This window comes from Phacochoerus africanus, chromosome 3 (assembly GCF_016906955.1).
Source record: "Phacochoerus africanus isolate WHEZ1 chromosome 3, ROS_Pafr_v1, whole genome shotgun sequence".
Classification (NCBI taxonomy): domain Eukaryota; kingdom Metazoa; phylum Chordata; class Mammalia; order Artiodactyla; family Suidae; genus Phacochoerus; species Phacochoerus africanus.
In genome coordinates, this window is record NC_062546.1 from 51,958,644 (window position 1) to 52,030,732 (window position 72,089).

General features: G+C 46.1%; 1 protein-coding gene across 1 annotated transcript; it reads right to left on the reverse strand.

Annotated features, from left to right (window-relative positions):
* Window positions 1-1,492: 1,492 nt before the first annotated feature.
* On the reverse strand, window positions 1,493-28,355 carry CHRNB3 (cholinergic receptor nicotinic beta 3 subunit). Its single transcript, XM_047770375.1, has 6 exons — window positions 28,156-28,355; window positions 22,426-22,577; window positions 19,572-19,616; window positions 6,286-6,395; window positions 4,824-5,706; window positions 1,493-2,074 (listed from the first exon to the last, which is right to left on the reverse strand). Exons 1-6 carry the CDS (start codon window positions 28,208-28,210, stop codon window positions 1,940-1,942), a joined length of 1,380 nt encoding a protein of 459 aa, XP_047626331.1. The 5' UTR covers window positions 28,211-28,355; the 3' UTR covers window positions 1,493-1,939.
* Window positions 28,356-72,089: the final 43,734 nt, after the last annotated feature.

Consider the following 72,089-nt stretch of genomic DNA (forward strand, 5'->3'; position numbering starts at 1 on the left):
TTTGGAATGGATAAGCAATGAGATCCTGCGCAGGGAACTATATCCAGTCACTTGTGATGGAACATGACAGAAGATAATGTGAGAAAAAGAATGTATATATATATGTATGACTGGGTCACTTTGCTATACAGTAGAAACTGACAGAACACTGTAAATCAACTATAATGGAAAAAATAAAAATCATTAAAAAAAAAAGAAAGTGAAAAATAGAGCTACCATATGATCCAGAAATCCCACTTCTGGGTACATATGCACAGGAAAAAAAATTGGGTATAGAAGAGATACATTCACCCCCATGTTCATTGCAGCACTATTCACAATAACCAAGACATCTGTTGACAGATGGATAGATAAAGAAAATGGGATGTATATCCCCTGGAATAGAATTCAGCCATAAAAAAGAAGGAAAGTCTACCATTCACGACAACAATGCGGATGAACCTGGAAGACATTACGCTGAGTGGAACAAGTCCAACAAAGAAAGACAAATACTGTGTGATCTCACTCATATGTGGAATCTTAAAGGAAAACAGTTGAACTCATAGAAACAGAGGGGTTGGGGGAGGGGGAGGGGAAGGAGGGAGAGGTTGGTGAAAGGGTGCACATTTTTGGTTATAAGATGAAGAAGGTCAGAGGAGCTAATGCAAAAATGTAGTGACTAGAGTGGACAATACTCCATTGCCTAATTGAAATTTGTGAAGAGAGTACAATTCAAATGTTCGCAGAAAAAAAAAAAAAAAAAAAGGAGGAAGGGGGGGAAGAGGAAGGGGAAGGGGGAAGGGGAGGGAGAACGGAGAAGAGGAGGGGAAGGGGAGGGGGAGGAAAAAGAAAGAAAGAGAACTGAGAACCTCAGGGTACTGCTGAAATGGATTTGAGCAGGAGTTTCCATCGTGGCTCAGCAGTTGACAACTCGACTAGCATCCATGAGGATGTGGGTTCTAGCCCTGGCCTTGTTCAGTGGGTTAAGGATCCGGCATTGCCGTGAGCTATGGTGTAGGTCACAGATGCGGCTCAGATCCCTCGTTGCTGTGGCTGTGGTGTAGGCCGGCGGCTACAGCTCCGATTCAACCCCTATCCTGGGAACCTCCTTATGCCACGGGTGTGGCCCCAAAAAGACAAAAAAAGAAAAAAGAAGGATTACAGCAGATGACAGGACATAGGAAACATTATCAGAGAATGTTCAGTATGTCCGTTTTCTAGGAAAAGACAATGGGGTATTCATGACCACCTTCCTGGTAGCCAAAGACATTGTTTCTCCTGATATTACTTTGCTCTGACTTTAAAGCAGGTTGCAATTCACAGGCACTCTGGTTCACCATCAGAAAACCCTTGTAAGGCCATAAAGGAGCCCTGAGGAATGCTTGCCTTAGAGGAAGATCAGACTGTTTTGAATGAATACCATGTCTTTGGGGGACTTGAGGTACCAGTCTTGAAATCATCCTAATGACAAGTGTGCCGTGCCAGTGCCCTGGTACCAGTTGGAATTGCCAAGCAGCTCAGAACATTGCTACAGAAGAAGGATACACAGCGCCCGCGGGCAGCCAGGCAAAACCACCAGGGACACCAGCAGAAGGACCCAGGTCTGCCCATGTCACCTCTTGGAGTTCTTGGTGCCACTGCAATGGGCCTAGTGTGTCCTGGCTCATGACCTCGGGCCTGGACACAGGATTCCTCCCTGAATGTCTGCAGAAGCCAAGGCAGGGGTCTTAGGAGGCTCTACTTGATCCAAACCCAACTCACTCTCCTGGCAACACCAATTTACTGTGGGCAGATGCCCAAGGTTCAATTTCCCTGAAGCCAACACAGGACACTATCCATGTTCCGGACCTCCTGGGAAGCATGTGTGTTTGGATGCTGTGTACTAGTGGGAGCGGTGTGATTAGATCTAAGGTGTGATTGTCATTATATGTGGGGTGCAGATTGCTCTGGAGACTTGCTTCTAATGGTAACTGTGTAGCCACATCTTCAAAGCAGGGGTGAAAATCAGAACCGAGCCTGTGATGGATGCAATCAGAAAGAGCCACAGGAAGATCCGGTCGAGAACTTGAGCTGCGAACTTCCAGTCTTGCACCACCTGCAACAGAGAAAACAATGCCTCCCATTCAGGATGCTGGGCAACTGTTCTGAAATCATTTCAAGGGACTTGAAAAGAGTGCTGTTCAGGAGTACCCGTCATGGCACAGTGGTTAACGAATCTGACTAGGAACCATGAGGTTGCGGATTCGATCCCTGGCCTTGCTCAGTGGGTTAAGGATCCAGCGTTGCCATGACCTATGGTGTAGGTTGCAGACACGGCTCGGATCCCGAGTTGCTGTGGCTCTGGCGTAGGTCGGCGGCTACAGCTCCGATTAGACCCCTAGCCTGGGAACCTCCATATGCTGCGGGAGCGGCCCTAGAAAAGGTAAAAAGACAAAAAAAAAAAAAGTGCTGTTCAGATTATAGGCCCTGAAGTTTTCAGAAGCCACTTAACACACCCCCTGCAACATTGGCTTCTCTGGCCTCACTATTTCTTAAGTTTGTTTATGGGATCAAGCTCTGGGTACTAATTTTCACTGATTTTATAGTGAAATAGTTGAACCTTATAAGTTGGTATAAATATTAACTTGTTTATTTTTTCAATTAATTTATTTTTTTGTCTTTAGGGTGGCTCCCACAGCATCAGGAAGTTCCCAGGCTAGGAGTCAAATCGAGCCATAGTCGCCAGCCTACACCACAGCCACAGCAACACCAGATCCAAGCCATATCTGCAACCTACACCACAGCTCACAGCAACGCTGGATCCTTAACCCACTGAGCGAGGCCAGGGATCGAACCCGAGTCCTTATGGATACTAGTCAGGTTCGTTACTGCTGAGCCACAATGGGAACTCCCTATTAACATGTTTTAAACAACAGACTTAACGTGCTGAGTATTTATATGTCAAATAATGTTTCCCTTCCATTGGGGAAGGATCATTTAGAGGAGGGAAAGGAGGAGTTCCCATCGTGGCACAGCAGAAAGGAATCCGACTAGAATCCATAAGGATGCGGGTTCGATCCCTGGCCTCACTCAGTGTGTTGGGGATCCGGCTTTGCCGTAAGCTGTGGTATAGGTTGCAGACGTGGTTCAGATCCCACAGTTGCTGTGGCTGTGCTGTAGCCCGGCAGCTGCAGCTCGTATTCGACCCCTAGCCTGGGAACTTCCATATGCTTCAGGTGCAGCCCTAAAAAGAAAAAAAATTTTGAGGAGGGAAGGGAGATGAGGGGAAGAAAGATGAGAATTAATATTTATTGACAGTACAAAATCATGAGGCCGAGACCACATGTGCAAAATTTGTACTTGATATCACCAATCCCTCACAGCAAAGCTTCAAGGGAGGTTTCAGAAAACTAAAGCTCAGGGCTTGTCTGAAGTCAAATGGAACACAGGTAGCATCTGGATCCAGGACTGTTTTGGGTCTAAAATCCATACCCTTCCCACATTAAAAAAAAATAAACTAAATAAAAACACCCTCTTCCCTTAGTGAAATATGTACTGTAACACCATGCTTTTATGTTAATTTAAAACTTTATTCTGTTTTCTTATCTCCAAATATTTTGAATAGAAATATCCATCATTGGGGGAGTTCCCGTTGTGGCTCAATGGTAACTAACCCATCTAGGATCCATGAGGATGTGGATTCCATCCCTGGCCTTGCACAGTGGGTTAAGGATCTGACGTTGCCAAGACCTGTGGTGTAGGTCTCAGACGCAGCTCGGTTCTGGCATTGCTGTGGCTGTGGTGTAGGCCAGCAGCTGTAGCTCCAATTTGACCCCTAGCCTGGGAACCTCCATATGTCCTGGGTGCAGCCCTAGGAAGAAAAAAAAAAGAGAGGAATAGCCATCATCGAAGTTCCCACCGTGATGCAGCTGCTGCTCAGATTTTATCTCTGGACCGGGAATTTCCCTATGCTGAGTTGCAGACAAAAAAAAAAAAAAAAAAGGAATATTCATCATCCCACGAAAAATGACAGATAAATGACCAGTAGAACGGGATAACCAACTTAAAATGAAGAATTAGATTATTTTAAATAGAATTACCTCTAATGATAAGACATAGTGCTTAATCTACAGTTGCTTCTCTTTTGTTCATTCTGTTTTTTGTGAACTTCTTCCTGCAAATTCATACTAAATTCCCTATTATGCATCAGAGCTTACTTTTTTTTTTTTTTTTTTCCATTTTAGGGCCACAACTGCAGCATACAGAAGTTCCCAGGTTAGGGGTTGAATTGGAGCTGCCACTGCCAGCCTAAGTCATAGCTCACGGCAATGCCAGATCCGAGCTGTGTCTGCAACCTACACCACAGCTCACAGCAATGCTGGATCCTGACCACTCAAAGAGGCCAGGGATCGAACCAGCATCCTCATGGATACCAGTTGGGTTCTAACCTGCTGAGCCACAGTGGTATCTCCAGGGCTTAAGTTTTATGCATGTGAAGCATAAAGTCACATTCTATTTTATTTATTTATTTATTTTGCGTTTTCAGGGCCACACCCGTGGTATATAGAGGTTCCCAGGCTAGGGGTCGAATCAGAGCTACAGCTGCCGGCCTACACCACAGCCACAGCAACTCAGGATCCGAGCTGCGTGTATGACCTATCCCACAGCTCACGGCAATGCCAGATCCTTAACCCACTGAGTGAGGCCAGGGATCGAACCTGCAACCCCATGGTTCCTAGTCGGACTCATTTCCGCTGCACCACGACAGGAACTCCAGCCTAAGGTCACTTTTTAAACAAAGAGAGAAACTTCCTAAATGAATCAGACGTTAGAATCTCAGTCCCTGCTCAGGACAGTTTGCTCACCTGGCTGATGAAATGCTCCTTCCTCACATGGCTGGAGATATACCTAATGGAATCCGCAGCCTTTTCCAGGAAAGCAACCAGAACTTTTTCTCCTTCACTCATGTGCCTCAGTTTCTTTTTTTCTAGGGCTTTCCCTCTCATTGCCGGCTGGCTGTCCTCTTTATCTGGGAAAGAGTAGCGATCCCTGTGGTCCTTCATGCAAAGCAGTTTAGGGAGTTTCTGCAGGAAGAGCCTCTTTACCCAGGGGGCCATAGGGTGGTAAGTGGAGGAGGATCGGTGGTGAACGTTAATGACAAACACCGTGACGATGATGGACAGCGTAACGAAGATCATAATGAACAGGAGGTACTCGCCAATGAGCGGGATGACCTTGGAGGAAGATGGGATGATTTCTTCAATCACCAGGAGAAAAACTGTCAGGGAAACCAGGACGGAGGTGGATAAGGAGAGCTTCTCCCCCTCGTCGGAAGGTAAGTAGAAGACGAGCACCGTGAGGAAGGACAGCCCCAGGCAGGGGATTATCAGGAAGAGCGTGTAGAAGAGGGGCAGGCGGCGCAGCACGAAGGCGTAGGTGACGAATGGGTACCGGCGCACGCCCTCTCTTCTGCTTCCCGCCCTGCCCTTGGCGTTGAGTATTTCCCACTCCCCGTTGTCGAAGAAGTCCTTCCTGTCCACGTTCTCGTCCACCAGGACGAGGTCCACCATGGTCCCGTCGTAGGTCCAGGATCCGAACTTCATGGAGCAGTTCTGCCTGTCAAAGGGGAAGAAGGTGACGTCCATGGTGCAGGAGCTTTTGTAACTGGCGGGAGGCGTCCACACCACTGTCCCGTTGGATTTCACGATGGCCTTGGTCATGAGCGAGCCTTCGAACCGTCCATCAGCACTGTGGCAAAAGGGTTCCCTTGATGGTTAGTGGAACACGTATTAGCAGTTTTTTGTTTTCCCACCAATGTACTGTGTGTGTTTTATTACTTTCCTACCACAATGTCAAACCATATATATATATTTTTTTTTTTTTCCCTTTTTTGGGCCATCCTTCAGCACATGGATATCCCTGGCCAGGGATCAGGTCCAAACTTGCAGTTGTGACCTAAGCCAAGTCCTTTAACCCAATGTGCCAGGCCAGGGATTGAACCTTCACCCCAGTGCTCTCAAGATGCCACAGACCCTGTTTTCACCACAGCTGGAACTCCTCAAACTACATTTTCAAAAGGAGCATTCTACAGTGTCAAACCATATTTTCAAAAGGAACAATTCTCATGTGTGTCACTGAATCATCTGTACAGCAGAAATTATCACAACATTGTAAATCAACTAAATGTCAATAAAACTTTAAAAAATGAAAAAAAAGGAACTACTCTCTTATAAATGTTGTACACTCCTCTTAATTATTTTGCCACAATTGGGCTTTTCTATTTCAACTCCTAATCTGATCAGTGGCCTTTTCTTCCATGATACTTACTTTTCAAAGAGGACTATGTCAGGAAGCCAGAGAGATTCAGAAGGAACTTTAATCGAGTGAATTCCACCATATTCATCTGGATTCCAGCGTAATTTGTGGTCGGTCCATTCCTGCATGACATTAACATACTGGAATTTAATTTTGCAGACTCAAGGTACTAGGGTTTGGAATCTTGATGTTAATTTTCTAATCTATTTTATCTATCCATCTATCTATCTATCTATCTATCTATCTATCTATCTATCTATCTATCTATCTATTTATTTTGCTTTTTAGGGCTGTACCTGCGGCATATGGAAGTCCCTAGCTAGGGATCAAATTGAAGTTGCAGCTGCAACCTACACCCTGGCACAGCAACACCAGATCCAAGCCACGTCTGTGACCTACACCACAGCTTACAGCAATGCCGGATCCTTAACCCACTGAGTGAGGCCAGGGGTCAAACCTGTGTCCTCATGGATACCAGTTGGGTTTGTTTCCACTTTGAGCCACAATGGGAACTCCCTAGTGTTTCTTTTTTTTTTTTCTTTTCTGTTTTTTTTTTTTGTCTTTTTAGTTATTTCTTGGGCCGCTCCCGCGGCATATGGAGGTTCCCAGGCTAGGGGTCGAATCAGAGCTGTAGCCACCGGCCTACGCCAGAGCCACAGCAACGCGGGATCCTAGATGCGTCTGCGACCTACACCACAGCTCACGGCAACGCCGGATCGTTAACCCACTGAGCAAGGGCAGGGACCGAACCCGCAACCTCATGGTTCCTAGTCGGATTCGTTAACCACTGCACCACGACGGGAACTCCCATAGTGTTTCTTTTTTATTTTATTTTTTGTCTTTCATATTTTTGCCTTTTCTAGGGCTGCTCCCATAGCATATGGAGGTTCCCAGGCTAGGGGTCTAATCCGAGCTGTAGCTGCCGGCCTACACCACAGCCACAGCAACTTGGGATCCGAGCTGTGTTTGCAAACTACACCACAGCTCATGGCAATGCCAGATCCTTAACCCACTGAGCAAGGCCAAGGATAGAACCCGCAACCTCATGGTTCCTAGTCGGATTTGTTAACCACTGAGCCAGGACGGGAACTCCCCTAGTGTTTTATTTTAAATGGGAAATTCATCCTCTAAACCTTATGACCTTGTCCGTGGCTCATGGCAGTTCAGGTTACTGCTTGAGCTGTCCTGTTTTTTGGATGGTGCCCTCACACCTGTGTGGTCTGGGATTTCCAAAATTGCCAAATCTGGAGTGCCCTTGTGGCTCAGTGGTTAAAGATCCAGCATTGTCACTGCTGTGGCACAGGTTCAGTCCCTGGCCAGGGAATTTCTGCATGCTGTGGGTGTGGTCAAAAAAAGTTGCAGAATCTACCTCCCAATGAAAAGGCTGAGCAGCAAATACCAGTTTCCTGATTTATTTTTTCAGCCTCTTTTCTCCTAAGCAACAAAAGAACAGCAAAGATAGATCTAATTCTGTTTATCCTAGGAGATTTGGTCCATGATAATGGGTACAAGTGATTTTAATTATCAGTCAGTAGTCTTAGACCAACATCCCGCCGATATGTTAATATGCAACATCCAGATCTGCTGACCACTCTTGATGACATTATAACTTTCATCCAATGGAAAAAATATTTTCCAAGAATGTCCTTTGAAGTTCTAATCTGAATTTATTTTGCAAGCCACAACTCCAGTTTGAAACTACATTCCTGACGTGGTTAGGCTCCAGATGCTTGCATATTTTGCCTTGTAATAGAATGAAATCATTTAGCATGGTTTATGGGCGCTGATGGGTCCAGAGGAACAACCCTGAGCATTAATTGATCGGATTATGAAGGTCAAGAGAATGATGTTCGGATGACCCAATTACAGTGGAAGTGGGCCTTCTTAAAAAGATTTGGGATCTAACATCTCAGGAAATCCGACCTAAAAATTCAGTTCTTCTATTCCACTATCCGTCATGTAGGCAGTCGAGGACTGATGCAGGATAATATTAAATGACATTTCAGAAAGGTAGGAGGGAGTGCCCAGTGTGAGGCTTCCTGGAGCCCCAGTGATCCCAACTTTGTCATTAAAAAATCAGGAGTCAGCAGATGGCTGATTCAGTACATGGTGAACTATTGAAATATGCATGATGCCTGGAAAATGATGGACCCGCACACTCTAGATAAGACTTTGTCTCTCTCAGACAATATTTGTGAGGGTTGATCCTTGGGGGAAAAAAAAAACTTTAAAAAGATATAGGTCTTTAACAAGCTACAGTCGAGGAGTTCCCATTGCAGCTCAGCGGGTTATGAACCTGACTACTAAGGTTGAGAATGCAGGTTCAATCCCTGGCCTCACCCAGTGGGATAAGGATCCGGTGTTGCTTTGAGTTGTGGTGTAGGTCACAGATGGCAACTTGGATCTGGCGTTGCTGTGGCTGTGGTGTAGGCCGGCAGCTGCAGCTCTGATTAACCCCTAGCCTGGGAACCTCCATGTGCTGCAGATACAGCCACTAAAAAAAAAAAAAAGCTATAACTGAAAGGATAAAAAAAAAAAAATTTCACGTGCATGCTTACGGAAAACATGCATACGAAGACTGACAGTTTAAGAGCCTAAACTAATAAAGTATTTACCATGTTTACTTGTACTCACAAGCTTCTGTCTTCCTCTGCCCATGTTAAAAAGCAAATATAATTTCCTCCCTATGAATAATTTGCCTCCTGCTAAGGAGGCTTCTACTATGGGCAGCCAGCCTGAATCTCAGAAATGTTGGAAGGAACTCAGAGCAGCCTTTTTTTGTTTGTTCATTTTCATTTTTATGTTTTAAAAATTTACTTACAATAACATTCACTCTTTTTGTATACGACTCTATATGCAAATAGTTGAATAGTCACCAGCACCATCAAGACACCAGAACAGCTCTGTTTCCTCCAAAATTTTCCTCATGGTGCCTCTTTGTAATCAGCCTCCCCTGCCAAATCCCCAATTCCTGGCAACCACTGACCTATTTTCTGATCCTATAATTTTGCCTTTTCCAGAATGTCATCTAATGGAATCATAGAGGGGATAGCCTTTCCACCCTGATTTCTTTTGCTTCTCATAATGCATTTGGATTCTTCTCTGTTGGATTAGCAGTTTGTTCGTTTTTATTAATGAGAAGTATTCCATTGTGTGAATATACCACAATTTTTTTATCCATTCACCAGGTAAGATATTGGATTCTTTCCAGTTTGTAAATGATTATAAATAAATTCACTATAAACATTTTGTAGTTTGTTGGGAGTGAAAAGCAATCTTTTTTTTTTTTCTCTTGGGTAAATACCTAGGAGTGGGATGGCTGAGCTATATAGTATGTTTAACTTTATATGAAACATACTGGCTTTATAATTTTGTGTTCTTACCAGCAATGCATGAGAATTCTGGCCATTTGGTGTCACCTCCAGTACTGGGTATTGTCGCATTTAAAGTTTAACTACCTAACGATAGTTGTAAAGTGGCATATCATTGTGATTTTTTTTTTCTTTTTACAAACCTATATCACATGGAAGTTCCTGGTCCAAGGGTCCGATCAGAGCTGTAGCTGCAGGCCTACTCCTCAGCTTGCAACAATGCCGAATTCTTAACCCACAAGGCTGGGGATCTAACCCATATCCTCATGGATACTAGTCAGCTTCCTAACCTGCCAAGCTATAACGGGAACTCCTCTTTATGATTTTTATATGTAACTTCCTAGTGACTAAATGTCTTCATGTGCTTGTCATCCATACATTTTATCTGGTGAAGTGATTCCTAAAACTTTTGCATATTTTTGATTGGATCATTTGTTATCTTATTACTGAGTTTTTAGTCATTTGTATATATATATAGAGAGAGAGAAATGAGAGACAGAGAATATATTTAGGAATTCCCTGGTGGCCTCGCAGGTTAAGGATCCAGAATTGTCACTCCTGTGGCTAGGGTCACGGCTGTGGTGAGGGTTTGATCCCTGGCCTGGTAACTTCCACATGTTGTGGGTGCAGCCAAATAAAAGTAAATCTTTTATTTTTTTATTTTTATTTTTTTGCTTTTTAGGACCACATCTGCGGCATATGGAAGTTCCCAGGCTAGGAGTCAAAACAGAACTGCAGCTGCTGGCCTACATCCCAGCTACAGCAACACCAGGTGGGAGCCACGTCTGGGACCTATACCACAGCTCACGGCAATGCTGGATCTTTAACCCACTGAGTGGGGCCAGGGATCAAACCTGAGTCTTCATGGATACTAGCTGGGTCCATTTCTGCTGAGCCACAACAGGAACTCCAGAAAAAGTATATATATTCTACGTGAAAGTAGATCTTAGCAAGGAATAAGCTACAGGCACACAGGCAATGAGCCCTGGGGATGGACATGGGGTGAGCTGGCTGGGTTCCTATACTCTCACTCTGTCTTTTGAAAGAGCATTGGTGAGCACAGCTAGTGAATCCCAACGCAGTTCCTCTGGGAATGAAAAGATCAAAAAGATCACCAGAAATCAAATCTCCTGCTTCTGGAATCCTGTCTTCTTTCTTCTATAAACACAGCCTGTCTTTACCTAAGCCCAGCTCTACCTCCAAGGAGGGAGGTGGATAGCTCAAATTCTGGGTGCAAATCCCAGCAAACACACATCAGCTGTACAGACTGTTCTCAGGGAAGTGGGTCAAGTCCCGGGGTGAGAAATTGTTCAACCAGAAAGATTTGTCTTGCAGCAGAATAAACAGCTGTGGCCAGAGGTAGCACAGGGCCAGTGGTTTGTAGGCTCACAATTTAGGGGGATCAATTCTTCATTTTTTAATCTTTTTAGGGCTGTACCAGCAGCATATGGAAGTTCCCAGGCTAGGGGTTAAATCGGAACTGCAACTGGTGGCCTATACCACAGCCATAGCAAAACTACAGAGTGAGGCCAGAGATGGAACCCATGTCCTCATGGATTCTAGTTGGTTTTGCTACCGCTGAGCCACAACAGGAATTCCTGGGGAGGATTAATTCTTTCCTAAGTATGCAAAGCCCATACCAGCCCCAAGCATGGCTGCCTTGTCCTCCTAGCCTGGGGCTGCCTCAGACAAGAATGTGCAAACTAACAGGGAAACAACCACTACACTCTGTGGTCATGGCCACGAAGGGGGTGGTTTGGGTGTAAAGATACAGGACAGGGAAGGAGGTTCTGATGAGAGGACATCATAGCTGAGACAGAGGGAAGGAAGGAGTAGTGGGTGCCACAAAGGAGGGAGCAGGTCTGCCATCGATGTGGCCAGAATGAACAGCAGATGTGAGTGGATGGATGAAGGAAGGACATGCCTGAATATTTGAGGAGGATACAAATACATCTCCAGTGGATTCAGAGTGCTACATTCCTGGCCAGTAAGGAAAAAGGAACAGTGAGACTTGTGGTCAATGCTGCTTACTTTGGGATACCCAGGAAAGAGAGGGCACTGAATTAGAGTCCAAAGTCTGAGTTCTAGATAGAGAAGCCCTGGAACATCCTTTTACTAGCTGTGCTCCTTTGCGGCGTTGAGCAAGACATTCCTACCACCTTGGTGTCCTTCGGTAGCCAGACCTGGAGCATCGGAGATGTTCTCCCTGACCCGCCCTTTGGAGGGGCTCACAGAATTTCCACCAGGATGTGGTCCACCCGCGGGGGCTGGCCGAGCCCACACTGCAGGACCACTGCTCCTGTTAGAGCCAGCTGTGTCAGGGCAAGAAGTCAGAGCCCAAGCCCTCCGTCCAGCTCTCTGAGGAGCTCTGAGACTTCCTGGTCACATCCCTGGTCTCTCGGGAAACCCTGAGGACATTTGGAGATTAACTGTCTCTCCCTTTTTCAAAGAGGAGATTAGAGACAATTAGCCAGCGTTCCTGGGGCTGGTCCTGGTCAAGACTCCCCAAGCCTGGCAGAAACACCAGCTCCACTGTGCAGCTGTCCCGGGGTTGAGAGCTTGTTAGTTCAGGGAACAGGGGAGCTCAGGCAGGTCAGGGACAAGTTACCAAGTTAATCTCTGACTGAGAAAAAAAAAATAGAAAAAACCCCCAAAAACCTAGGAGTTCCCAGCTTGGCACAGTGGAAATGAAACTGACTAGGAACCATGAGGTTGTGGGTTCCATCCCTGGCCTCGATCCGTGGGTTAAGGATCTGGCGTTGCCGTGAGCTGTGGTATGGGTCGCAGACGTGGCTCAGATGGGCCCATACCGCTCTGCCGAGAGCGGCCCAAGAAATGGCAAAAAGGACAAAAAAAAAAAAAAAAAGACCACACTGGCCTCCTCTGCCAAGGCCAGATTGAGGCTGTAGAAAGAAAAGGAAAGCAAGATGGTGAGGAAGCCTGAGGTAAATTCCTAGATGTGGAATGCCACTGCAGGTTGTGGAAGATAAGCAAGCTTAGGGGAGGTGGCCTAGAGCTTTAAGGCAAGGCATAGCAGTTTGTTAAGAGACTAACCAACTTCTTGGTTTCTCCAAAATCCAGCTCCGAGGAGTTACCCAATGGGTTTGTCACATTTCTAAACTTTTTATTGATCTAAAATAGGAATGAGGAGCTCCCTGGTGACTCAGTGGGTTAGGGATCTGGCATTGTTGCTGCTGTGGCTCGGGTTTGACCCCTGGCCCAGGAACTTTCCCATCCCTTGGGTGCGGCCAACAAAAAAAAATTTTTTTTAATTAAAAACAACCGGGAGGAGTTCCCGTTGTGGTTCAGCAGAAACGAACCTTACCAGTATCCATGAGGATGCAGGTTCAATCTCTGGCCTCACTCAGGGGGTTAAAGGATCCTGCATTGCTGTGAGCTGTGATGTAGGCTGCAGATGAGGCTTGGATCTGACGTTGCTGTGGCTGTGGTATAGGCCAGCAGCTGTAGCTCTGATTTGACCCCTAGCCTGGGAACTTCCATATGCCACAAGTTCAGCCCTAAAAAAAAAAAGGGAAAAAAAAATCCGATTGGGAATCAGTTGTTGGAGAAACAACACTGGTCTAAGATGTTGGCCTGGGCAGAGGTTGAGGGAAGTTTTATTTTCCTCAAGGTCGCCATGGGGATGAGACAGCAGCCTGCTCTCAGATGCAGTGCATGAAACCCAGCCTCTCAGAACCTTACCGGTTAGTTGGAGTTTGCCCCCAGTTATGCTGGGTACAGGGCCCTACATAGTGCCTGGCACATAGTGGGTGCTCAGGAAGTGCACTCGACATCTGTGGCCAAGGAGATCATTCACACGAAAACAACTAGGCAAGGGGCCAACCTCTCATCATTAAAGACAGGATGGCTTCATCTTCCATCACCTTTAGGGCTCCCGCAATGCAGTTTTCCTACCCTTGACCATGACAAAGCAGAATCCGAACCGCTAGGGCAGTGCGTACCTTCTCATGTGGTTTTTGTGAGTCAGTGTTGATATCTATTTATGATTTATAGCGTTTGGATTACTCTCTGGAAATACAAAGGAGGAAGACAAACGAGTTTGCAAAATAAAATCAATGGCATAAAAATAGCTCCACGTAGAGGACTTTTCTCAGGATGTCACTAAGAGTGTGATTGTAAAGGTCTGCTTGAGAGAAGAGAAAGGTCGGAATATACCAGACAGGAACTAAGGAAATAGAGGCTAAGGCAGAGGAATTGGGTTAAAAAAACAAAAAAACAAAAAAAAACAAGCATCTCAGTTGCATATGCTTCCAGCATATGCTTTTTGTTGCAAGTAGGCAGAATTTTATTCTCTCTGTGGAAACAAACTAGGGAGCGTTTTTCAGTGTGAGAGGGGAATGAGAAAAGATGAATGTTTGGTCTTTTTTTTTTCTTTTTATAGCCACATCTGTGGTGGGAGGTTTCCGGGCTAGGGATTGAATCAGAGCTGCATCTGTGACCTACGTCACAGCCACAGCAACGCTGGCTCCTAATCCACTGATCGAGGCCAGAGATGGGACCTGCATCCTCACAGACAGTATATCAGGTTCCTAACCCACTGAGCCACAATGGGAACTCCCAGTTTGGTCATTTTTGACTTTGACTGAGGTAGACAGTGGTGATTGGAGAGTTTCCTGTAGGTTTGCTCTGGTGGGAGAGTTTTGGGAAATTCTGTTAGTGGGAAGCCTATTCAAGTGGGTCACAATTTCTCCATCTTCGGGGCTCGTAGGACTTCTACTCATCCTGCAAGACCCAGCTTAAATGCCTCTTTCTCTTGGAAGGCTTCCCTGATTTACTCCCTGTTTCACTGTCATTATTGTAACGACAAAGTACCTTATGTATATACTTTTCTTATGGTATTTACCATATTACAGTAGTTATTTCTTACACAGCTAACACCACTTCCTCTCCTTGAAGGCAGGGCTGTGTTTTAACCTCTGTACATCCAGGATCTAGCGGAGTGCCTGGATCTCAATAAACCCTCTAGAATCCATGGAAGATGGAGTCGATTCAAGCCTCCTTCTCCCCTCAGTGTCTTTCTAGGCCAACTCCACGAGACATCCCAGATGGCTGTGGTGGTAGTGGTGGGGAATCAGAGCCTTAGAAGACCAGGATAAGGAACTAGACTCCACAGTGACAGGCTGGAGAGGAGAGCCTGGCCCCTTCTGTCAGCTCCTTTTAGTCTGAGGAAGGAGATGGTTTCTCTCTTTTCTTTTTTTTTTCTTTTTAGGGCCACACCTGTGGCATTTGAAAGTTCCCAGGCTCGAGGTCAAATTGGAGCTACAGCTGCCAGCCTACACCACAGCCACAGAAATGCCAGATCCGAGCTGCATCTGCGACCTACGACACAGCTCATTGCAACACCAGATCCTTAACCCACTGATCGAGGCCAGGGATTGAACCTGCAAGCTTGTGGATGCTAGTTGGGTTCTTAACCCGCTGAGCCACAATAGGAACTCCAAAGAATGTTTCTTTACACAAGCTAGACTGCACTTAATAGTGTGTAACCTGAGACAAGTCACTTCAGCCCTCCATCCTCAGTCTTCTCACCTGCTGAGTGGGAATAATCATAGACTTATCTTAGCAGGGGCTGCAAGCATTGAATGAGTGAGTTCATTCCCAGGACACATGCAGCATAGTTACCAGGCTGGAGCTCAGTGGATCTGAATATTGTCATTGGCTGCTCTGAAATGGAGATCTGTGTAAAACGCTTATGGTGGTTTCTTTTAAATGTCAATTTTATCTTCTTTCTTTTTTTCTTTTTTTTCTTTTTTGCTTTTTAGGGCCCCACCCAAGGCCTATGGAGATTCCCAGGCTAGGGGTCCAGTCGGAGCTGAAGCCACCGGCCTACACCACAGCCACAGCAACACCAGATCTGAGCCACATCTGCGACCTACACCACAGCTCACGGCAATGCCAGAACCTTAACCCACTGAGTGAGGCCAGGGATCAAACCTGTGTCCTCATGGATCCTAGTCGGGTTTGTTAACCTCTGAGCCATGATGGGAACTTCAATTTTATCTTCTTTTTATCATTTGTTTTCTTTTGTCCTGTTTTTCACCCTTTTCATTTTTTTGGGGGGGGGGGGAGCTGGCCCCACCCATGGCAGGTGGAAATTCCCAGGCCAGGGATGGAACCCGAGCCACAGCAATGACGGTACTGGACCCTTAACTTGCTGAGCCACCAGGGAATCCTTACCCTTTTAGTTTCAAAAAGCCAAAAAAAAAAAAAATGTGTAAAATAACATCATGGGAGTTTCCATTGTGGCTCAGTGGATTAAGAATCCAAGACAGTATCTGCGAGGATGCGTATTAGATCCCTGACCTTGCTCAGTGGGTTAAGGATCTGGTGTTGCCACAAGCTGAGTATAGATCTCAGATGCAGCTCTGAGTTGACTCCTAACCTGGGAACTTCCACAGGCTGCAGGTGCGACCCTAAAAATAAAAACACAAAAAAATAAAAGTAACATCACTGTGGAGCTCCAATACCTCCTTCTCCATGCAGCCTTCCCTGCCTGCCTCCCAGGCCAGGCCCTAGATTCTCCTTTTTTTTTTTTTGCTCTCACATTGTTTGTGCCGTAATGTAGCCCTTATTGATTAATATCTACTGTGACGTTCCCACTCCAAATCTGTTTTACAGAATTATTGAGTAATGATAACCCACTCTGCTAACTCAGAGAGGCTGAGAAATGTAAATGGATAAGATTGATGACAACCCACTGCAAATTAATGCAATGAACCCATGTTATTCTCATTATTTCTATGACACGGGAACCAAAATCCCCAGCTGGCTTTTCTGTCAGTCAGCTACTACCCCCCACTCCCCACTTCTCCTTGAAGATTTCTTTTTTTTTTGTCTTTTTGATATTTCTTTGGGCCACTTCCGCGGCATATGGAGGTTCCCAGGCTAGAGGTCGAATCGGAGCTGTAGCTCCTGGCCTACGCCAGAGCCACAGCAACGCAGGATTCAAGCTGCGTCTGCAACCTACAGCACAGCTCACGGCAACGCCGGATCGTTAACCCACTGAGCAAGGGCAGGGACCGAACCCGCAACCTCATGGTTCCTAGTCAGATTCATTAACCACTGCGCCACGACCGGAACTCCTCCTTGAAGATTTCTTTTGCTCTGTTTTGGGTGTTGGGATTTTTAGGTGTCGGTTCTGGCTTGACCTGGAGACACTCACTAGGCCACTGTGATTCTGGGGCATGATTTTCTGGAAGGTGTTCCCAAAATACGGCTAAGGCCTGAGGAGTAGCAGCTTCTTCTCATGTCTAACCTTGTTCTCTTTGGCTGAAATGGCTTCTTGTTTCCAAAGAAGTCCTTACTATCTCAAAGGAAGAGTGTTGGACCACTGCTTTGTGTGTAAGAGCTTAACCTCAAGGAGCAGGCAGAGCAGGTGTGCATGAAACGGTGAGAATCTGTTTTTTCGTTTTATTTTTGCTGACTTCCTCAGCCTATTCACCCTTTAGCAAAAAAGTTGTTCTTCTTTACCCTGAAAGCTCAAATATGGGACTTCTTTTTTTTTTTAATTTGTTTTGTTTTGTTTTGTTTTCCCACTGTACAGCAAGGGGATCAAGTTATCCTTACATGTATACATTTTTTTTCCCCACCCTTTGTTCTGTTGCAACATGAGTATCTAGACATAGTTCTCAATGCTACTCAACAGGATCTCCTTGTAAATCTATTCTAAGTTGTGTCTGATAACCCCAAGCTCCCGATCCCTCCCACTCCCTCCCTCTAAATATGGGACTTATTGATTTTTATGAATTCTAAGCACCTCCAAATTCCACAGCCTCTAAGGCACAAAAGTGGATAAGTCCTGAGGAATGAGATAGGTATATCGAAAAATACATTTATTAAATTTTTTTTTTTTCTTTTCATGGCCACACCCTCAGCATATGGAAGTTCCTGGGCAAGGGGTCAAATAGGAGCTGCAGCTGCTGGCCTACACCACAGCCATGGCAACACTGAATCTGAGCTTCATCTGCAACCTACGCCACATCCACCACCATGCTGAATCCTTAACTCACTGAGCGAGGCCGAGGATCAGACCTGCATCCTCGTGGACACTATGTCAGGCCCTTAACCGGCTGAACCACAACAGAAACTCCTAAATTGTAATTTTTATATCTACATTCCCAGCTTATTACTTTCTCCTGGACTTTCTTATTTGCAGATAAAATAATATGCAGATCCATTTCATAGCAGGTGAACATAGCTCCCAGGTAAAGAATCGGAGGACTAGAAACTAGTAAAAATAATTATTATCATAATTATTCAACTTTGATCAAAGTTTTTGGCCGGTAGAAATTTTATGACAGCTGATGACATCTGGGGAATCCCCTAACAGTGTCATTTATCCATTGTTCCTTATAAACCAGATGGAACCTTACGAATCAGAAAGAATTGAACAAACTTACTAAACTTGAATAGATGACTAACACCTGTCAACATAAACACATGAAAAATGTTGTGCGCATATGTTAAATTTTTTCTTTTTTTCCTTTTTGGCCACCCTGCAGCGTATGGAGCTCCTGGGCCAGGGATCAGATCCAAGCCACAGTTGCAATCTAAACCACACTGGATTCTTAACCCACTAGTGATGCAGGGCTGGGGATCAAACCTACGACCCAGTGCTCCCAAGACACCACTGATCCCATTGCACCACAGCGGGAACTCCTATGTTAAACTTTAGCAAGATACTTAACATAGTCCCACCAGGAAGATTTTCAATCTCTAGAACATGAGGTAGTACCTGGATATCTGTTAAAAAAACAAGTGATCACTAACAAAACAAAAAAAAAGCACAACATTCCTGTTGTGGCTCAGCAGGTTGAGAACCCAATTAGTGTCCAGGAGGATGCAGGTTTGATCCCTGGCCTTATACTCAGTGGTTAAGGATCCAGCATTGCTGCAAGCTGTGGCATAGGTTGCAGATGCGGCTTGGATCCCGTGTTGCCAGGGCTGTGGCATAGTAGACCTCAGCTGAAGCTCTGATTCGACCCCTGGCCCAGGAACTTCAATATGCCTCAGATGAGGCCATAAAAAGAAAAACAAACAAAAAAATAAAAAGTAAGCAATGAAATCAAACTTTTCACTTTCTATCAAGGAAGTGTCAATATTTTTTCCTTTACATGACATATGCAAACTTGGGTTTTGAAGGGTAATTATTTCCTGCAACTCTAGAAGGAGCGCCTCTGAACAGGAAGCAGGCTACGTTCAAGCTAAGAGCTGAAAACCATTCATGTGCTTTGTAGTCATGTCAGGGATCGAACTTGCAGCCTCCTGGACACTAATTGGGTTCTTAACCTGCTGAGCCATCATCCTGACTTGGGCTTCACCAGGTTCTGAAGTTGATGGTGGGTGGCCTGTTTTCCTCTTTCAAGGGAAAACATTTAGGACCATGAAGGACCAGTGAGGAGGAGGAATTTAACATCCCTGATTTTTTTTTGGGGGGGGGGCATGTGGAAGTTCATGGGCCAGGGACTGAACCCATGTCAAAGCAGCTGCTGCAATGACAATGCCAGATCCTTAACCTGCTGCACCACAAGGGAACTCCGGACATCCCTGATTTTCTTATCCTGTTATGGTAGTTTGAACGGGGGACAGTTGCGCAATGGAGCCTTTCCCACTTTCTCCAAGTCGCCAGGGGACCAGCACCCAGGCCTCTGTGTCAGAGTTACCCCCCTACCTGCCACCTGCAGACAGAACCATTCCCAGAGCAACAAGACAGAGCGAGGTGTGCCTGTGAGCTTCCAGACTGCCCTCCGACTCTCTCCAAAAAGAATAGACTCTCCCCAAAGACTCCCAAATATCTCCCTGAAGAACCCAGGATGCTCTTTAAAATAATGATTTTTCCAATGGGAGCCTTTCTTAGTGGAAGAGAATGGAAACAGGGAGAGTGACAGGCCTTGGACTGACAGTTACCTGTTTGAGCCACACGTTTGTTGTCATCAGCTGATTCTTCTCATCCTGAGAAAATAAAAAAGGATATCAATTCAGGAGTTCCCACTGTGGCTCAGCAGGTTACAAACCCAACTAATATCCATCAGGAAGTGGGTTCGATCCCTGGCCTCACTCAGAGGGTTAAGGATCTGGCGTTGCCTGAGCTGTGGTGTAGGTCACAGACACAGACTGGATCTGGTGTTGCTGTGGCTGTGGTGTAGGCTGGCAGCTGCAGCTCCGAATCGAACCCTAGCCCAGGAACTTCCAGAAAAAAAATAATTAATTTAAAAAATAAAATTTAAAAAAGAGGTCAATTCAAATTAGGTGAAACTGTGCATTGGAATTTTTTTTTTTAATTTTTAGGACCACACCCGAGGCATATAGAGGTTCTTAGGCTAGGGGTCACATTGTAGCTACAGTTGCCAGCCTACACCACAGCCACAGCAACTTGGAATCTGAGCCACATCTGCAACCTACACTCCAGCTCATGGCAACGCCAGATCCTTAACCCACTGAGTGAGGCCAGGGATCGAACCCTCATCCTTATGGATACTAGTTGAATTGTTTCCTCTGAGCCACAATGGGAACTCCTGGATTATAATGATTATTATTATTTTGTCAGAGAGACTTCTCTGAGTCTTTGAAGGTCCAAAGTGAAAAGGAGTCTCAACTTAAGAACAATGAAATGGCACTGGGACCTGAAAATATTATGCATATTTTGCTTAAAGTGAAGAAGAATAATTAAAGCAAGTAGCAGGAGTTCCTCTTGTGGCTCAGGACCTGACGTAGGGTTAAGGATCCGAATTTGTCTCTGTGAGGACACAGGTTCCATCCTGGGCTTCACTCAGTTGGTTAAGGATCTTTGCTTCAAGCTGTGGTATAGACCACGGTTGCAGCTCTGATTCAGCCTCTAGCCTGGGAACTTCCATGTCCCACTTCCATGTCACAGTAAGAAGAAAAAAAAAGGCAAGTAGCTGTTCACTGTGGTGATATTTATATAAAATTGCATAACTGAAGGAAGGCTTGGTAAGGGTGTGAAGTAGAACAAAACATTAGCTAAATCAGAAACGGGCTTTGCATGCTCTTCTAGAAGCCATTGATCCATGGGGGTGAGTGGATAGGGACAACCGGGGAGAATTATTCTAGGCCTTTGGGGACTACAGCAGGATGATTTTGCAGAATTTGGTTGTAGTGGGGGGTGGTTTGTTATTTATTTATTTATTTTTGTCTTTTCTAGGGCCGCACCCATGGCATATGGAGTTTCCCAGGCTAGGGGTCTAATGGGAGCTGTTGCCGCCAGCCTACACCACAGCCACAGCCACAGCAACACCAGACCCAAGCCGCGTCTGCAAACTACACCACAGCTCATGGCAACCTGGGATCCTTAACCCATGGAGCGAGGCCAGGGATCGAACCCAAAACCTTATGGCTCCTAGTCGGATTCGTTAACCACTGAGCCGCAACGGGAACTCCTTTTTTTAAGTTTTTTAAATATCATTTTACGGCTGCACCTGCAGCAGAATTTGGTTTTGTAAAGTTCACTGATTTCCCCAGGGACATCATGGCAGAAGCGTGAGCCCCACGGGAAACTTAGCAGAGAATGTTCAAGTATGGGTGTGTCAGGGGGAAGGTCTGGGGTCCTGAGGGGACCTGGGACAGGATGGGTCACCGTCTGTCCTCTCTCTCTGCAGGCACCCCTGCCCAGCCTGTCTCAGTCCTGATGATACTGAGTCAGCCCTGGCTAAGCCGGGCTCCTGCCCTGGTATTCACCTTGGCTGCTGCAAAAAACCCACCAGGGGCCTGGTTGCCCTAGCAGCCACATCCCCTGCGCCCCCCAGGCAAACACCCCCCTCCCCACTCACCCAGCCCTGTCCAGCCCAGCGCTGCAAGGAAAATGACACTCTCTTCCTTCTTTCCTCAGCTCATGGCTCATTTCAGTGGCTTCTGGGGGCAGATTTTTTCTTACAGTAAGTTATTTATTTATTTATTGTAGCTACAGTTGCCAGCCTACACCACAGCCACAGCAACTTGGAATCTGAGCCACATCTGCAACCTACACTCCAGCTCATGGCAACGCTAGGGGTCCAATCGGAGCTGTAGCCGCCAGCCTGCACCAGAGCCACAGCAACTTGGGATCTGAGCTGTGTCTGCAACCTACACCACAGCTCATGGCAATGCCAGATCCTTAACCCACTGAGCAAGGTCAGGGATTGAACCCACAACCCCATGGTTCCTAGTTGGATTCATTAACCACTGAGCTCCGACAGGAATTCCCAGTAAGTTTTGTTTTGTTTTGTTTTTTCCTTGCCATTTCTTGGGCCGCTCCCTCGGCATACGGAGGTTCCCAGGCTAGGGGTTGAATCGGAGCTGTAGCCACCGGCCTACGCCAGAGCACAGCAAATTAGGATCCAAGCCAAATCTGCAACCTACACCACAGCTCATGGCAATGCCAGATCCTTAATCCAGTAAGTTATTTTTAAAACTATCCTGAGAGTTCCCGTTGTGGCGCAGTGGAAATGAATCCAACTAGTATCCATGAAGATGCAGGTTCAGTCCCTGGCCTCGCTCAGTGGGTTAAGAGGATCCAGCGTTGCTGTGAGCTGCTGTGTAGGTTGCAGATGATGCTCAGATCCCGAATGGCTGTGGCTGTGGTGTAGGCCAGCAGCTGCAGCTCCCATTCAACCCCTAGCCTGGGAATTTCCATATGCCATGGGTTCGGCCCTTAAGAAAAAAAAAACCTGAACTGGCCGACTTGGAGAAAGGAAACAAAATCTTAGACTGGAGAACAGGTGAAGAAAAGCACGCTCTTTTCAGGTTGGGGCAGAGGCTGACTCACCACATCCACGAGCTGAGATATTTTCAATCCAAAATATACTTTTATGGTGTCGTTAGAGTGTAAGACAGGGCGCACCCATTTCTGGTAACTTTGGAATAAATGTCTGAGCAGAGCGTCTTCTGCTTCGGCGATGGACCTGAATCCTGCAGAGGCTGCAAGACAGAGGGAACCAAAGTTAACTGGGGATGCAGGGTGGGTCCACATCTGGATAGTCGCGTCTTTTTTTTTTTTAATTTTTAAAATTAAAGTGTTGATTTACAGTCTTGTGCTATTTTCTGCTATCCAGCAAAGTGACTTTGTTATACACATATATGCACTCTTTTTTGTTTGTTTGTTTGTTTTTTAGGGCCCCACCTGTGGCATATGATTCCCAGGCTAGGGTTCAAATCGGTGCTGCAGTTGCCAGCCTATACCACAGCCACAGCAACGCGGGATCCCAGCCATGTCTGCAACCTATGCTGAAGTTTATGGCAATGCCAGTTCCTTAACCCACTGAGCAAGGCCAGGGATTGAACCCGCATCCTCACAAAGACAACATCCAGTCCTTAACTGGCTGAGCCACAATGGGAACTTCTGTTCTTGTTTATATTTCTTTCCATCATAATCTATCCCAGGAGACTGATATAGTTCCCTGTGCGGTATAGCAGGACCTCATTGCTTACCCAATCTAAATGGAGTAATTTGCATCTACTAACCCCAAACTCTCAGTCCATCCCTCTCCCTTCCCCCCATGGTGTATTTCTAAATAGCCTGATTCCGCAAAAACAGTATGCTGAGCACACCTCAGCAGCATCCCCAGGCACACAGCTGTAAGTATTCATTTCTATTCTATTTCTCCAAAATTTTATCTCTATGCGATGATGGAAGTTCACTACACATATCATGGTCATCATTTCACAATGTATGTTCGTCCAATCATTATGCTGCACACCTGAAACTTACATCGAGCTGTATGCCAACTTCATCCCAATAAAATGGGAAGAAAAAAAATCAATAAAAGTAGACTCTAGACTTTACTCAGACCTTTACTTTCTCACAGGACCTTCCCTTCATGAGGTCAACACATGGACCCCAAAGGGATCATCCACAATGTCGCCTAAAAAATAATGCATAACCTAGAGGTTGAGAATTAAGTTTTATTTGGTGGACAAAACTTCCAAAGAAAACGTAGTGGTTGCCTGGCCTAGGAACTTCCATATGCTGTGGGTGCAGCAATCCCCCCCCAAAAAAGATGTGAGCCTCTCATTTTACAGGTGCAGACCCAGGGGAGGCAGGAACAGAGGTGGTATGGCCTTCTGACTCCCAAGCTGTCATCTTTCCACCAGCCCATGACGTTCTTTGAGGATTGAGGAGGCATAGAATTTCCACCATGACCTTATTGCCACAAAATAACCGTTGCAACAATTCACTTCTAAGAACCCATATTCATTGTTACTGCTATTTTTTTTCTGCACTCGCGGCATGTGGAAGTCCCCAGGCCGGGAATCGAACTTGAGCCATAGCAGTGACAATGCTGGGTCCTTAACCCACTGAGCCACCGGGGAACTCTGCTACTGCTATTTTTGTTACTGTGTTGTTGGCACTGTTTTTTCCAAACTGTTGTTTCAAGCTATTGCCCAGAAAGACAGTGTTCCAAAACCAGGTTACAGGTAGCAGCTGTTTGGTTGGGGGGAGACACTGGTGTCTGTTAACCCTGGAATTATTCTATATTAGATTACGTTATTATTAATAATTAATAATATGTATAATTAATAAATTAGTAAAACAAATAAATAAAATAAATACTACTTAATAATGTTAATATATTATTATATATTATGTAGCCAGCACATGGCAGGCTGCTTTGCTGGGGGTTTGGTGAGGGGGTGTTGAATGGGCACTGCCCTGGGGTCACCCTCCAGGGATGCGGACACCCAGCACTTTATAGTGACAGGGCAGAGCCATCTTGCTTCAGACTGGACAGGATCTGCCCACAGTCCCCTGCCACCCCCAACACACACACACACACTAGGTCTCACACATATCTTCAGAGGGCAATGTGCTGCCAGTCAGAGATGCTTTTCACTGTCTCTTTTGGTTAAAAAAAAGGGGTTTCGGAGTTCCCATCGTGGCGCAGTGGGTAACGAATCTGACTGGGAGCCATGAGGTTGCGGGTTAGATCCCTGGCCTTGCTCAGTGGGTTAGGGATCTGGCGTTGCCAGGAGCTGTGGTGTAGGTCACAGATGCGGCTCGGACTGGTGTTGCTGTGGCTCTGGTGCAGGCTGGTGGCTACAGCTCCAATTCAACCCCTAGCCTGGGAAACTTCCATATGCCACGGAAGCAGCCCTAGAAAAGACAAAAAGAAAAAAAAAAGGAGTTTCGTGGGAGTTCCTATCGTGGAATTAATCCCTGGTATCCATGAGGATTCGGGTTTGGTCCCTGGCCTTTCTCAGTGGGTTAAGGATCCGGCATTGCCTTGAGCTGTGGTGTAGTTCACAGACGTGTGCGGCTTGGATCCCAAGTTGCTGTGGCTCTGGCGTAGGCCGGTGGCTACAGCTCCGATTGGACCCCTAGCCTGGGAACCTCCATATGCCGAGGAAGCGGCCCAAGAAATAGCAAAAAGACAAAACAGAAAAACCCAACAAAACTTAAAAAATGAGCAAAATAAAACCAACTGGTAAGTGTAACAAAACAGAAACAGACTCACAGATCTAGATATCACACAGTGGTTGCTAGTGAGGGTGGAGGAAGGGGAGGGGAGTAAGAGGTACATACTATTAAGAATGAAACAAGCCACAAGGATGTATTGTACAACATGGAGAATATAGCCAATATTTTATAGTAGCGGTAAGTGGAATATAACCTTGAAAAATTGTAAATCACTTTATCATACACCTAAAATTTATATAATATTATAAATCAACTATACTTCAATTTAAAAACTTAATAGATGAAATTCCCCATGATTATTTATGGTTTTATTGAAAACAATACCATTGTGTGTCCTCAGTGAGGAGAGTAAAGAAATAATTGAAAACAATTACATTTAAAATGGATAAACAGGAGTTCCCGTCGTGGTGCAGTGGTTAACGAATCCGACTAGGAACCATGAGGTTGCGGGTTGGGTCCCTGCCCTTGCTCAGTGGGTTGACGATCCGGCGTGGCCGTGAGCTGTGGTGTAGGTTGCAGACACGGCTCGGATTCCGCGTTGCTGTGGCTCTGGCGTAGGCCGGTGGCTACAGCTCCAATTAGACCCCTAGCCTGGGAACCTCCATATGCCATGGGAGCGGCCCAAGAAATAGCAAAAAGACAAAAAAAAAATGGATAAACAATAAGGTCTTTCTGTACAGTTTAGGGAACTATATCCAATCTACTTGGATAGACCATGATGGAAAAGAATATTTTAAAAAGAGCATATATGTATATGTATATGTATAACTCAGTCACTTTGCTGCACAGCAGAAATTGGCACAATATCATAAATCAACTATAATTTTAAAAAAGAAATAATTGAAGAATTTCAAATCTCAGCAAGTATGGTTGGGAAAGCCTTTTTTTTTTGTTTGACACCTTTTGGTGTTTGCGTGTGCGTATATATATGTATGTGTATGTATGTATATGTATATATCTCTTTTTTATGGCTGCATCTGGGCATATGGAAGTTCTCAGGCCAGGGGTTGAATCAGAGCTGCGTCTGTGACCTACGCCACAGCCACAGCAACACCGGATCCTTAACCCACTGCGAGGCCAGGGATCAAACCCCCATTCTCACAGAGACAACATTGAGTTCTTAACCCACTGAGCCAAAATGGGAACTCCAGGGTTTTGCCTTTCATTATCACCACCTTGTCCAAAAAAAAAAAAAAAAAAAATCATACCACAAACACGGTAACTAACACGGACAGCTAGCCCGAAGGTGGACTCAAATAATAAGACTTTCATGGATACTTGCTAGCTTGAGGGTTTCTTAGAACATGTTTATTTTATTCCCCCTCATGTCCCACATGGTGGAACTGTTTCTAGGATATGGTGGATCCACAATAAATATTTATTGAGTGAATAAACACACATCATCCTGTGACATGTCAGAGTGAGGGGAAGATAAATAAGACACAGTATCTGTTTCTGGCTTCAGACACAAACACACAAAGTATGAATTAGGAACACAAGAGGAGTTCTGTTGGCCGTAGATAAGGATCCTGCCCCTGAAGTCAGAAACACAGAAGTGAGGGCTTGTCCCTTGAAATTTGAAAAATGTGGTTTTAGGTTAAAAAAAAAAAAAGTTATTTTCTTAATGTGTGGTACAGATCTAAAAATAGACTCCAGTGGCTCTAGAAATTCTCAGAATGAAATTCAGGAGTTACTACAGGTTATTCCATGGATTTCCTATAGATCTGGGACAGAAATAGACAGACTCAAATGCTGGAAGCCCCCAGGGGAAAACCGAGGACCAGGCTCTCCTCTGACTGCAACTTTCTTATGTAATTGCTGCTGGGCACAGCAGAGGATGGAGGCTGCGCAGGTGAAGCAAGAGTGTTTATGTCAATCACCCCTGGTTTCTCTGCAGAAAGAATGGGAAGAATCGATTCTTGCATAGGAAATATGTGCTAGTACATTAAGACAGAAAAACATGATTTGCATAGACGTAGATAGTTAGTTACTTTAATGATAAATTGCATGCTAAAACACAGAAGTTGATTATTATTTTTGTGATTGACAAGTTGCACTTCAGAGTGTTCAAAGAACAGATTTAGTGATATTTGAAAGTGGGTTTGACACTCTCTGCTCTTAGAAATGACTCTGTTTTTGAGTCCCAAGTGGTGGGGAAAGACAACATTTTTGGAAATATAATCATGTTCAGATGTGTGTGCCTTACAGCCCTATGATTTTTAAATCCAGGATTTATTTCAGGATTTGGGCAAATCTATCTCAGTGCCTCCCCATCACCATCTGAAAATTGCAGTAATCACATGTGGCTACAACACTAGTGACAGATAAATACAAAGTGCTAACAGAACAACACAGTTTCTCACCATCTGGCTCCTGGCTCTGTATGGTTTCTGGTGTCATGTTTCCCCTGTTCTTAAGCTACAGGAAAAGCAAAACGATTCCAAAACGCAGAAAACTGTCAGATGACAATGACCGTTTCTTCCCTAAACTTTTTAGTTACTTTCCCCCTTTCCTCTTCACTCTCTTTTTATTTGCCCTCATTTTTTATTCAGTATTCCTCTATTTTCCTCTCCATAACCATCATAGAATACTCACACAGGCTCATAGGTATTTGAGATACATTTTTGTTCAATTGTGATATACAATCATACTAAATATTCCTACATACATAAATGTAAGTATTTCTATATCCACATGATATGTTGGACAATTATCTACACACAGCTCTAGTGAATATTAATAGATATGCTATTAAAACATTGATGCAGTCCGTACCTATGCCAAATATCTTAACAATTCTCTGAGTTCCATTTAGTGCATTCACTAACATTTTCTTCACTTTTATATCCTCCTACCAAGCTCATAATGATTCAAAAGGAATAACACAATAATGACAAAAGCATAAAGGTTATGAAATTCATAATTAAGATTTCTTTACAATGTAACAGATTTCACAGAATTGGTCACCGGAGCCACAACTTAAAAGGTTATCCTAAAGATACCTACACCCTGCACTTTGTGATTCTAACATTATCAGCACCAACAGTGATCAAGTTTTAATTTACTTTAACTTGAGCTTACCTGAGCCGGTGACACCCAGGGCGCTGAGCACCAGGACAAAGGCTGCCAGCATCATGACGGCCGCTTGAGAGATATGATTCCTTCTCTTTAACAGCAAGGTATTTCTATCCAAAAGGGGGTGGGAGAAAGAAAATGCAGGGCTTCAAAGTCTAAAGTGGGACCAGAGAAAGTGGTGCCCAGAGAGGGCGTCCTGGGCTCAAACCATCCACATCGGGTGACGAGTGATGTCTCTGAAAGTACACCTCGTTGGTTTCCAGCCAGCTGTCAGATCGTGTAAGTCTGAAAACTATCTCTGGGTCCTAACTCCTGACTTATTAATTCACTCTCTGGCCAAGAGATGCAGGGCAGGGGAGACAAGATGACGACTTCTGAATGTGCTAGTTCTCATGGTTGGAGATCCAAGCAGAAGGGGAAACCCATACGTGAAAACGTGCATCGTGGAAGCCTGGGAAAGTTTCTCCTACGTTCTTGTCCCTCCATTGTCCTGCAGTTTGCACCTGGAGCTTAAGAATAATGAATATGAGGGGTCAAAAGGCACAAACTCTCAGTTATAAAATAAGCCCTGGGCACAAATGAACCTGTCACGGACATAGAGAACAGATTTGTGGTTGCCAGGGGGGAGTGAGGAGGAAGTGGGATGGACTGGCAATTTGGGGTTAGTAGATGCAAACTATTACATTAAGAAGGGATAAACAGGAGTTCCCTTTGTGGCACAGCGAAAATGAATCTGACTAGTATCTGTGAAAATTCGGGTTTGATCCCTGGCCACGCTCAGTGGGTTAAAGACCTGGCATTGCCATGAACAGTGTGTAGGTCAAAGACATGGCTCGGATCTGCGTTGCTGTGGCTGTGGTGTAGGCCGGCAGCTGTAGCTCTGATTCGACTCCTAGCCTGGGAATTTCCTTATGCCACAAATTCGGCCCTAACAAGAAAGAAAGAAAGGAAGGGAATGTGTACACACTCACACACACACACACACACACACACACACATATGAATATGACTGGGTCACTATGCTTACAGCAGATTTTGGTACAACATTGTAAATCAACTATACTTAACTTAAGAAAAATTAACTTTAGTAAAAAAACAAACAAAAAAAAAACAGTCAGGCCTAGAGTCAGGACCGTGTTCCCTCCTCCAGCCCCCTCTCCATCGCTCCCCAGACCTCCTCCACCAGGCAGCTGTCCCTCTCCCCAGATCACAGGCTCCTGAGGATGGGCTGTCTCTCTTCTTCTCTCTGCAGTGGGTCGGCGGATCCTATCACATGCAAACACTACAGAACACTGCCGCTTCAATGGAAGAGGAAGGAAACAATTAGACATTGATTTCCCGTCCATGTGAGTGTGTTCCTGGCCCACTATGAATTTACAACTGTCTCAGGAATAGATTTGCTGCTAACCAGGGGCGCAGAAAGTGTCACCTGTATTTTCAATAAATCAGATAAAGTGAAGCTTCCCACTCCACTGCACTGGCAGGACATTCCTTCTCAGTCATTACAGGATCTCCAGTCCCTTGCCCAGGGTAGAAAAGAACTGGGGAGGCTGGGAGTTCCTGTTGTGGTTCAGCAGTACCCAACCTGACCAATATCCATGAGAACGCAGGTTCGGTCCCTGGCCTCGCTCAGTGGGTTAAGGATCTGGCAATGCTGTGAGCTGTGGTGTAGGTTGCAGACACGGCTCGGATCCCCCGTTGCTGTGGCTCTGGTGTAGGCCAGCGGCTACAGCTCCCATTTGACCCCTAGCCAGGGAACCTCCATATGCTGTGAGAGCAGCCCTAAAAATTAATAAATACATAAGTAAATAATAATAAATAAAGAGTTGGGGAGGCTGTTGTGATCTCCACTCTGCTCCCAGCAAAACACAAGCAGGCACTGTAGCCCCCAGTCCACCTTGACCACAGCAGAGGGCCCATATCCAGACACGTGGTCCCTATGGAAGTGGCGGTTCTGCTACCCTTTCCTGGTCAGGCAGTCTGGGTGACAGGGTCCCTAGGTCACTGGTCCTGGCTGCTGGAGGCTCTGGGGATTTCTCACCTATCTCTCTTTACAGCCCTCTTCCCCCCTAAAGTCATTCACCTCATCTCCCTTTTGCTCTAGAAACCTCAAATCATCTCTTCAGTGAGTTTAGACTTTTGGCAAAAACAGACATCAAACAGGCGGAGAGGCTGTCATTAATCTGCTTCTGCTTTTGCTCTCTAAGCCTAACTCCTTTCCTGGGAAATGGTGAGGAAAGAAAATTACAGAGAACAAAACACTGTCGACTGGGAAAAAAAAAAATCTCACAATGTGAGAGGGGTGAGTTAAGTTTTATTGGGGACAAAGTGAGGACTATAGTTGAGGAGACAGCATTTCAGGCAACTCTGAGAAACTGCCCACCGAGATAGTCAGTATTGTATATGATATTATATATGATATACATGATTTTAGTTGTTCTATATTTAATTTAATTTTTTGGGGGGGCCATACCTGCTGCATATGGAAGTTCCCAGGCTAGGGGTCGAATTGGAGCTGTAGCTGCCTGCCTACACCACATCCGAAGCAAGGCAGGATCCAAGCTGCTCGTCTGCAACCTACACTACAGCTCACGACAATGCCAGATCCTTAACCCACGGAGGGACCCCAGGGATCGAACCCACAACCTCAGGGTCCTAGTCAGATTTGTTAACCACTGAGCCACGACAGGAACTCCCTGATATTTATGTATGATTTGAGTGAAGTGGGTACATGTGGTCAAGCACACATTGTGGCAGAGGGTTGCTGCAAGTCAGGAGAAGCCAATGTCTCCGTTAATGATTTTAGTGCTTCTCTAGATATGAGAAGATGCTAAAAATTGGGCTCATAAAATCTCCTGAAAATATCTATCTGAAGACTTGTTCTTCTAGTTTTCCCAGAGCACGGAGTGCCCACTCCTGATCTCCACCCTGAGCTCTTTCCAAGGAGGAGTTAAAGGTCAGCAGCTGCAGGGGCCAGTGACCTAATCCTTGCAGAGGCGGATGACATGTGGCAATTTTTAGCTGGCAACACAAAAGCACATCTCAGACAACCGTCCCGTGCTGAGCCAGTGTGCGCTTAAACATGGGCCGGGCAGCTGCCTGGGGTGGGGGTGAGCCCATCAAAGCAGAATGATCAGAAGGTCTCCATCGTCAACAGGGGATTCCATTGCATCCTGGGAGCCCCAGCAAAACCGCTGCTCATCCATCACTGACCAACTGTGCTCCAGGCAAGACGTGAACTCGCTCCTTCTGGTGATGCAGGAATGCCACCGAGATCACGTCCTGGAGAGACGTCATGAGAACCACAAAACAAACTGAAGGTGATGAGAAACAGACACACTTTCACTTGAAAATAGAAATTGTGAAAGTAGTGTAATTCTAAATTTTTTTTTCTGTTTTTTAGGGCCGTCCCCATGGTATATAGAGGTTCCCAGGTTAGGGGTCGAATTGGAGCTGTAGTTGCCAGCCTACACCACAGCCACAGCAACACGGGATCTGAGCTGAATCTGAGAGCTGCATCACAGCTCAGGGCAACGCTGGATCCTCAACCCACGGAGCGAGGCCAAGGATCAAACCCGCATCCTCATGGATCCTAGTCGTGTTTGTTAACCACTGAGCCACAAAGGGAACTCTCCTAACAGTAAATTTTAAGAAGACTTACAATCCTTCTTCCTAATCTAACTATCAAGGATTTGGTCTATATTTCTCCAGTGCTCCTGCTCCTGTGGGCACACCACACACACACACACACACACACACAGTCTCATAGTTGCCGTCTCGTTTGTATACAATTTTGTCCTTCAGCTGAACTGTTACTAACAATAATATAACTTGACACCATTAAAAAGGAGAATGTTTTGATATCAGCTTTGAGAATGGAAGAAACTTTGAGAAATTATTTTGTGATCTTCATGCAGACACAAAAGAGAATGATAAATGTTTTCATAGTACAATTAGGGAAATTCGAGGCTAGTGGAGCCACCATAGATCAGTGGATCGCTCGTTAATCAATGATGCCAGCCTGGAAGGAGGTCTCCAGTGGTGGCCCCCTGATGGCAGTTCAGCTCTGATGCGTTTAAATATCTCAAGTATTTTCTTAAAGGCATGGAAGATATGCTTATCAGATTTCCAAATAACTCAAAAATAAGAGAAGCAGCTTGATTGCCAAGATCCTTTCCAAGATTAACTATACAAACTTGGAGTTTCCATACTGGCTCAGCAGATTAAGAACCCAACATAGTCTCCATGAGGATGTGGCTTCAATCCCTGGCTGCACTCAGGGGGTTAAGGATCAGGCATTGCCACAAGCTGCCGCATAGGTCTCAGAGGTGGCTCGGATCTAGTGTTGCTGTGGCTGTGGCATAGGCCTGCAGCTGCAGCTCTGATTCGTTCCCTAGCCCAAGAACTTCCATATGCTACAGATGTAGCTGTAAAAATAAAAATAAAGTAAAAAATAAGCTATACAAACTTGTCATTCACTGTGTGGGATAGAATCAAAGTCCAGAAAAAGACTCAAAAGTCTGGGATGATGGGCCCATGTGAAGAAGATGGAGAAGCTGAAAGCAATCGCATTTGTGTAACTTGGGACAAAATATGTCTGTTCCTGAGTCCCAGCTCATACTGCTCACCACAGAAACAGGCCAATAAATCAAGACAGCAGGTGTTAGGGAAAGGAATAGTGACTTTATTTGGAAGATGGCAAACTAAGGTGGTGGACTCGTGTCCCAAAGAACCGTCTTACCCAAGTTAAATTCAGGCTTCTTTTATACTAAAGGGGGGGGTGTGTCGTTGGTTGTGGCAAATTTCTTGATACTGGAATACTTTGTTTTTGCAGCTGTCTGGGTAGGTCAGGTCACCATGTTCCTATAAACCTCTAACAAGACAAATATTATTCTCTGCTCTGCAACGTTTTCTCGCTATGTGAATGAAAAGTATTACACCCTTAAAGGTCAAGGCTGAGAGGCAGAGCCTTGAGAAGAGGCTCTCCTGTATATTTCAGGTTTATTCTTCCTCTGCTCGCCCTTTTTCTTATTTATGACAGAAAAAAATTACAGAGTGAAAAAAAAAAACTAAATCAGATCGAAGTGTTCAATGAGTGGATTGTCTTTATCACAAAGGATACAATTACACAGCACTGAATCTCTAGGTCTCTGTGAGAGTGGCGTCCAGAGCTGCAGCTCTGCCTGGCCAGAGCGTCTGGGACAATCTTTATCTAGGGCAATGCATTTTAAGAAAGTTAAATATTGATCTGGTCAGGAGACCCAGGGTCTAGAAAGGAGGCTTCATGAGAAAAATTAAAAAGTAAGGAGTTAATTTTTTGTTTAATTTTTACTTTTTGGCCAGGCTTATAGCCTGCAGAAGTTCCCAGACCAGGGATCAAACTCGAGCCACAGCAGTGACAACTCAACCCACTGAACCACCAGGGAACTCTAAAACCAAGAAGTTTATCATTTTCCTTTTTTTTTTTTCTGTCTTTTTAGGGCCGCACTTATGGCATATGGAGGTTCCCAGGTTAGGGGTCCAATCGGAGCTGTAGCTGCCAACCTACACCACAGCCACAGCAACTCGGGATCCTTAACCCAGGGAGCGAGGCCAGGGATCGAACCCACATCCTTATGGATGCTAGTCGGGTTTGCTAACCGCTGAACCATGACAGGAATTCCTAAAACCTAGAAGTTTAGATCACAAAAGAAGAAGTCATGGGAAACTGTCTTTCTGCTCTGAGAGGTTTGCACGTCATGGTAAACCCTCCACACCAACACCACTTTACAGGTGAGGAAACCAGGGCCTAGGGAGGTGAAGTCCTTGTGCCACATCACATGGGAAGAAGTGGTAGAATCAGGTTAGACCATGTCAGGTCATGGAGAAACAGAGCGAGGAGAATACTCAGCCTCCATGCTGAAGGCCCATGGGTGCCTTCCTCCTGCTATCCATTCAGGATGAACCAGCCTGCTTCTCTGCCCCCACCCCATCCAACCAGGATGGACCAGCCCATTCTCTGTCCCCCCACCCCGACTCCATCCTCAGCCGTTCCTGCTGCAGTCTGCCTGCCAGAGTCACTCTCCTACCAGCAGCCGAGCAGGTTTTATGAGTGGGATTGGTGATGGGTGTAAGAGTGCATAGGAGTCAAAAGGCCTGGAATTTCTGTGCCTACACTTGAAAAATCTTGCTGCCCTCCAAACTAATCCCCTTTCCTTAGAGGGCTAAAATTTCACTCTAAAGATTAATTCCTGGAGTTCCTGTCATGGCTCAGTGGTTAACGAATCCGACTAGGAACCATGAGGTTGCAAGTTCGATCCCTGGCCTTGCTCAGTGGGTTAAGGATCCAGCGTTGCCATGAGCTGTGGTGTAGGTCACAGATGTGGCTCGGATTCAGCACTGCTGTGGCTGTGGTGTAGGCTGGTGGCTACAGCTCTGATTAGACCCCTAGCCTTCGAACCTCCATAAGCTGCGGGCGGGGCCCTAGAAAAGACAAAAATAAATAAATAAATAAAGATATTTCCTAATTTGATCTAAAACCTACTTAAATAAGTTAATTTAAATTAATTTTCAAAAATCAATTAATTTATTTATTTTTGACTTTTTGTTTTATTGGGGCTGCACCCACGCATATGGAGGTTCCCAGGCTAGGGGTCTAATTGGAGCTTTAGTCGCAGGCCTACACCACAGCCACAGCAATACCAGATCCGTGCCTTGTCTGCCACCTACATCACAGCTCATGGCAACGCCTGATCCTTAACCCACTGAGCAAGGCTGGGGATCGAACCCACAACCTCATGGTTCCTAGTCAGATTCGTTTCTGCTGCGCCACGACGGGAACTCCTTCACAAATTAATTTAAATTAACTCCTTAATTTGACTGAAAACATTAAATCCAAGATCCCTGAAACGGACAAAGTCTCAACCCTTTTTCTTCCTCCACATCTATGACATCCTCTCCGTAGTCACAATTCTGATTATCCATAGCGATTTGAATGGTATGGCTTTGAAGTAAGTGTCAAGTTCTTTCTGGAGATCAAAGGAGGAAAGCAAGGGCTCCTAGGAAGCTTTCTGTCCCCAAGGTTGGGCCGCAGAGACCTGGACCAGAGAGGTGTGAGCGGGACTTGGGCTCCCCCTGGTGGACTCTAGGTCAAACTGCAGGCATATGCCACCAGGCCCCTTTTTAAAGGATGTAGGCTTTAGATGTTATTTGTTCCTTAAATTTCATTTTATTTTATTGTTCCTTAATTTTTTTTGTCTTTTTGTCTTTTCTAGGGCTGCATTCATGGCTTATGGAGGTTCCCAGGCTAGGGGTCTAATCAGAGCTGTAGCCGCCAGCCTACACCACAGCCACAACAATGCTGGATCCCAGCCACACCTGTGACCTACACCACAGCTCATGGCAACGCCAGATCTTTAATCCACTGAGCCAGGGATCAAACCCGAAACCTTATGGTTCCTAGTCGGATTCGTTAACCACTGAGCCACCACGGGAACTCCTTAAATTTTAAATTAAAAATAAAATAGGCATTCCTATTGTGGTGTAATGAACCCGACTAATATCCATGAGGACACTGGTTGGATCTGTGGCCTCTATCAGTGGTGAGCTGTGGTGTAGTTTGCAGATTCTCCTTGGATTTGGCGTGGCTGCTGCTGCGGTGTGGGTTGGCAGCTGCAGCTCCCATCTGACTCCTAGCCTGGAAACTTCCATATGCCACGGGTGCAACCCTAAAAAGACAATCCTCAATCAATCAATCTATAAAATAAAAACTGCCTGCCTGAATCCAAAATGAAGTACTCAAAGGCGATGGGTGGGTTTTTGTTTCAACAGCTAGTCCACCCACACGCAGTTCTCAAAGAAAGGAGCTCCAGCCTCAGCCCCGAGAACTTACCCTGGGGATGAGTCAATGCAAGGACAGCACAGAGTCAGCTGGGACCTTGAGCTGGAAGTGCCCACCTTCAGAACCTGGGCATTTGTGCAGGTTGGACGGTCTGAACAGAAACCATCTCTAAGCTCACATACCAGCATTTTCCAAACATACCTGCTCATCCCAGTCATTCCGGGAGCTTCTGAGAAACACAAATTCCCTTGTGGGAGTTCTGGCTCCATGGGTCTGGAATGGGGCCCGTGTGGCTTATAGACCACAGACCACTGACCGGCATCCCATTCCAAGTTAAGGCACCACAAGCATCAGGAGAAAACACTTGATGACAGTGGAACAAACCACACTAAACCACTGCAGATGAGGAGGGGGGGTGGCAGTGAGGGTGCCCAGACTATGACAGCCCAGGTCCCACAAGCCCTGGAAGCACCATGTCCTTAAGAAGCTGTAGGATGCCACCAGGAGGGGGAGGGCTGGGGCCCACAGAGACCCCTGGCTGAGAAAGGGTTTCTCATTGTTCTTCTGGGTTTTTTGTTTTGTTTTGTTTTGTTTTGTTGGGTTTTTGTTTTTGTTTTTTAGAGCCGCACCCACTGCATGTGGAGGTTCCCAGGCTAGGGGTCCAATCGGAGCTATAGATGCCAGCCTACACCACAGCCACAGCAACTCGGGATCCAAGTCACATCTGCGACCTACACCACAGCTCACAGCAATGCCGGATCCTTAACCCACTGAGCAAGGCCAGGGATTGAACCTGAAACCTCATGGTTTCTAGTCGGATTTGTTTCCACTGCACCATGATGGGAACTCCAGTTCTTCTGTTTTTTAAAAAAATGATTTAAGAAGACAATTTAGGTGATACAGACAAACTTATTTGACACTTCATGAAGTGAACAGGCTCCACTTGGACAACTGCAAAATGGGGCAGAAGGCAGGAAGCTTTTGATGCTTAAAGAATAAAGAGCAAGGAAGAGGAAAATGTAAACTATCTGATTGGTTGGGGCCACAGGGCTTGACCTGGTTTGGGGTGAGAGGGTCCTGTGTCAGCGTGATATGTGGGGACGGCTGACTGGATTTACCCTGGTTCTGGTCAAGTGGGCAGTGGCAGGGTCACGACAGTCACCTAAAGTTTCCGTTTGCTGTCAAGGCTCCCGGGCAGGAGTGACTCCATCTTGGGCCTAGAAGTTTCTTCAACACTTCTAATTTTTTTTTTTTTTTGTCATTTTAGGGCCACATGTGCAGCATATATAAGTTCCCAGGCTAGGGGTCAAATCAGAGCTGCAGCTGCCGGCCTACAGCACAGCCACAGCAACTCGGGATCCTTAATCCACTGATGGAGGCCAAGAATTGAACTAGTATCCTTTTGTATACTAGTCAGGTTCTTAACCTGATGTACCACAACAGGATCTCCAACACTTATAGTTTCAATCTTCACTGAAGATTCTTTTTTTTTTTTTTTTGCCTTTTTAGGGCCGGACATGCAGCATATGGAAGTTCCCAGACTAGGGGTTGAATCAAAGCTACAGCTGATGGCCTACCCCACAGCCACAGCAACACCAGATCTGAGCCACATCTGCAACCTACACCACCGATCATGGAAACTCCAGATCCTTAACCCACTGAGTGAGTCCAGGGATCAAACCCGAGTCCTCAGGGATACTGGTCAGGTTTGTTACTGCTGAGTCACAATGGGACCTCCTAAAGATTCATTTTTTGTTCCTTTTCTGAATGTTCCCTTCATCCTGTTGGAAGGACACGTTCTTCCTTCCCTGGTGTCATCATGTCTCAGTGCTTTTTTCTGACCAGGTTAAGTTCCTGGTCTGCTTCGCCTGGTCCCTCACCTGGAGAGGCATTTTCTTTCATTCTTGGCTCTGCATCTTCCCCCGTAGGTGCTTGTTTGGGGCTGTGGAGAAAGTGGTCAGACAGCCAGGCTCATCCTGGCGTGGGAAACAGGCTGCTGTGGGTTTGGCTTGTTCTACAAAGTAAGCCCTGTGATTAAAGGAGTTTTGTCATCACACCTCCTTGGGGTCGTGGGGGGAGCACCGCCAGGTGAGCTTCTGGACCCAGGCGAGGGGTCCTAGGTGCCCACAACAGCTGCACTGAGGAACCTCCAGAGAGTGAAGGGAGAGAAGGTTGGAAGTCAGAGCCATGGAGGCCAAATCTGTAAAGAGGAGCACAGGGGATCCCTGACTAGGAGTGGGGGCTGGTTTGAGTCCCTCGGGAGCCCCTGGGAGTGAGCAAAGTTGGAAGGAAGCAAGTAGAATATTGGATCCCAGCCTGTGAGCGTACATCCGGTCGCTAGGGGGCGCTTTACTGAGGCCCAGGCGCAGGTGGGGTGAGGGGTGGGGATATGGGGAGGGGGGTGGATTGTCCGGAATAACTTCCCCGTGAGGAGGCCTATTGCAGATAACTAATCAGTTATTATCTACAAAAGGGTTGTGTTGTGTGGGTGACACTGGCCTACACTCAGAAACCCCGAACTTGCCCCTCAAGAATTGTGTGACTTTGGACAGACACCTTTTCCGGCGTCGGAGTCCTCCTCTATGAGATAAAGATGTTGGATTTGATCGGTTGTTTTCAGTGCTCCCTTGGGGAACTTTTTCAAAAACCCTGATGCCAAAATGGCACAGCCTTATAAACCAACTATACTTTAATTTAAAAAATAAATGAAATTAAATAACATTTTAAACACACCGATGTCTGGTATTGCACCCAGACATACTGATTTTTGCTGTTCTACTATGAGGTCCATGAATCATATATTTTTCAAGCTCTCAAATTCTAAGCCCTAGCCAGAGTGTTGAAGCACAGATTCAAAGAGCTCTGTTTTCCCTTTGGGTTTGAAAATTCCCTGAGTAAGGGTCATGATGAGGATGACTGGCCATTCTGGTTTGCCCAGAACTGCCCGTTTTTTCTTTTTTGTCTTTTTTACTGCCGCACATGTGGCATTTGGAAGTTCCCAGGCTAGGGGTGGAATCGGAGCTGCAGCTGCCAGCCGACACCACAGCCACAGCAATGCGGGATCCCTGGCTGGTCTGTGACCTACAATGCAGCTTTCGGGCAACACAGGATCCGTAACCCACTGAGCAAGGCCAGGGATCCTTACAGACACTATGTTGGGTTCTTAACCCACTGAGCCAAAACGGGAACTCCTGTCCCAGTTTTAAAACTGAAAGTCCCCTGTCCCCAAAACCCCTCAGTCTTCAATCATGATCCACATCCCTCCCCCTCTGACATCTATACAACAAGAAAGAAGAGAGGGTGTTTAGAGTGTAGGTTTTGTGTGTGACATCACCAGGCCTGTCCTTAAGCAAATGTCTGACTCACTCACCTGCTGCCTAATTGCCAGGTGTGTAGTTAGGTTGGCATTTGGATAAAGCCAGCCTGGCCCAGATTTCTAAAGATTATATAGCAACCATCCTAGCCTGCTTCCTGTTCTCCAACCCGATGCTTTGAGAAAACATGGTTTTATTTTTTTCCTTTCTGACCCTAGTAACACGAAGAAAAATTAAGAGCAGAACTGTTTGGGAAGACACCCTGGGTCGTCTTGGAATCCAAGCACTGAATCACAGAATATATTTGGTTGGAAAGATCCCGGGTTTGCTTCCTGCTTCTTCGGAGTGAACACAAACGAAGCTGTGAGAGGACTTCCCGTCATAGCTCAGTGGTAGCCGACCTGACTAGTATCCATGAGGATGGGGGTTCGATCCCTGGCCTGGCTCAGTGGGTTAAGGATCCGGCATTGCTGTGACACAGGCACAGACTTGGCTCAAATCTGGCGTTGCTGTGGCTGTGGTGTAGGCTGGCAGCTGCAGCTCTGATTTGACCCTTAGCCTGGGTAGAATAGACTTCCATAAGCCTTGGGTGCGGCCCCAAAAAGAAAAAGAAAAAAAAGAAAAAAAACCCACTCTTGTTCTGATTTATGGTTGCCAAGAGGGAGGGAGGAGAGGGAGGGGTGGATTGGGAATATGGGGTTAGCAGATGCAAACTATTATATATAGACTGGTCCTACTGTAGAGCACAGAGAACTACATTCAATATCCTGTGATAGATCGTAATGGAAAAGAATATGAAAAAGAATATATGTACACAACTGAATCACTTTGCTGCGCAGCAGAAATGAACACAACGTTGTAAATCAACTAGACTTCGATACAATAAATTTTTTTAAAAACCCACTCTTGTTCTAACAAACTCTCAAGACACAGAAGCAGACTTGGACCGAGAAATTACCTTCCACGGTCCCAGGCTGAGTCTACACCAGCCTGGAAAAAATTCCCAATTACCCCACACCCCTCCCCTGGGTGGAGGGGCCTTGGCTTGTACCTCATCCCTACCCTCACCCTGGTGCCAGGCTGTCAGGGATGCCTCTCAAAGAGAAATTCACTCTTCTCAGTTGGAAAGGCTTGATAGTTTAATGTTTACTTTCAGCCTTTGGTGAAAAACTCCAAGTATCCGTATTTCTGTGTGTATTTCAAATGATCTTTACTTTTACGGGTTTTCAAAAAAATTGTGTGTGTGTATGTGTGTGTGTCTTTTTTGCCATTTCTTGGGCCGCTCCCATGGCCTATGGACTTCCCAGGCTAGGGGTGGAATCGGAGCTGTAGCCACCGGCCTACGCCAGAGCCACAGCAACTCGGGATCCGAGCCGCGTCTGCGACCTACACCACAGCTCCGGGCAACGCCGGACCCTTAACCCACTGAGCAAGGGCAGGGGTCGAGCCTGCAACCTCATGGTTCCTGGTAGGATTCATTAACCACTGAGCCACGACAGGAACTCCTAAAAAAATTCGTTTATTAAGTTATAGTTAATTTACAGTGTTCAGTCAATTTCTGCTGTACAGCAAAGTGACCGAATCATACGCGTACTTTTTCTCCTATGATCTTCCATCATGTTCTACCCTGAGAGGTTGGCTAAAGATCCTCAGGCCACACGTCGGGACCCATTGCTCATGGCGTTTACTGTCCATGTTGCCAATTCCCATGAGAAAGAAAATGTGAGCATATAAGCCACTTCTTATCTCTGGAAAATCTCACCATGGGACACAAACCATGAGAATGGGGCGTATTTCAACAAGGAGGAATGCTGAGAAAACCACCACTTAGGTATAATTATATTTCACTAAAGTCGCAATAGAATTGGGAGGAAGGAGATGAGAGGGGCTTGTTGTAATCAGGAGGTCCCGAGGAGGACTTGCCACAGAGAAAACATACATTTGGGAAAGATCGTTAAGCCGTTTTACTGAGGACGTATGGTTCCAACCCCGCAAACATCAATCTATCCATTTGTTCGTTCGTTCTGATGTTCCAATCTGCTCAGGGAAGGCCAGGGCTGAAGGCACGAAGGATGAAACAAGACTAAGGCCCCACCCTCAAGGAATTTAGAGCTACCTGTGAAGCCGGCTGTGGACTTTGCCGTGAAGCTTCTGTTTTCCTGGTGGGTGTTCTGCTCTTACTCTGTCTCCTTCCTGGTCATAAACCGAGGCAGGTTTCCCCCTCAACGTGGGAAGAGGCTTGAGAAATTGTTCAGCTGGAATATAAACTGTGTCTCTCTTTGTGCTCCAGGGGGCGCTGTTACACAGAACACACTTAGGTCCGGAGCTCCTGGCAGGGTAAGGACAGGCTTTTCCTCTGCCAGATGCTAGGTGAAGCAGGGATTTTGGAGATGTTTGCTGCCTCTGGGGATTCAGGGGGGGAGTTTCTCTGAGATTGCTTGCTTGATTGATTGATCGCTTTTTAGGGCAGAACCTGTGGCATATGGAAGTTCCCAGGCTGGGGGTTAAATCACAGCTATAGCCGCCGGCCCATGCCACAGCCACAGCAATGCAGGATCCGAGCTACGTCTGGGACCTACACCACAGCTCATGGCAATGCTGGATCCTTAACCCACTGTGCGATGCCAGGGATCCAATCTCCAACCTCATGGATATTGGTCGAGTTCATTTCCACTGTGCTACACTGGTAACTCCTCTCTGAGATTTTTAAAGTTAAAGTATATTAGAGTTTCTGCTGTGGCTCAGCACATTGAGAACCTGACATAGTGTCTGTGAGGATGTGTGTTAGACCCTGGCCTCACTCAGTGAGTTAAGGATCAGGCCTTGCCACAAGTTGTAGGTGTAGGTCACAGATTTGGCTCTGATTCGACTGCTAGCCTGGGACCCTTAATATGCCACAGGTATGAATCTTAAAAGAAAAAAAAAAAGAAAAAAATTTAAAAATAAAATTAGATACATTGAGGAAGGTGTACAAAGACTAAATGTATGACTCCTTGTATCTTTGCACAGCTACAGGCTTGGGTAACACCACCTGGATTAACATACAGATGAATGGAATTCCCATCGTGCCTTAGCAGTAATGAACCCAAATCCTGCTAGTATCCATGAGGACACAAGTTCGATCCCTGGCCTTGGTCAGTGGGTTAAAGATCTGACATTGCCATGAGCTGTGGTGTAGGTTGCAGACGCAGCTCAGATATGGCATTGTGGCTGTGCTGTAGGCTGGTGGCTGCAGCTCCTATTCGACCCCTAGCCTGGGAACTTCCATATGCCACAGGTTTGGCCCTAAAAAGCAAAAAACAAAACAAAGCAAAGCAAAAACCAATATATATAGATATACATCTGTATCTATATATAGATATATAGATGAACCACAGACAAATCATATAGGGCATCTCCGGCCACCAGAAGATTCCCTAGTGCCCTTCCCAAACTATGCCCTCTCCCGTGAGGATTATTCTGGTTGTATCATCATCCGTGGTTTTCACCTGTCCTGAACGTCATACAAATAGAACTATGTCTTTATGTTTTTTTTTTTTTTTTGGTCTGTTCCTTTGGTCCATATTTCTGTCGGCACGTCATCCACAGCAATGCGTTTGGCACTAGTCCATTCTCTCTCTCTTTTTTTTGTCTTTTTTTTTTTTGCTATTTCTTTGGGCCGCTCCCTCGGCATATGGAGGTTCCCAGGCTAGGGGTTGAATTGGAGCTGTAGCCACCGGCCTACACCAGAGCCACAGCAACGCGGGATCCGAGCCGCGTCTGCAACCTACACCACAGTTCACGGCAACGCCAGATCGTTAACCCACTGAGCAAGGGCAGGGACCGAACCCGCAACCTCATGGTTCCTAGTCGGATTCGTTAACCACTGCGCCACGACAGGAACTCCACTAGTCCATTCTCTTTATTGCTGCATAGAATTCCACTGAAGGACCATACTCTGATTTATTCCTTCTCTCACTGATGGGCATGTGAATTTGCAGATTGGGGTCTTGTGGCTGAGACGCATGTACATGTCTTTTTGGTGCATGTTACTGCTGACATGCATCTAGGAATAGAATCGGATAGTAATTTTGTTGTTTATTTATTTATTTTGGCCAAACCCACAGCATATGTAAATTCTCAGACCAGGGATTGGATCCTAGCAGCAGTTGCGACCTATGCCACAGCAACTTGGGATCCTTAACTCACTGCACTGGTTGGGGATTGAACACTTAGCGCCAGAGACAGCACCATATACTTAACCCTCTGTGCCACAGTGGGAACTCTGATAATAATTTCATTTTTTTCTTTTTTTTTTCTTTTTTTATGGCCGCACCCTCAGCATATGGATGTTCCCAGACTAGAGGTTAAATCAGAGCCGCAGCTGCCAGCCTGCACCACAGCCACAGTAAAGTGGGATCTGAGCCAAATCTGTGACCTATACCACAGCTCATGGTGATGTTGGATCCCTGACCAACTGAGCGAAGCCAGGGATCAGACCTGCGTCCTCCTGGATATCAGTCAGATTCTTTTCTGCTGTGTCACAATGGAAACTTCCTCCTGATTGTAATTTTAAATTTTAAACTGTTCCTAGATAAAACACACTAGGTTTCTTTTTCTTTCTTTCTTTTTTTGTTTCTTTTGTTTATCCTTCTTTCTCTCTCTCTCTTTTTTTTCCAAACCCTTGTGTCAAGGGCTCTTTTTTTTCCAAACCCTTGTGTCAAGGGCTGACAAAACACACTAGTTTTAGCCTCTGAATGTGTGTACAGATATTCGTTAAAGAGAGCTCTGTCTTCAGCCCACAGAACGTGGATTTTCGGTTGTGACCAGCCCCCGTCTGGAGGAGGTGTACTGCTTTGTTCTAATATCATACAATGAACAGCATCAGCATTTATGCTGCGTAGTGAACAGATGAGACCGTGAGTGGTGTGTGGTGTATCTTGCTCCTTAAAGTTAACTGGTTAAAGTGAATTGGTTAGGGAGTACCCTGGGTGGCAAAACACGTTAAGGATATGGCATTGTCACTGCAGTGGCTTGGGTCGATACCATGGCACAGGTTTGATCCCTGGCCTGGGAACTTCCACTTGCCATGGGCATAGCCAAAAACGAAAGGAAAAAAGGGAAAAAAAGAAATGAGTTGTTTAGGAGAGGGCATGGATGTATACACGGAGCTGGCTGGGGAAAAAATGTTTTTCTTCTGAAAATGACAGCTGGGTGTCAGTGGTGAGAGCCTTAAAGTTGGCTGATATATTATCCTGGGAAACCTGAAGACACCTCACAGGTGGGACCTACAGGCCTCAATCAGTGGCTGATGGGACAAGGAGGGGAAGGGACAAGATAACCCTGAGGTTTCTCATCTGCATGAGCAGGAGGACGTGTATGCATTAAGAAAAAATGAGAAAAATCAAGAGGAAGAGGAGGAGTTCCCATTGTGACCTAGGGTAACAAACCTGACTAGTATCCAGGAGGACGCGGGTTCAATCCCTGGCTTTGCTCAGTGGGTTAAGGATCTGGCATTGCCGTGAGCTGTGGTATAGGTCGCAGATGTGGCTCAGATCTGGCGTTGCTGTGGCTGTGGTATAGGCTGGCAGCTTCAGCTCCAGTTTAACTGATAGCCTGGGAACTTCCACATGCCGCGGGTGTGGCCCTAAAAAGACCAAAAAAATAAAAAATAAAAAAAAAAAGAGGAGGAGGAACAGCATCAAAATTTACTAGCCCTCTTATGCTGAAATGTAGACAAAATGCATTTATTTTTCCATAACTAATAGTGAGACATCACCTCCTGGAAAGTTCACCTGAACTTCTGGCTGCCAGGACGATTTATCTTTTGATCCTTCCAGCAAATGCCTTTCTTCTAAGAGGCATGTGGGTTCTGGTTGTTGGAATTGGCTGCCCTACTCGAGATCTTGATGGTCTCCTGGAGGGTAGGTCGATTATGACATTTATAATCATATAAATTATCAAAAAAAGAATGAGTTCTTGTTGTGGCTTAGCAGGTTAAGAACCTGACACAGTGTCTGTGAGGATGTGGGTTTGATCCCTGTCCTCACTTAGTGGGTTAAGGATTGGGCGTTGCAGCAAGTTGGGGTGTAGGTCGCAGATGCAGTATGGATCCTGCATTGCCCTGGCTGTGGAGTAGGCTTGCAGCTACAGCTCTGATTCAACTCCTAGCCTGGGAACCTCCATGTGCCACACAGGTGCAGCCCTAAAAAGAAATATATATATGTGAAAAGAATGAATGGTTTGTTTATTTAATAGAGCAAACAAGTAAGTATAGCCATGAAGCCCTCCCCAAAAAGTACAATAGAGGAAACAGGAAAATATAATAAAGCTGTTTAAATGAGTCAGTATGGTATCAGTACATAAACAAACACACAGACCAATAGACTAGAAAATCTACACAAAAGATCCAATTGCATATTGGAAATTTACTATCTAATAAAGGACACATCTCAGACCAGCAGGGTAAAGATAGACATTTTGATAGGTGGTCCTAGGGTACCAGATGGCCACGTTGAAAAAGGATAAAATTAGATCCCCTCTCCTCATGGTACGCTGAGATAAGTTTGAAATGAATCAGGGACCAAAATGTAAAAAACTAAGCCTTACAACTACCAGAAGAAAACATGGGCAAATTCCTCTGTAACTTACGCAATGAGAAAGCGTTCCTAAGGCTTAAAATCCAGAAGGAATGAGAGAAAGGATTAGTAAGTCTGATTACATCAAAAAAGTTTGCAAGGGAAAAAAAAAACCGAAAAACAAAAAACACCGTAAGCAAATTGTAACAAACTTGGAAAAATATTATAGACCAAGTGTTATTATCCCTGGTATAAAAAAAAAAAATAGCACCTGGAGTTCCCACTGTGGCTCAGTGGGTTAAGAATCTGACTAGCATCCATGATGATGCACGTTCAATCCCTGGCCTCCCTCACTGGGTTAAGGATCCGTCATTCCCATGAGCTGTGGTGTAGGTTACAGATATTCTCAGATCCTGAATCCCACATTGCTGTGGCTGTGCCATAGGCTGGCAGCTGAAACTTCAATTCAACCCCTAGCCTGGAAAATTCCATATGCTGCAGATGTAGCCCTAAAAAAAAAAAAAAAAAAAAAAAGCTTCTAAATATAAAATGAAAAAGGTCAGGAGTTCCTGTCATGGCTCCGTGGAAAAGAATCTGACTAGCATCCATGAGGACTCAGGTTCAATCCCTGGCCTTGCTCAGTGGGTTAAGGATCTAGCATTGCCATGAGCTGTAGTGTAGATCACAGATGTTGCTCAGATCCTGAGTTGCTGAGGCTGTGGCTTAGCCACCAGCTACAATTCCCTAGCTTGGGAACCTCCATATGCCATGGGGTAGCCCTTAAAAAAAAAAAAATAAATAAATAATAACTTAAAAAAAGAGAAAAATGCCAACAAATCTATAGAAACATAGTCTAGAGAAATGAACAGACAAGTCACAGAAATAAAATCCAAATGGCCCTTACCCATGTGAAAATATTCTCAACCCTGCCTAAGAAAAATGCAAATTGGGGGTTCCTGTTGTGGCTCAGCAGCAACAACCCCTGAGGACTCAGATTCAATCCCTGGCCTTGCTCAGTGGTTTAAGGATCCCACATTGCTGTGGCTGTGGCATAGGCTGGCAGCTACAGCTCTGATTCAACCCCTAGCCTGGGAACTTCCATATTCCGTGGGTGCAGCCCTAAAAAGGCAAAAAAAAAAAAGGAGTTCCCATTGTGGCTCAGTGGTTAACGAATCGCATAGGAACTACGAGGTTTCGTGTCGGTCCCTGGCCTTGCTCAGTGGGTTAAGGATCCTGCATTGCCGTGAGCTGTGGTATAGGTTGCAGACATGGCTTGGATCCCGCGTTGCTGTGGCTCTGGCTTAGGCTGGCAGCTACAGCTCCGATTAGACCCCTAGCCTGGGAACCTCCATATGCCACAGGAGCTGCCCAAGAAATGGCAAAAGGACAAAAAAAAAAAAAAAAAAAAAGAAGGAAGGAAAGAAAGGAACAAAGGAAGGAAGAAAGAAAAGAAAAAGAAAAAAAGAAAAATGCAAATTGGACTCGGGGTTTAGGATTGACATATGCACACTGAGGTCTGTGGAATGACTGCCCAATGGGACCTGTATAGCACAGGGAACTCTACACAATAGTCTTTGAAGGTCTATATGGAAAAGAACCTGAAACAGAAAGTATGTGTGTATGTGTGTAACTATATATGTTGTACGGCAGAAATTATATTGTAAATTAACATTTCAATAAAACTTTAAAAAATGAAAAAAAGGAAAACGCAAATTACCCTCATTGAGATACCATTTCTCACCTAGCCAATTGACAAAAGCCAAAATGTTTGACAATATATTCTGTTGACCAAGCTGTGGAGAAAAGGACATTCTTTTTCTGTTTGTTTGTTTTTTGGCCACACCTGCCGCATGCAGAAGTTCCCAGGCCAGGGATCAAACCTATGTCACAGCAGCGACCAGAGCCACAGCAGTGACAATGCTGGATCCTTACATAACCTGCTGAGCCACCAGGGAACGCTGAAATGGAATTCTTATATGTTGCTAGAGAGCATGCAAAATGGTATAATTCCTATGCAGCGGGAACTTGGCAGGATCTGAGAAAATTGCAGGTGGATTTATTCACTGATTTGGCTTTTCTGCTTTTAGGTCTCTGTCCTAAAGAGAGAAGCAAGGCTATGAGAAGATGCCATGCACCAGGCTATTCATGCAGCACCAACTAAGAAAAGTTTGCAGCAAAGCAACTGTTTGTATCAACTGGGGTATGTTGAATTATGTTTACAAAATGAAGAGGCATCAACTGGGGGAAAAAAAGTTCCATATACTACTACTGCATAGTTATTTCTGGATTATATCAGTAAGTGGAGAAATATAAATATACCATTTAGGAGCCCCCGTTGTGGTTCAGCAAGTTTAGGACCCAACATTGTCTCCATGAGGATTTGGGTTTGCAGTTACGGCTGTGGCGTATATTGCAGATGTGGCTCAGATCCGACATTGTTGCTGTGTCTGTGGTGCTGGCCTCAGTTGCAGCTCCAATTCGCTCCCTAGCCTGGGAACTTCCATATGCTGCAGGTATGACTGTAAAAAGAAAAAAACATATAAATATGTGTATGATTTATATGATAAAGGGAAGGATGGGAATATACACATACATACATATATATTCTTTTTATAAATATATCTAAACTTGTATTTTAAAAATGGAAACCATAAAGAGAAGGAAAAAAGTTTACTGATAGGGAGAGAAAGAGCATAGGGTTGAGAGAAGAGGAATGGAAGCTAGATTTCTCTGACTCGTCTGATAGATTTGATTTTGAAACCAGGTAAATATTTTGAATAGTTGTAAAGCAAAATTAAATTTAAAAAGGAAAAGAGAACTATGTAAACATTGAAAGCCACGAAGCAAATGAATCTAATTGTAGAGTGAGTTGGTGGCATAAGGCACAGAGGTGAGCTATTTCAAGGGCCTTTAAATCACTGTAATTTGGAGTTCCCATCGTGGCACAGCAGAAATGAATCTGACTAGGAACCATAAGGTTGCAAGTTTGATCCCTGACCTCGCTCAGCAGGTCAAGGATCCGCCATTGCCATGAGCTGTGGTGTAGGTCACAGACAAGGCTCGGATCTGGTGTTGCTGTGGCTGCAGTGTAGGCTGGCGGCTACAGCTCCAATTAGACCCCTAGCTGGGGAACCTCCATATGCTACAGGTGCGGCCTAAAAAGACAAAAAGACAAAAAATAAAAATACAAAACTAAATCACTGTAATTTGCCTGTACATCACTAATCAGATAGATCCTGAGGTTAAAGAGAAGTACCCCCCAAAAAAATCACATCCCCAAATCTGCATTTGGTAATCCTATTATCCATAATGGTGTTGATGTTATTATTTTGAGATGGTTGTCAGTGGATTATAAGATGAAGCAAATTGTTCCAGACTCAGGTTGTTCCACTTGCCACTTGAAAGCCAATACTGTAACGACAGGTGTTGGAAGGAAATGAAAGTTTGCTTTATGTAGGAGGCTGGCAACCTGGGTAGAAGGCAGACTCATGTCCAAAAACCAGCTCCAAAGATTCTGCTTGACCATGAAGGTTATTAAAGGGAGAAAGGGGGGCGTTCCCCCTGTGGCGAAGTGGAAATGAATTTGACAATACCCATGAGGATGCGGTTCATCCCTGGCCTCACTCATTGGGTCAGGGATCTGACATTGCAGTGAGCTGTGGTGTAGGTAGCAGGTGAGCCTCCAATCCTGCGTTGCTGTGGCTGTGCTGCAGCTGTAGCTCTGACTCAACCCCTAGCCTGGGACCTTCCATAAGCCCCAGATGCTGCCCTAAAAAGCAAAAGCAAGAAAAAAAAAAGGTGAGAAGGGGGAAGTTAATTACAGTTCATCATTTGGAGGTGGGTGAGAGTATTCATTATCTTCCGCCTTGAGCAGACTTTCTTCTGATTGGTTGGTGATAAGGTAACTGGGCACGGTTCTGGCCGGAAGTTACTTACCATCCTCCACTTGGGTGGAGTCCTTAGTTCCTACAGAAGAACTTAAAGGTATTGTTACTATATTCCTTGAGGGGAAACCAGGACCTGCCCCAAGGCTCCACTGTTGTTTCTTGTTTCACTATTACTCCTCCTTTCTTTTCTGCATCCCCTCCCTTCCCTGATTAATAACTGTGTGACCCTGCCCTTTGGAACTCAGGGGAGGTCCAGGAGGCTGAGGGAAGCCTCTTTCCTGCAAACAAGAAACAGGAAACATGGACTGAATTTATGCCTGGGAGGACCCTATAGGGTCCTGCTTGGTTTCAAAACCAGTAATTAGACTGGTGTCACTGAGAATCAGAATCTGGGCATGGGAAAAAAGAAGATACAGGTGTAACATTGACAAAGTTAAGAACAAAAACCAATGGAGATCTGATTTTAGTTCAGATGTATAAATACAAATTCAAGATGTAGTATCATTCCACAAAGAGTTGATAGGGTCGGAGTAGTTGTAGACATCACAGTAGGGGACCAGAGCTTGAGAGGGAAAGATAGGGGACTTTGGGAGATCATTGTAAGTTAATAATCATTCAAGAAAGCCATCAGAAGGAAGCAGGCTTGCTTAATTATAAAACCACAAGTATTAAGTGAAAGATAAAAAAAGGTCTGCATTCAAGTTCAGCAAGATATTGACTCTTAGGACCAAAGGCAGGAGGCTAAGGGAAAGATGATGTTCCCCAGTAGGAGACCCTCATTGTACTTTGGAAACCTGAGACGATTCAACATATTTGAGCAGATGATGGTACCACCCTTCTGCTGATTTGAATGAGCACCATGACAGTCCTAGGGTCAAATACTTCCTTACCAGACACGAAGGAGGAGCTAAAGATGTAAGCCTGACAGCTACTCAAAGAAAGAGGAAGAGGTGGTCTCTTCCCACCTCCATTCCCCTTGGATTATAAAAATGTAGCCCACCTGATCCTCAGGGCAGAGACTCCTTGCCTGCCCACGTGCATTCCTCACAAGCATCTTATCTTTTTTTTTTTTTTTGAGTTTTTGCCTTTTCTAGGGCCACTCCCTCGGCATATGGAAGTTCACAGGCTAGGGGTTGAATCAGAGCTGTAGCCACCGGCCTACACCACAGCCACAGCAACGCGGGAGCCGAGCCGCGTCTGCAACCTACACCACAGCTCATGGCAATGCCAGATCCTTAACCCACAGAGCAAGGCCAGGGATCGAACCCGCAACCTCATGGTTCCTAATCGAATTTGTTAACCACTGAGCCACAATGGAAACTCCACAAGCATCTTATCTTAATAAATCTATCTCTTGCCTATCACTTTGTCTCTTGCTGAATTCCTTCTGCGATAAAGCACAAAGAACTTTAACCTCAATAAGTCCAGACAACGGGTAAGTGATTCTAATTTTAAAACTGTGGGTTCAAATCCCAATCTGAGTTCTGGCTACGTTCAAGTCATAAGTATTGGCAGTTTCACAGTGAACACTGATTGTGAACACCAGATTGTGACATCTAAAGAACATTTCCTGCTGAAAGGGACTAGGAAGAGAGTTCATTGACCTGGACTTTCCTGATCAAATGGTAACATATTATATTCCCAAGCAAACAGTTGATGAGAGAAACTCTCTCCCCCTCTCTCTGTCTCTCTGTCTCTCTCTCATTTTTCTTTTTCCTTTGTAGGGTTGCACCTGTAGCATAAGGAAGTTCCTGGGCCAGGGGTTGAATTGGAGCTGCCGTTGCCAGCCTACCGCAGCCACAGCAACACCAGATCAGAGCCACAGCTGCAAACTATGCTGCAGCTTGTGGCAAGGCCAGATCTTAACCCACTGAGCGAGGCCAGGGATTGAATCTGCCTCCTCACGGAGACTCCGTCGGGTCCTTAACCCAGTGAGCCACAACAGGAGCTCTTGGCAAGCTTCTCTTTAAAGAAGTAGTCTAGCTAATAAATGAAGAAGAAATGATGATGTTCATAATTTGGCAATGATACTGGAAAGATGATACCGGCATCCGAGATCTTGTTCAGGGCAGTGGAAGAATGAACCCTGTGAACACACAGGCAGCAAGCAAGCCAAGTTTTTATTAAAGGAACGCAGTCACTGGGTCACTGGGAGTGGGGGAGGGGAGCCCCCCTTTCTCTATAGTCCTATAGGGGTTTTTATCTCTTAAAAGTGGGGAGGGGCACCAAAGTGGGGTCCAGAAAGATGTGGCTTTCTCCTATTGGCCTTATTCAGTTACCTATATCAGTCCTTGTCCAATAGGGCTTTTGGGGGTTGGAAATGTCCTGAAAGATCTATTTATTTTATTTTATTTTATTTTTTTGTCCTTTCCTTTTACCATTCCTCTCATTCCTCTTTCATCAGGTGAGGAGTTGGCTAGAGATTCACATTTTCTATAGTATACGAGGTCTGTGGGGAATGTGCATTTCTTATAATAAAACAAGTCCTGTGGGGATGTTACTCCCTGGAGCCCTTAAGCCACAAATGTTAATCAATGGCCATATCAAAGAATGCCTCGAAGCCCAGGCTCCTACACTGACCACCTGAGTTAGTATTCTGCCTCCGCAACACCTAATTAAATGGTTTTAGGCAATGATCACCTACAACTGCCGATGTCACGACCGAGTGTGCCTCCTTGTGTAAACGTCCACCTGAATCTGAACAAGCCTTAGATTTAACCCCCAATTTAAAGGACACACAGAAGACAGAGGACCATGTCAATCTACCCCTTAGGGAGATGATCAGCAAAACCAGAAACTTCAGATTTCTTCAACAAAGAAACCATGGGGGCGGGGGACATGATGAGAAGAAACCAATAGATTTTTTAAAATAGGAGACTTAGGAGTTCCATCGTGGCTCAGTGGTTAATGATCCCAACTAGGAACCATGAGGTTGCAGGTTCGATCCCTGGCCTTGCTCAGTGGGTTAAGGATCTGGCATTGACGTGAGCTGTGGTGTAGGTCGCAGGTGCGGCTCGGATCCCGCTTTGCTGTGGCTCAGGTCTAGGCCGCGGCTACAGCTCCGATTCAACCCTTAGCCTGGGAACCTCCATATGTCACTGGTGTGGCCCTAGAAAAGAAAAAAAAAAAATAGGAGACTTATCCCCCAATTGCAATGTATAGATCTTAATTGGTTTACAATTCAAACAAATTGTAAAACAACCAAGGACTGTGGGGGAGAGAAAAATACCTTTCCTCTACATTTCTTTCTTTCTTTCTTTCTTTTTTAAGGGCCGTATCTGCAGCATATGGAGGTTCCCAGGCTAGGGGTCTAATCAGAGCTACAGCTGCCGGCCTACACCACAGCCACAGCAATGCCAGATCCGAGTCTGTGACCACAACTCACAACAAAGCCAGATCCTTAACCCACTGAGCGAGGCCAGGGATTGATCCTGCAACCTCATGGTTCCTAGTTGGAGTCATTTCCACTGCAGCACAACGGGAACTCCTCCTCTGCACTTCTTATGGTCTAAAAATTAGATTAACATGGGACAGATTAATGGAAGTAAATCAAATATAATTATGTATGTATGGAGGTTCCAAAAGACTATGGGTCCCCAGGATAAGTCAGGCCTTTGAGCTGGGCAGTTCGTCAGCTGAGAGGAGGAGGGGGAGGGGCTTGCCTTCAAAAGGAAGGAAGGCAAAGTGCAGGAGGAAGAGCAAAGGTGCAATGAACAAGTGTTTGTGGATGATGCAGAGACGATGGAACACAGAGGAGACTTTGCTCAAGCAGGCTTTCTTTCTAAGTTTCCCCCAGACTACCACACCTTGCTCACATTGTAATTTGGGGTTTTTTTGGTTTTTGTTTTTTTGCTTTTTCTAGGGCTGTTCCCAAGGCACATGGAGGTTCCCAGGTCAGGGATCTAATTGGATCCGTAGCCACTGGCCTACGCCAGAGCCACAGCAACGCAGGATCCGAGCTGCGTCTGCAACCTACACCACAGCTCACGGCAACGCTGGATCCTCAGCCCACTGAGCAAGTCCAGGGATCAAACCTGCAACCTCACGGTTCCTACTCGGATTCGTTAACCACTGCGCCACAACAGGAACTCCGTTATTTTGTTTTCTATGGTGATGTTTCTTTCTAGAACAGGCCCTTTATCTGAATTCTTTTAGGCAGTTAAGGTGAGAAGATAAAAGCACTTCCTGAGCATCTTACCTTGCTCCTTATCTCAATTAGCCTCCAAGTCATTCTCAAGCCCAAGAGACACATTTTGAGGGGGGCTAAGGTTGTTCCCTTATAGGACGATCAGGAAAAAGTGAATGCTGCTTAGATATTTAATGATTTTCTTTTTTAAAGTGATAGTGTTGCTACAACTCCGTGAAGGAGGGAAAAAAAAACAACAACTTTATTGCTTTGCCAGGCAAAGGAGGGGCACAGCAGGCTAATGCCCTAAAGACCATGCCCCCCTTTGGGGGAGAATAGGAGGTGGTTTGATAGTTTGGGAGTGACAAGTAGGGCCACAGATGAGGATCAGGGTAGATGTATGCTTGCGTTGTTTTTCATAGCTGGTGATGAGTCGTCCTAGGATTTGTTCTGTGCATCCTTCTTTCCAGCAGGACTAATGGTTCATCCCTATCTTCCATTTGTTGGGGGTTTTAGTGCTTCCGAAAAAAATCAAAGACATTGTTATCTAGGTTCCTTGAGGAGGAACGAGGACCCTGCCCCAAGGCTGCCCTATTGTTTCTTGCCTGCTCCTCCCAGGTCTCTGCATCCCCTCCTTTCTCTGATTAGCAACTGTTTGAACTCTAGGTAGGTCAAGGAGGCTGAAGGAAGCCTATTTCCTAAATGGCAATGAGGAACATAGGCTTTTGTGCCCAGGAGCCCCAGGGTCCTTCCTGCTGGCTTTTAACAGTAGGGGGTTTAGATAAACACAATTGATCACAGGTTGATAACTGTTGAAGCTGGGTACAGTACACAAAGGATTGCATTTTCTTCTGCCTGCTTTTGCCTGTGTTTGGGATTTTCCACAATAAATGATTGTTTATGCGAGACTGCTCTAGATCCCAAAAACTGACCCGTATCCTCCCCCTGTTTGCATTCTTCCCACAACAAGCCTAACCCTCCCAGAAGCAAATCAGTGGTCAGAAACCGCACACCAGGGGTTGTAGTGGGGAAAAGCAACTGACACATTTCCAAAATAGGATCTCCATTTCGGAAGATTTATTTTTGATAGAAGATGATAAGTTTCATGTTACATGTGTTGGATTTGAGACTCCCAGTGAAAATGCAAGACTTCAGTCAGGCAGATGTAGCAGGGCTGACATCACCATGGAAAAAGTGTGGGCATGAAACCAAGCAGGACTCTGTGGGGCGCCTGGGTACATAGGCTTTTCAGAGTCCCCCATTTCTTGCTTTTAGGGAATAAGCTTAAGCCTCCATGGCCTTCTCTGAGTTCCAACGGGCAGGTTCAAAGAGTTGATAATCAGGAAGGAAAAGTCAAGAAACAACAAAGCAGCCTTGGGGCAGGGTCCCGGTTCCTCTTCAAGGAATATACATAAAACATCTTTGAGCCTTTCTGTGGAACTAAAACCCCCAACAAATGAAAACAGGAGAGGGGGACCAGCAGAACCAGTCAGGGGCCAACTATGAAGAATGACAGCTTGCCTCCCCCCGATCCTTATCCATGGCCCTATTTCCCACTCCCAAACTATAAAATCACCTCCTAATCTCTAAAGGGGGAGCACAGTCTTTAGGGAATTAGTCCTTTGCCTGGCTAAGCAATAAAATTATTTTTTTCTCCTTCACCCAAAACCCTGTCTCTGTGTTTCTATTTGGCACTGGTGGACAGAGGCTGAGTTTTGGCAACAGGCAGAAAAGAAAAAGACAAGGACTTGATGGAGTTCCCACTGTGGTACAGCAGAAATGAATCCGACTAGTATCCATGAGGATGTGAGTTTGATCACTGGCCTTACTCAGTGGATTAAGGATCTGGCGTTGCCATGAGCTGTGGTGTAGGTTGAAGATGCAGTTCAGATCCCACGTTGCTGTGGCTGTGATGTAAGCCAGCAGCTGCAACTCTGATTCAACCCCCAGCCTGGGAATTATCCATGAGGACTTGGGTTCGATCCCTAGCCTCATTCGGTGGGTTGGGGATCTGGTGTTGCCAGGAGTTGCAGTGTAGGTCACAGATAAGGCTTGGATCTGGCATTGCTGTGGCTGTGGTGTAGGTCAGCAGCTGCAGCTCTTATTCAACCCCTAGCCTGGGAGATTCCATATGCCACATGTGCTAAAAAGCAAAACAAACAAAAGAGAACTCCTTTGGTTAACTGCTGACACAAGGAGTATCTGGCAAACAAATTTGATTTTCTCTTCCATTGTCCTTTTATTTATTTATTTATTTATTTCACTTTTTAAAACTTAGCCCAGGAGTTCCCGTCGTGGCTCAGTGGTTAACAAATCCGACTAGGAACCACGAGGTTGCCAGTTAAATCCCTGGCCTTGCTCAGTGGGTTAAGGATCCGGTGTTGCTGTGAGCTGTGGTGTAGGTTGCAGACATGGCTCAGATCCTGCATTGCTGTGGCTCTGGCGTAGGCAGGTGGCTACAGCTCGGATTCGACCCCTAGCCTGGGAACCTCTACATGCCGCAGGAGCGGCCCTAGAAAAGACAAAAAGACCAAAAAAAAAAAACCAAAAAAACAACTTAGCCCAGATTTGGTTTTTTGTTTGTTTTATTTTATTTTATTTTATTTGCTTTTTAGGACCACACCTGTGGCCCATGGAAGTTCCCAGGCTAGGGGTCGAATCAGGGCTACAGCTGCTGGCCTACACCACAGGCACAGCAATGCCAGATCTGAGCCGAATCTGCTACCTACACTGCAGGCTCATGGCAACACAGGATCCTTAATCCACTGAGTGAGGCCAGGGATCGAACCAGCATCCTCATGGATACCTCATGGATTTGTTACCACTGAGCTACAAGAGAAACTCCTCCCGTTGTCCTTTTAAATGCACTCATTGAAGGCAATTGTCCGTGGCTTCCAATGGAAAAGGGCAGACCCTGGCTTCCCTATTCAGTCTTAGATGAAAGCCCCCTCTGTGGTCAGGATAGGCTCTTGGAAGTGAGACTGCTCAGTTTAACCTTCTAACAACTGCTTCAGCCTCCCTTCAAGGTTAAGGTCCTCTTGCCCCCTTCCCTCCCCCTGCTAATGGAGCTGGGCCACCTGCTCTCATGGGAGGGTATGTGGGCCCGTGGTTTCGGGGACGCTGGGGAAGAGGAGGAGGCTGCAGAAGCAGTGAGGACTAGGAGCTGATCCTCACTTGGCTGGTGATGGCTTGGCTGGGTGCAGAGGAGGCTGGCAGCTGGTGGGAGGGGACAGAACTGCTGACGGCTGTGACCTGTCTGGCCTCGAAAAGGAAGCCCTGTGTCTTACCGCTTGTAATTAGGGCTGAATCACCAGTGCCACCCTGCTTGGCCACAAAAGCAGAGCAGATGGCAGCTGAGAAGAGTGATGGAGAGAGATCCCTTTTTTCCACTCCTGCCTTCAGGGGTACACAAAGCTCGGTCATGGTCATTGCGCCCTTGCTTCAAGGTAGGGGGTAGGGTGAGGAGATAGAACCACTCACTTTGGGTATAGGCCCTAAGGGGGCCCCCCAAATTCAGCTGTCAAGATAAATAATCTTTTTTTTTTTTAGGGCCACACCCTCAGCACATGGAAGTTTCCAGGCTAGGGTCCAGTCAGAGCTGCCGCTGCCAGCCTATACCACAGCCACAGCAACACCAGATCCGAGCCACATCTGTGACCTACACCACAGCTCATGCCAACGCTGGATCCTTAACCCAATAATTGAATCCTAGATACTAGCAGGTTCATTACTGCTGAGCCACATCGGGAACTCCAAGATAAATAATCTTTCAATGCAATGTTTTAAAAAAATCAAAATCAATAGAAAAATCCATGATGAGCAAAAAATTGTTACTAATTTTCCCTTTTGCTTCAGGCTCTGGTGTGGTTAAAGGCAGAGCTTTAACTGACCCTGTCTTTTTAAAATTGTGATATTTTGCTCATCATGGACTTTTTTTGGGGAGAGGGAGCACACCCACAGCATTCAGAAGTTCCTGGGCAAGAGATCAAACTTGCACCAGAGCAGTGACTTGAGCCTCTGCAGTGACAATGCCAGATCCTTAACTGCTGAGCCACCAGGGAACTCCTCATCATGGACTTTTGACATTAATTTCGACCTTTAGCATTAAGGAGTTTTCAGCCATACACATGAATACAGGTTAAAAAAATGGTCCTCTCACACAACAAGGTCCTATGGTGTATCCCGTAATAAACTGTAATGGAAAAGACTAAGAAAAGGAACATATATATACATAAAACTGAGTCACTTTGCTGTACAGGAGACAAGAACACAACATTGTAAATCAACTCTACTTCAACAAAGTTTAAAAATAAATAAAAGGGGAGTTCCCATCGTGGTTTAGCAGAAACAAATCTGACTAGTATCCATGAGAATTTAGGTTCAATCCCTGGCCTCACTCAGTGAGTAAAGGATCCGGCGTTGCCATAAGCTGTGGTCACAGATGCAGCTCAGATCCTGCATTGCTGTTGCTATGGTGTAGGCCAGCAGCTGCAGCTCTAATTAGACCCCTAGCCTGGGAACTTTCATATGTCGTGGGTGTGGCCCTAAAAAGAAAATACATAAATACATACATACATACATACATACATACATAATTGGAGTTCCCGATGTGGCTCAGCAGTAGCAAACCAGACTGAGATCCATGAGGACGCAGGTTCAATCCCTGGCCTCCGTCAGTAGATTGAGAATCCGGCATTGCTGTGAGCTGTCGTGTAGGACACAGATGTGACTCAGACCTGGCATTGCCGTGGCTGTGGCCTAGGACAGTGGCTACAGCTCCAATTTGACCCCTAGCCTGGGAACTCCCATATGCCACAGGTGCGGCCCTAAAAAGCAAAAATACATAAATAAATAAATAATTTAAGACCACCATCTAGTTAGCGACAATGGTCAGTCTCCTGGTTTTGATACTGTACTGTAAGGTATACAAACTGTCAGCACAGAGCTGTTGTTGCAGCTTCCTGTGAGGCCATAATTATTTAAACATTAAAAATTTTGAAAACAATGGTTTGTATAAATTACTGAAATTTTTGGCACCCAGTTTGATTTGGGGCCCAAGATGAGTGCCTCATTTGCCTGCCCTAGTCCTGGCCCGGCCTGTCCTGCTACTCTCAAAACAGTGGGAACGGCAACCAGACAGAGGCCTTGGTTTCCCTCAGGGCTGCCATGGGGCCCCCACCACCCCCACTAGCTCTGTCCTTGGACCCCATACTCCTCCTCCATCAGCATTTCTTTTTTTTTTTTTTGTCTTTTCTTGGGCTGCTCCCACAGCATATGGAGGTTCCCAGGTTAGGGGTCCAATCGGAGCTGTAGCCACCAGCCTGCGCCAGAGCCACAACAATGCAGGATCCGAGCCACATCTGCGACCTACACCATAGCTCACGGCAACCGGATCGTTAACCCACTGAGCAAGGGCAGGGATCGAACCCGCAACCTCATGGTTCCTAGTCGGATTTGTTAACCACTGAGCCACGACAGGAATTCCCCATCAGCATTTCTGTCTTGCAACAAACACCATGTCTGCAAGGTTCAGTCATGTGCAACACAGGGGTGAGCGGTTCCTTTCGTGGCTTGAGCATTCAAGGTCTGTCTCAGTAAGGACTGCACCCATGGCATATGGAATTTCTGTGGCAGGTATCCAATCCGAGCCAGAGCTGCGACCTATGTCTCAGGTACGGCAAGTCCAGTTCCTTAACCCACGGCACTCAGGCTGGGGATTGAACCTGACCCTCTGCAGTGACCCAAGCTGTTGCAGTCAGATCCTTAACCCACTGTGCTACAGTGGGAACTCCCGTAAGGACTGCTCTTGGTGTTGACATACACTGTTCTGTCCTAGACTCTATCTTGGTTGTAAGTTGGGGGCTATGGGTTTAATGAGGGCCCAGGCAATTCCAGTAGGCCTGCCTAAGGAGGGGACCTTCACCCTCTGCCAGTTCCTGACTTCAGGTGAGTATTAGACTCTTCTAGATCAGTGTCACCTGGGAACTTGTGGAAAATGCCTGTTCTCAGGCCCCTCCCTGGATGTGAGACACCCTGGGCTAGCCCAGCCATCCAGGTGTGAAAAGCCCTGCAGGTATTACCTGACACTAGAGTCTGAGAACCACTAATCTTTAAAAAATATAGGATAGGAGTTCGCATTGTGGTTCAGCAGTGTGGAAAGTAACATAATGTCTTTTCTTTTTCTTTTCTTTTTTTTTTTGTCTTTTTGCTTTTTCTGGGGCTGCTCCTGTGGCCTATGGAGGTTCCCAGGCTAGGGGTCTAATTGGAGCTGTAGCCACCGGCCTACACCACAACTTGGGATCTGTGCTGCGTCTGCAACCTACACCACAGCTCATGGCAACGCTGGATCCTTAACCCACTGAGCAAGGCCAGGGATTGAACCCACAACCTCATGGTTCCTAGGTGGATTCGTTAACCACTGCGTCACGAGGGGAACTCCCATAACGTCTTTTCTATCAAAGGAAATCTTGGTTACTCCATTTTGCTCTGGTTTCCCCTTCCTGCGATGCACCCTCCTCCTCTTTCCCTCTTCTCCCAGTAACGATTTGTTTCAAATTAGCCAACTGGGAAAAATGTGCACCCTGACCTGACCAATGGGAAGGGGACAGGTACGTCACCTGCGTTAGGGATAAATAAGGGAGGGTCCTTTGTTCGGCGTGTGCACTTTTTGGAGAACCTGCTCCCTTCTGCAGAAGTAAAGAGCCTTGTCGAGATCTCCCTGTGTTCAGGTGTCTCACTTTTTGGACACTTGACTATCCCAGCCATGTCCCCAACAGCAGTAACAAACCCAACTGGGATCCATGAGGACTCGGCTTCAATTCCTGGTCTCGGTCAGCAGTTTAAGGATCTGGCATTGCCACGAGCTGTGGTGTAGGTCGCAGACAAGGCTTGGATCCTGCGTTGCTGTGGCTGTGGTGTAGGCCAGCGGCTACAGCTCTAGTTCCCTAGCCTGGGAACTTCCATTTGCCACAGAGGCATCCCCAAAAAGCAAAAATATATAAATAAATAAATAAAAATAAAAAATAAAAATAAAAATTACAAGATGCTTGGACCCTGAGATTCTGATTTCATTGGTCTGAGTTCGTGAGTCTGAGAATCTGAGGAGCATCCTTGGGTAATAAAATGGGTACTGAGTGGAGAGCTGCTGGCTGTGGTTTAGGTTTGATCAGCTGTATTTCTGTTCCTGGCTCCTCAGCACGGTTTTTCTCCGGGGGTTTCTCTGACCTTCCTCTAACCACAGCCCAAAGAGTAAAGACTAAATAGAAGGCTGTCCCAACCTGCCAGTTTAAGCACCCAGGCTCCCCGAGGGCTTTGATTTGTGAGAATCTTAATCTGCATGTTCTTTTTTCTTTCTTCTCTGAATTCCCACAGGGTGACTAAAACCTCACACACGTAAAAGAGCAATTGTTCTCAACTGGTCCGGAAGACATGCAATTCACGTCGACATAATTCAATCTCCTGGGAATATTGTTATTCCAGATAAAATGCTTAAGTGATTTTTGTCATTAAATTTAGAAAGATTAAGTCATGTTTGAGAGACCAGTCACCCACTCAGCTGTCAGTCACATGTCTAGAGATGTCTAACCAAACACTCCGACCTTTCTGAATCTGGCCCAAATTAACATTTTCTCATCCAAAGTAGTGTCTGCACTACTTATTGTGTGTAATTTAAATGTAGCCCATTATGCACTTTTCTTCTAAAAAATGGAACCTCTCTATTCTTATATATTCCTACAAGATTTTTGTAGCAGGCAGTTCAGAAACTATGCCCTTCCACATTCTTTTTTTTTTTTTTTTTTGGCTTTTTGCTATTTCTTGGGCCGCTCCCCGCTCCCGCGGCATATGGAGGTTCCCAGGATAGGGGTCCAACCGGAGCTGTAGCCACCGGCCTACGCCAGAGCCACAGCAACTCGGGATCCAAGCCGCTTCTGCAACCCACACCACAGCTCGCGGCAACGCCGGATCCTTAACCCACTGAGCAAGGGCAGGGACCGAACCCACCACCTCATGGTTCCTAGTCGGATTCGTTAACCACTGCACCACGACGGGAACTCCCCTTCCACGTTCTTTTGCTCGTTCACTTTTTAAGGTGATAGGACCATGCCATCTAGTCTCTGTTTAGTAAGTTGGCTTTTACTTAAAATTTCATATTAAGCCCAAAGCTTATATTTATGACAAATTTTCAATTATGAACCATGGCCAGACGGCCTCCCTCTTATAGCAAGAACATAATAAAGTTTTATTTTTTTTATTTTTATTTTTATTTTATTTTATTTATTTATTTATTTTTTGTCTTTGTGTCTTTTCAGGGCCGCACCCGTGGCATATGGAGGTTCCCAGGCTAGGGGTCCAATCGGGGCTGTAGCTGCCAGCCTACGCCAGAGCCACAGCAACATCAGACCTGAGCTGCGTCTGTAACCTACACCACAGCTCACAGCTACACCGGATCCTTAACCCACTGAGTGAGGCCAGGGATCGAACCCACAACCTTGTGGTTCCTAGTTGGATTCGTTTCTGCTGCACCATGACGGGAACTCCCAGTCTGAAATTTTTTATTTTTTTAACTTCATTTTTATTTTATTTTATTTTTATTTATTTATTTTGTCTTTTTGCCTTTTCTAGGGCCGCTTTGGTGGCATATGGAGGTTCCCAGGCTAGGGGTCGAATCAGAGCTGTAGCTGCTGGCCTGCACCATAACAACAGCAACTCAGGATCTGAGCCACATCTACGACCTAAACCACAGCTCATGGCAACGCCAGATCCTTAACCCACTGAGCAAGGCCAGGGATCGAGTCTGCAACCTCATGGTTCCTAGTCAGATTTGTTAACCACTCCACCACGACGGGAACTCCTTAACTTCATTTTTTAAATAATGTCTTCCACATCTCAAGTTTTGTTTTTTAATTTTTACAATTTGTTTTGCTTTTTAGGGCCGCTTTGGTGGCATTTGGAAGTTCCCAGGCTAGGGGTCGAATTGGAGCTGTAGCTGCCAGCCTACACCGCAGCCACAGTCACAGCAACACAGGATCTGAGCCATGTCTGCAACCTTCACCACAGCTAATTGCATCGCTGGATCCTTAACCCACTGAGCGAGTCCAGGGATTGAACCCGCATCCTCAAGGACACTAATCAGGCTTGTTACCCCTAAGCCACAACAGGAACTCCCTGAAAATTTTTTTTTAAGCTTTTTTTTTTTGTCTTTTTGCCTTTTCTAAGGCCGCTCCTGTGGCATATGGAGGTTCTGAGGCTAGGGGTCTAATCGGAGCTGTAGCCACCGGTCTACACCAAAGCCACAGCAATGTGTGATCCAAGCTGCATCTGCAACCTACACTACAACGCCGGATCCTTAACCCACTGAACAAGGCCAGGGATCGAACCCACAACCTCATGGTTCCTAGTCGAGTTCGCTAACCACTGCGCCACGATGGGAACTCCCGAAAAAATTTAAAATACAAACTATATAAACACTACATAATCACTAGACACAATTTCATGCATTACAAACAATACCAAAATATAACTAATAGTAAGGGACATTCTTCCACAGGTTTCCACTTTGAAAAGTTGACCAATTCTAGGGCAGTGTGTGTTCTCTGGGTATTTCCTACTCATTCATTTATTCATTTCTCCAATATTTATTTATCATCTAGACTGTCTTAAGCGGAGTGCCTGGGATACAATTGTGGAAAAGACAAACTAGTTCTTTAACTCATGGGTCTTACATAAATATAAGTACAAAGTATCATATTAACACAGAAACTGACTCCTGTCTGGGCTTTCTTCTCCTGTTATGGATTCACCAAGGAAGGGCAAACCCGCCTTTGCCTCCTCCCATCGGAGGAAGGAGGGACAGGGTCTGGCTGGCCTCTCCCCAGCTTTGTACTCTACTTCCCCAGCAGCCATCACCAGACTCCTGGGGGACTAATGTGGGTGGTCCTGGGGGTGGCTCCAAGGACTGAAGCTGATCAAGGCAGCCTGGCTGAGGGAGGCATTGGGAGGGTGGAAAGCAAAGAAGGGAAGTCACTCAGCCCTCAGCCCTGCAAGGAGGAGGCTTGGGGGTCACTGGAGGCAGCTGTGACAGCCCCCCTGCATCCAGTGCCCCATGGGGGCAGGTTTCAAGGTGGTCTGGGGAGGGGAGTACCTGGTGTGTCCACTGGGACCCTGGTGTAAGCCCCCCACCCCCACCCCGGCCCAGCCAAGGATCAAAGCAGCTGCCTTTGAAATGGATACTAGACTTTGGGCACTGGATGCCTGGCTGGGGCCAGGAAGTACAGGACAGAGCTACTTCCTACAATCCTCTGGACTGATAAATACTCTAGAATCCCTCACGGCCCCAAGGCAACAAAAACAGACATTGCTCACCCCATGGCTCTGGTCAGTGGAGACTGGAGCCAGAGATAATCTGATTTAGGAACATAAAACAGAACATTTCCTGTATCCAAGTGGTTCGAAGCAGAGTTACCCCCATCTCACACACACACCACACACACACACACACACACACTCTCTCTCTCTCTCTCTCCCCATGCACACACACACCCCACATGTTCATAAAATTCCTTAATTTCATTCATTCATTCCCAATTTTGCATTATCATTCTTCTTTTTTCTTTCTTTTTGCCTTTTCTAGAGCCACTCCCACAGCATATGGAGGTTCCCAGGCTTGGGGTCTAATCAGAGCTACTGCCGCCGGCCTATGCCAGAGCCACAGCAACTCGGGATCCGAGCTGCGTCTGCAACCTACACCACAGCTCACGGCAATGCCGGATCCTTAACCCACTGAACAAGGCCAGGGATCGAACCCGTAACCTCATGGTTCCTAGTCAGCTTCGTTAACCACTGAGCCATGACGGGAACTCGCCGTTATCATTCTTCTTACAGTACAGAAAATAAAACTGGATCAGACGCCTCTTTCTTGCCAATGATAGAGCTTGCCACAATTTGCCTGGAGCTGTGAGCCCTCAGTTAAGAATCTTGAAGTGTTTTACTTGAAAATGAGCAGATCTCACGCCCTTTACAAAGCCTCCACTCCTGGGCAGTACTGCGGCTGTGTGAGGCATCTAGTTGCGGTCCATGGCCTCCTGAAGATGTCAACTTCCACAGAACATCCTGGGGTCCCTCTGGGGTGGGTGGGGGGAGGCACAGGTCACTGAGACTGTCTGGGAGGAAGCGGGAATGAAGCTTCTCTTTCTCAATTGAAACAGCTCTGTATTAAAAACTAAACAAGAGTTCCCATTGTGGCTCAGCAAGTTAAGAACCTGACATAATGTCCGTGAGGGTGTAGGTTTGATCTCTGGCCTCAATCAGTGGGTTAAAGTATCCAGCATTACTGTTGCAAGCTGCTGTGTAGGTCACAGAATGCAGCTTGGGTCCCACATTGCTGTGGCTGTGGTGTAGGCCAGCAGCTGCAGCTCTGCATTGACCCCTAGCCTGGGAACCTCCATATGCTGCAGGTGTAGCCTTAAAAAGAAAAGAGAAAGAAAGAACAAAAAAAGAAAGGAAGGAAGGGAAGGAGGGAGGGAGGGAGAGAAGGAGGGAGGGGAGAAAGAGAGAGAGAAAGACTGGAGGGAGAGAGGAAGGGAAAGAACCCACAGGTGAAATAGAAAATCTTAGTCTTTGAAGCCAGAGGCCAGGCTGGGAGGCTGGCCTTACTTCTAGTTATGTCAGGCTGAGTAAATGACTACACCTTTTAATCTGCCAGTTCTCTTATTTGCAGAATGAGGACATGGCCACACAGGGTTATCAAGAGGATCAAATGCAATGGGGTCACATATAAAAGTATATAGTAGATGCTCAAAAGGGGTGTTTCTCCCAGCTCCCCACACCCAGGAGAGAGCTCCCTGGCCCTGCTCAGCTCTGTAGATCAGATGTACAGGAGTAATTCCCCGTCAATGTCCCTCCGAGGGCTGTCTGTGTGTTGAGACGACTTTAGCCCAAGTGTGTATTGTCTAGTTCAAACCACAGTCCACGGACTTTTGGTAATTTCTAATCCTGCTCTAAAGAACTCTTTTGGAATTGATTAGCTATTCACAACCTTAAAGTATCCTGAGATATCTTTAGCTTTGGAGGACATTAGACAAAACAAAGAGATTGTGCTGTTTGGTTAGTAATGGAAAGTTCCTGCCAGCTAACTGCTAGGAAATTTCTGGAGAAAATAGGCTCATCAGATGCTTGGGCAGAGTTAATGAGCTTCGTAGTAGAGCCAGTGGCTCAGCTCTGGGAAAGGCAGTGGCTTTGTCTGAGCTTGCGCTGCAGTCTAAAGAGCTGTGTTGTCTAATATCTCAGTGGGAATTGGAGAAGAAGTGATGCTGAGACGTGCAGCCACTTGATGAATAACCACCTGGAAGCACCGGGGAGTAGAGAGAGCTTAGGAAGCTCAGGTGAGGTTGGATGAGGACAGAGACCAGGCTGATGGTGAAGATGGAACGGCGGTGATGCTGCCTCTGGTTCTTGCATGTCCCTTGGCTGGGGTAGGGGATGGAGGGTAGGGTTGGGGTTGGGGTGTTGGTTTTTTCATCTGTAATGAAAGGGTTAGACTGAGGTGCCTTCCAGCTCGGACATCCTATAATCTTGTGATCTGATTAATCCATGGACATGAGATCCTGGCAACTCCATCAAGTTTCTGACGCTCACAAGCCCCGTATGAGGTATCTTAGCAAAGTAAAAGCTGGGAGGATTTGTGAAGCCGAAAGACAAAGGAGGTGAAGCTGGGGCTGGAGACGGACAGCTGGGAGTGGGGGACGCGCAGTGTAAAAATTCAGTTTCTTTGTTTTCTCATGTGGAATTTCCTGGCAGGGATGGAACCCTCGCCACAGATGTGACTATGCCAGATCTTTAACTCGCTGTGCCACCAGGGGGCGCAGTTCAGTTTTTGACCTGCTATGTCCCAGGTAAAGGTGAGAACTACTGTCTGCATCCTTGAAGACTTCTGAAAGGCAAGCACAGGGTTATAAAGAGGATGGATAGAGAAGCCACAGCCAGAGGCAAGAGTTGGGGAGGTCATGGGCAAATCAGTTTCAACAGATATATATTGAGCCCCTAGCAGCACAAATTGATATTAGCTTAGCATCTATGACGTATCAAGTACTGTGGAAGAATCCAAAAGAAAGGAAACAGCAACTCCTTTCAAATTCAGCAGAACACAGGGCTGTGAGCCAGCTATGGAACCAAGGGTCTGGATCACCTCTGAGACCCTAGTTTTTCATCTAGAAAGTGGGGAGTTGATTAGGAAGACCAATACCTTAACGTCTGCAAAAGGAGTAGGTGCTGAATTCCTTGCTAAGTCGGAGTTGTGACAGACTTCCTAAACGCATGGAGCCTGGGCTCTGCAAAGTCACATCTTCAGCAACATCATCAGGCCAGCAAAGCACAGGGAAGCTGCCCCACCCCCCACTCCCGGATAGCTATAGCACACCAAAAGCTCCCCAAGTCAGCAGACAGGTGGCTGAATCTAAAAGAAGGACAATTTTGGAGGTCCCCTTGTGGTGCAGCGGAAATAAATCCTCCTAGTAACCATGAGGTTGACAGTTCTATCCCAGGCCTTGCTCAATGGGTTAAGGATTTCGGCGTTGCTGTGGCTGTGATGTAGGCTGGCAGCAGTAGCTCCAATTCAACCCCTAGCCTGGGAACCTCCATATGCTGCGGGTGCAGCCCTAAGAAAAAAGCAAAGAATGAAAAAATAGAAGTAAATAAGTAAAAGAAGGAAAATTTTGACTTAGAACCAGAATGAATTTTATTCTGAGACCAGGAGTTTAGGCTTTTTCACCTTCCCCATCTTTTAATCTCCTGCTTTATATTTATAAGTGCTGATTTCCCTATTTCACAAAACACTGTGCCCTTTCAACATTTTCCTTGCCATGACTTGATGAGAAAAAGAAGGGAAGAGCTGTTTGCACAGGGCTTGGGAAGTCTTGCCTGGAACAGGCTGCACGAACACGGGATGTCCCTTCTAAGCTGCTGCTAAGGGAAGGGGAGTGGGGAGGAGCTCTCCTCATGTCCTGGGCCACTGGCAGGGCCAGGGCAGGGGACGGAAAGTAACCTGCAACTTCCCAGGGTGCTTGAGACAGCAGAGCAAGTGGGGGCAGGGGGGCGGTGAGGCTCCGAACCATCTCGGGGAGAGGAGGTGGCCCCTATTTTCCAGGCTGTATTGGAGGGAAGCAGAGCCTCCCTGGCAATTCAATGATAAAGGTGAAGACATGTTTGCAAATAAACCATTTGTGGGAAGACTCACAGGAGGAAAGCTAGGATCTTGGCTGTGCACGCTCCCCTGCTGGGAGCTCAGTGTGTGCAAACACCTGGAGAGAATCTGAGTCCTTCTAGACAGGCACCTTAGAGAGAGCCAGACCTCTATCTCTGTGCCCTTGTGATTCTGATGTGGAAGGTCACAAGCCCCAGGAGGAGCAGCTCTGCTGCCCTTGCTGTGCAAAGTGAAAAGCGGGGCCACTCCCAGAATCCTGACTCAAGTGCAACTAAAGCTGCATAGCCCCTCCTCGTGCTTTTGACGGTTCTCCCAGGGCAGAGGAAGACCCCTCCACACACATACCTCACACCAGGAATGTCCTGTGCTCCATACCCCTCGGCTGGGAGAAGTTTGACGTGTGGGGATTTCTTTTCTTTTTTCTTTTTTTTGTCTTTTTACCTTTTCTAGGGCCGCTCCCTCGGCATATGGAGGTTCCCAGGCTAGGGGTGGAATCGGAGCTGTAGCCACCGGCCTACACCAAAGCTCACGGCAACACCAGATCCTTAACCCACTTAACAAGGCCAGGGACCGAACCCGCAACCTCACGGTTCCTCGTCGGATTTGTTAACCACTGTGTCACGACAGGAACTCCAAGGGGATTTCTTTCTATACTTCAGTTTAAAAAATAAAATAGGGAGTTCCCGTAGTGGCACAGAGGAAACGAATCCAACTTGGAACCATGAGGTTGCTGGTTCCATCCCTGCCATCACTCAGTGGGTTAAGGATCTGGTGTTGCTGTGAGCTGTGGTGTAGGTCGTAGACGAGGCTCGGATCCCAGGTTGCTGTGGCTCTGGTGTAGGCCAGAGGCTGCAGCTCTGATTCAACCCCTGGCCTGGGAACCTCTATATGCTGCGCATACGGCCTAAATAAATAAATAAATAAATAAAATTTAAAAAGTAAAATAAAGGCTGTCAGTGGAGCCTTCTCTTTCCTTAGCTCTCCTAGGAACTTGAAAAAAACTCCAGATGGATTTACTTACTGAGTATCTACAGCATGTGAAACGCAGTGCCAAGCATCATGAGAAGGATACAGAGATGAAAAAGATTTCTGGGATGCTTGTCATCAAGTAACGGAGAGAAATACGAACATAAATTACAAGCATCAGGGAGGATAAGAAAGGGACTTTTTCCTGGGAAGATGAACCTGGAAGGTACTGACTTGGTGGTTGGAGGAGGGGTAGGACCGTGGGTGTGGGCGGGGCCTTCCATCCGGAGCCAAGATCCGGGGAACTGTAGGAAACCTTGAGTAGTTGGGTGTGACTGGAGTCACCCTTAGGTGGAGGGCGCCGTGGAGGGAGAAACAGCAGAAGCTCTGGGTAAGGGGCTGAGGGGAGGACTCCGTTCGCTGCCAAAGAGACAGTGCCGGATGTTTTTGAAAACGAGAGCAAGGCTGTCGGGATGCAGCAGAGAGCCAGTCAGGAGCTACTACCAGAGTCCAGGAGGAAAGAGAGAAGGCATCCTCCAAGTCCTCGTCATTCCGCATCCTTCTTAGTGGAGCCACGGCCGTCTAAGTAGAGACAGAGTGTCTCTGTCTACACCCAGGAGAACACCGGACATGGTGCATCTCGTGACCCACGTGGGTAATGCTGTGACAGACATCACAGATACACCTCGGTCTGGATTTGCGCTATGACCTGGGGTCTGCAGTCACAGCACTTTCTCCTAGATGCTCCAGTAAGGGGAGAGGGAGGCCAGAGAATAATCCAGCCCGTGTGGAGTGGGTTGAGCCACCAACACTCCACAAGCCCCACTGAACAGCGCCGCTGGCCAAGCGGCTCGGATGCAGTGGTGTTTTTCATGTGCTGTGCTGGTTATTCTCTACCTGTCACGACCCCTCAGATCTGCCTATAACCCCGCCCCCCCATCCGCCCTGTTACATCCCCAGGCGGGGGTGGGGTGGGGGTGGGGGGCTTCCTTGTTCTCTGCTCTGACCTGCTTCTAAGGAATCGGACCTCCAGCACCATCCCTTAAAGTTTCCCTTACTCTGCCCACATGCTGAGCCAAGTGTCATCTCGAGTTGTCTTCTGGGAATAATCCATTCTTGTCGGTGGGCCATCTGCTTCCGGCCAGGACCCTGTCAAGGGTGCTATCCATCCTCTGTATCACCGTTGACCCTCTGGACGGCCCCTGGAGGCATTATTTCCATTTTGTAGATAAGAAGGGTGAGGCACCAAAAGGCTAGGGCATTTGCCTCGGCTGGAGCAGTGACGCTCACCCATTATCTTGCTCCATTCCTGCCCCACCGCAGAGAAGCCTGTGGGACCAGAGCGGCCTGGGGACAGCCAGAAACCACAGTCTGGACCCACAGTCTGGACCCACAGGGGACTCTCCTGGCGCCCCGCCGCCTCCTCCACCTGGGGACTACGGGGTTGGAAGGCATGAAATGGGAAGATCCCTGTGCGCTCGGACCCAGCAGGCAAAACGGCTTCCCTGGACCCACGGCCAGCCTTGCTTGGGTGTGTCAGTCAAGAGATGAGTTAGCTCACGATCCATCCTGAGCAGCCTGTTTCTCTACGGTCACTTAACCAAGTAATTGGCAGGACCAGGATGAGAGCAGGATGTGGACAGGATGCAGGAATTAATTAGAAGGAAGAAGAAAAACCCACACGGTGCTGGGTCAAGGAAGACCAGAGCCTGGAGCATTTTCTCTTGCTCACTTTTTCCACAGCTGTGCTACCCTTGCGAACACCACCAAGCCCACAACAAGAGGAACTTAACATGTCTCATGCACTTCACACAAACGCATTAAAGGCTCTACCTTCTCTGGTCATCTGGTGAGATGTGTGCTGTTACTGTCCATGTTTCTCGCTTGAGGTGCTGAGCTTGGGGAATAAGTCATTTTCTAATTCCCGTGGGTGGTGTCAGCACTGGGATTTTATTTAATTTAATTAATTAATTTATTTATTTAGGTGTTTTTAGGGCAGCACCCGAGGATTATGGAGGTTCCCAGGCTAGGGATCGAATCAGACCTGCAGCTAACAGCCTACACCACAGCCACAGCCACACTGCATCTGAGCCACATCTGCAAATTACACCATAGCCTGAGGCAAAACTGGATCCTTAACCCACTGAGCGAGGCCAGGGATGGAACCTGCACCCTCATGGATACCATGTCTGTCAGGTTTTTAATCCACTGAGCCACAACAGGAACTCCTTTTTTTAAAAAAATCCTGTTCATTTTTTTAATCAGTCTTTCACTTGGTGGATATAATTGCACTAATACTAGCAAGGAATTTATGTTAGGAAAGCAAGGAGGTGTAATTTTTTAAATGAAATGATATGAGTAATTTCCCTACCTTAGGCATTTCCCTGTCACTATATCTGGGTTTGTGGTCCAATCCAAGATATCTAAGTACATTGACTTCTAGGCTTTTTGGGGGGCATGGGGTGGGGAGGAGGCTCTGGCTATGGCACTATTTCTTTTCCTACTAAAAGTTGGTTTTTTTCTTCCCATATTCAAAATATGGAAGCATTTCAATCCTTTGCCAGCATTCTGGTAGAGCAGGTATCTTACAAAAACAATGCTAAATAAAACAACTAAACAATTGAATAAAATAATTTTTAAATGTATGAATGTACCCTCTTTAAAAAAATTGGAGAATTTTTCTTTCAGTTTTATTGAGATATAATAGCACTGTAAAGTTTAAAGGGTACAGCATAATTATGATGTATACGTGATTTTTACAGATTGCGGACTGATTATCAGATTAGTTTAGCTAACATCCATTTCCTCACATATTTACCAAAAAAGAAAGAAAAAAAATTTTTTTTTCATTGTTGACTGCCCCGCGTTCCCAGACCTGGGATCAGATCAAAACCACAGCCTCGACCTAAGCTGAGGCTGTGGCACTGCCGGATCCTTAGCCCAGTGTGATGGGCTGGGGATTGAATCAGAGTCCCAGCACTCCCAAGATGCTGACAATTCCATTACACCACATTGGGAGCTCCAAAAAAATATTTTTTTTGTCTTATGATGAGAACTCTTTTTTTTAGGGCCAC

What these genes read in the sequence shown, in the direction of transcription:
- CHRNB3 (XM_047770375.1), bottom strand. Translation starts at nt 28,210, where the DNA reads ATGATGCTGGCAGCCTTTGTCCTGGTGCTCAGCGCCCTGGGTGTCACC. An exon ending in CCTGGGTGTCACCGGCTCAG is followed by an intron (nt 22,578 to 28,155) that starts GTAAGCTCAAGT and finishes TCTGTCTTGCAG; the next exon opens with CCTCTGCAGGATTCAGGTCC. An exon ending in GACATAGTCCTCTTTGAAAA is followed by an intron (nt 5,707 to 6,285) that starts GTAAGTATCATG and finishes CTTTTGCCACAG; the next exon opens with TGCTGATGGACGGTTCGAAG.